This window comes from Juglans regia, chromosome 11 (assembly GCF_001411555.2).
Source record: "Juglans regia cultivar Chandler chromosome 11, Walnut 2.0, whole genome shotgun sequence".
Lineage (NCBI taxonomy): Eukaryota > Viridiplantae > Streptophyta > Magnoliopsida > Fagales > Juglandaceae > Juglans > Juglans regia.
In genome coordinates, this window is record NC_049911.1 from 18532430 (window position 1) to 18604518 (window position 72089).

Sequence of the window (72089 nt, forward strand, 5' to 3'; positions counted from 1 at the left end):
ATGGATCGAAAATTTTCGGTCCATCGCCGGACCGGACCGGACCGGCCTGTTTGCAGCCCTACTTGGCACTTTCGTTGGGATGCGTGACCGTGTCGTCATCATCCTGATGCCTCGATTCCTGTGTTTCCTTACATGGGGGTCAGGGGCGCCACAGGTAGTATCAGAGCAGTTCGGCTCTGGGTAAAACCACATGTCCCTTAGGTGAAGTACCTGAAATTTTTTTTTTTTTTTTTTTAAGTTGTAAGTTAAATTATTTATTTTAAGATACGTTATATTCTGAGTTCATGCTTATGTTTGTCATATGTTATATTATTTTATTTTATTTTACCTTATCTTATTTTTTGTGTTGCTTTTGGTTGAGTTTGGTTTTGTCTGGAGTTTAAGCGGGGTTGAAGATTGCTCTATGACAGGAATATGGTGAGACCAAGAAGGCAAGCTGATGTGCCCGAGAATGAACTACCCAGGGGTGATGGAAATTATGCCATGGTGAGGGCGTTGAATAGGATGACAGAGTTCCTCCAACAAAATTTCTGACCGCCGTAAGGAGATCCAAATAGAGCGGTCCAAGTTGGGTGCACCTATGACGCTTCCTAGCGCATAGGACTCCTACCTTTCTAGGGAGGAGGATCTACTGCGAGCTAGGAGGTGGATTCAAGATCTGGAAAGAACATTTGAAGTCTGTGGGTGCACTGAGGCCCAGATGGTATTATATGGAAGCTATATGCTGCAAGGTGAAGCGGCAAACTGGTGGGAGAGCAAGCGGCCACTCCTAGAAATGGAGTTGGGATCCTTGGCTGCTGTGTCTTGGCAGCGTTTTAAGAAAGAATTTGACGATCGATTCTTCCCTGTTTCGGTGAGACGGCAAAAGGCTCGAGAGTTCAATAACTTGGTTCAAGGAGACATGACTATCGAGCAATACATGCAAGGAAATTTATGGAGCTTGGACGGTTCGCTCCTCACCTTATTGCTACTGAGGAATTGCAGGTTGAGCGTTTCCAAGAGGGCCTGCGCCACGGGGTATGTAGACAAGTAGCCTGTCTTCAGATTATGGAATTTCAGAAGTTGGTGGATTTGGCCAGTATTGCAGAGCGGGAAAATAGTTTTGGGGTAGGCTCCCCTCCAGGTCAGAAGAGGTGGAGTTATGTTGGTGAAGGAAGTAGTTCTGGGTCGCCGCATAAGTTCGTGCAAAGGACTGGTGCCCGTTCGCAGACAACCTCTGGTGTTCATGCTGGAGGCTGAGCTCCAGTTTGTAACAGGTGTAATAGAGCCCATGAGGGCTACGGCCAAAGGGGAATTCAGTGTTTTAGGTGTGGCCAGCCGGGTCAATTTGCTCGTGAGTGTCCCAGTCTAGTTCAAGGAGGTCAAGGAGGTCGACGAGGTGGAAAGGGCAACCAGAGACAGTTGGTACAAGCTTGGGTCTATGTAGTGACTCCTGGTGATGTGGATTATGGGGCTCCAGAGACCCACGATGCTGGTGTGATTACTGGTATGCATTTAGTTATTTTATTTCGATCTAATGTTTGGTGTGTTTGGGTTTTTTGAATTTGTCTAGTGTATGTGTTTGCTTCAGGTAGAGTTCGTCTATATGATTTTTATGCATGTACTTTGTTTGATTCTGGGGCGTCTCAATCTTTTGTATTCGCCACTTCTGCACGGATGTGCGATCTAGTCACAAAGCCTTTATCACAATCCTTAGTAGTGACTCTTCCAAATGGTGAGATGGTGAGGTGCTCCAAAGTTGCTTTAGGCTATCCTTTGGATTTCGGTGGGAGGACACTGGACGCAGATTTGATTGTATTCAAGTTGCTTGGATTTGACATAATTTTGGGTATGGATTGACTGTATCGATATTCTGCAAATATTGATTGTAGAAGTCGGGTAATTGGCTTTCAACTCTCGGATGTGGATTATTTAGAATTCGTGGGAAGCAAGTTGAAGGCAAGACCAGCAGTTATACCTGCAATTCAAGCTAAGAGAGATATAGCTTGTGGAGCAGATGCTTTTTTGGTTCAAGTCGTGTCTACGCCGTCTGAGAAGAAGTCTTTAGTGGATATTCCAGTTGTGGAAGAATTCCCTGATGTGTTCGTGGATGAGTTACCTGGATTACCTCCCGTTCGCGATATGGAATTTGTTATTGATTTGGAACCTGGAGTAGCTCTTGTGCATAAGGCTCCTTACCTCATGGCACCAGCTGAGTTAAAAGAGTTGAAAACTCAATTGCAAGAACTGGTCGACAAATGATTTATTCAGTCTAGTACTTCGCCGTGGGGAGCGCCTATTTTGTTTGTCAAGAAGAAAGATGGTACTCTCAGAATGTGTATAGATTATCGGGAGCTTAACAAGATGACTATCAAGAACAAGTACCCCCTTCCTAGAATTGATAATTTGTTTGACCAGCTTCAGGGAGCAGCTGTTTTTTCGAAGATTGACTTGAGATTAGAGTACTATCAACTGAGGATAAGAGATAAGGACGTGCCCAAGACTGCTTTCAGGACAAGATATGAGCATTATGAATTTAAAGTGATGTCTTTTGAGTTAGCTAATGCCCCTGCCGCCTTTATGGATTTGATGAATCGAGTGTTTCGAACCTTTTTGGATTCTTTTGTGGTGGTGTTTCTCGACGATATTATGATTTATTCTCGAGATTTGGAAGAGCATGCTTGTCACCTTCATCTGGCACTTGAGAAGTTAAGAAAGCATCAGTTGTATGCTAAACTAAGCAAATGTGAATTCTGGTTAGAGGAAGTTAAGTTTCTTGGACATGTGATTTCCCAAGAGGGAGTGGCTGTGGATCCTAGTAAAGTGGAAGTTGTTTTGTCATGGCCTCTCCCATCAACAGTTCGTGAGATATGAAGTTTCTTAGGACTTGCCGGTTATTATCGGAGATTTGTGGAAGGTTTTTCTTGACTATCTGGACCTCTCACTGCCTTGACTAGGAAAAATACTGAGTTTGTATGGTTTGACAGATGCGAGAGAAGTTTCTTAGAGTTGAAGAAGAGGTTGACAATGACACCTGTTTTGGCACTTCCGAAGCCACACGAGCCATTTGTAATTTTTAGTGATGCATCCAAATTCGGGTTGGGATGCGTTCTTATGCAAGAGGGACGAGTTGTTGCTTATGCATCTCGTCAGTTGAAAATTCATGAGAGGAATTATCCCACTCACGATTTGGAATTGGCGGCTATAGTTTTTGCTCTTAAGATTTGGTGGCATTATCTGTATGGCGAAGCTTGTGAAGTTTATACTGACCACAAGAGCTTGAAACATCTGTTTACTCAGAAGAATCAGGCAGAGACGGTGGTTAGAGTTGATTAGCGACTAGCAATGTGAGATCAAGTATCACCCTGGGAAGGCAAATCTAGTCGCAGATGCTTTGAGTAGGAAGTCTCAACAGGCGGACGAAGCAAAGTCATCAGACTTGGATTCTCTCCTTTGTGGAATGAGAAGACTTCTTATCGAGAGTTCACAACAAGAGGAATTACTATCTTCAGTCTTGGATGTTCGGGTAGTGGATTTTGAAGAATTGAAGACTCTCCAGAAAGGGGATCCTAAGTTGTTGGCCATTAGGAAAAGAGTCAGGAAGTCTAAGGGACCCTTGCACTATAGTATGGATAAGGATGGTATTCTCCACTTTCGGAATTGTAGGGTGATTCCCTGAGATTCAGAATTTAAAGAGCGAATTTTGGCAGAAGCTCATGCGGCTCCTTATTTAGTTCATCCAGGAAGCACAAAGATGTATTGAGATTTAAAGAGAAATTTTTGGTGGGAAGGAATGAAGTTGGACATCGCTTTGTTTATTGAGAAATGTGACACGTGCCATCAAGTTAAAGCCGAGCATCAAAGACCTGCTGGTAGACTTCAACCTCTCCCTATTCCAGAGTGGAAGTGGGATGATATTTCTATGGATTTTGTTGTGGGTTTGCCGAGGACTCCTAGTGGGAAGAACTCAATTTGGGTGATTGTTGATCGGTTGACCAAGAGTGCCCATTTCTTGCCTATTAATAATACTGACTCTTTGGGTAAGTTGACTCGGTTATATGTCAAAGAGATAGTGCATTTGCATGGAGTACCCAAGAGTATCGTGTCGGATCGGGACCCGCGGTTCACGTCCCATTTTTGGAAGAGCTTGCAGGCAGCCTTAGGCACTAAGTTGAAGTTTAGTACTGCATATCACCCTTAAACAGATGGTCAATCAGAGCGTACTATTCAGACTCTGGAGGATATGTTGCGGTCTTGTGTCATGGAATTTCAGGGGAGTTGGGAGAATCACCTGCCGCTTATTGAGTTCTCTTATAATAACAGTTTTCATTCCTCCATTCAGATGGCCCCGTATGAAGCTCTGTATGGAAGGAAGTGTAGATCACTTTTGTGTTGGGATGAAGTCGGCGAGAGCAAATTGTTTGGGCTTGAGATAATTCAAGAAATGAAAGATCAAGTTCGGTTTATAAGGACTAAAATGGCGGAAGCTCAAAGTCGTCAGAAGAGTTACGCAGATATAAGAAGAAGAGACTTATCCTTTGAAGTAGGTGATTGGGTTTATCTTAAAGTCTCTCCTATGAAAGGTGTTAAATGCTTTGGTAAGAAAGGAAAGCTTAGTCCAAGATATGTTGGCCCTTTTCAGATCGTAGAGAAGGTTGGGCTTGTTGCTTATAGAGTTGCCTTGCTGGATTATTTTGTGAAAGTTCATGATGTGTTCCATGTGTCATCGTTGAAGAAGAGTTTTGGACAACAAGAGTCACGTTTTGTTGATTCTGGACGCATTTAACTTCAGCCTAACTTTACTTATAAAGTTGCTCCGATGCAGATTGTGGATTGGAAAGAGCAAAAGTTAAGGTCCAAGACAATACCTTTGGTGAAAGTGTCATGGGGCGATCTGTTGGCTCAAGATTTCTCTTGGGAGAGAGAAGCCGACCTGAGAGAGCAATATCCATATTTGTTTGATTGATTTTGGCGGTATGTTTTTAAGTCTGCTCTTAGTTAAATCTTATTCCTGTCTTAGCCTTAATGTTTGACCTTGCCAATTTCGAGGACGAAATTTTATTTTAAGGGAGGAGGATGTAACACCCCATATTTTAGTATATTTTTACTAAACGAATTATTTTTATAGATTCAAAAATTTATTCTCTTGTTTTAAAATTGGTTGGATTTTTAGTGGGTTTATTTTTATGATTTTAATTTGGTGAAAATTATTTTGATGTACTTTCTTAATATTTAATTATTGTTATGCATTTAAATTTTTTTTCATATTAAATTAACTTATTGTTGGGTTTAATTATTTATTTTCATTTTAATCACTGCGTTTAAATTATTTTATTTAACTTGCTGTTTTAAAATCATTTCCTTTGGATTATTTTTGTGATCCAAGATGTGAGGATTGAACCTCATTTCTTTCCCTACATTCTCTTTCCTCATTTCTTTTTCTTCTTTTCTTCTTTTCCTTTCTTTCTTTTTTATTTCTTCCCTGGCTTTTCCCGCGTGCGACGCACTCTCCCTTCTCTCCCGTGCGTCAATCACCTCTCACCCAGCCCGCCGCCGGTGACCGACACCGCCCCTCCCATCAGCTTCCCCACCGGCCGGCGACCCCCTCCATTTCCAGCCCCTCTCGCGCCGCCGTTAGCCACCACGAACTACTCCAAGCCGCGGCGTTCTTTGTGCTCGCGCGCTGCCGTCGCGCCACCATCGGCCACCATTTCTTCACCACTTTATCATCGACCTCCTAGCAACCCAATGGACCCAACCCCAGCTCCGATCCGTCACCGGTGAAGCACTTCCAACCCCATTTCCGATTTGGGTGTTTTTGGTCTTTAACCACCCATTACGCCGCCACCCACGGCCAACCACCACCACCATTAGCTTCACCGACATCCCTAGGCCCTACCCTATCAATCTCGGGTCTTCGTTTGCACCCGTTCAAAAGTGGGTCTTTGAGACCCATGGCCACAGTGCATTTGACACTGTTCTGTAGCTACATTGCCACTTCTTGCACCTCCGTGATCTTCCGGAAATTGCTATATAGCACTGTAAGTATTTCTCCAAAGGACTTTCATGATTTAAATATATTTTTGCACTAACTCATTTTACTGTGATCTGATTAGTTTTGCCGGACTGAGTCCGAGGAGTACGGGGGTCGGATGGATTAGTGGAGGAAGTTTGATTGTATATTTGGGCTGTGTTGAATTGTTGGTTGGGATTTGTATGGTACATGTACCTTGCATAATTGCACGCATGATCATGTTTGTAAAGAAAACTGGGTTTTCGTGTACTACATTCATGTTCATGTGTATTGAAAACTGGGTTTTCATGTGAAAGGATTTTTTGGTGCGTGTGTATCACAACCCCAAGCCGAGATGGGACATTATCTCAATGGAGCTCCTCTGGTCACTCGGGAGCAGAATATACTGAGTGACGTCCCCTGGATTGTCGCTGAGCGACAATGGGATCGGACGAGATGGTCTTGTGCCGACTCCGTGGTCCTTCTGCTGGCGGAGACTAGAGGATATTTGGCCATGAACGCGCTGGGCGCGGAACTGGGCATCGCTACGAAGTCAAGACGTGCGGATGGTCCCTAGGGAAGATCATGGTGCATATGGTAATAATGGATTAATGGACTATTTTCTGGGAAAATAGTGTGTGTTGGATTTTTGTGTAAACCATTTTCTTAGAAAAATGTTTTACGGATATTTTGAGTCAAATGGGATTTGGCGTGTGTTGGAAAATAATTCATTTTCGAGGAAAATGATATTTTGAGAATAAAACATATTTCATCATATGCATACATGTTGGTTGCATTAATGCATTTTTATTCCTGAAGGTTGTTTGTGTTATACTTACCTGCGGTACCATTTTGTGGTAACGCAGATTTTGATGCAGATGAGGAGGATGAGGGCGAGCCTGAGGAGACGGCTCCGCCCGAGGAGTGATCTAGGATCACTTGCTTAGTTATTTTATTTTACTGTATTGTATTTTTAATTTTGGATGACTGTATAACTACTTTTTAAACTCTTACTGATGTTTAGATTGTATTTAAATTTTGGTACTTAGTTGACTAATCCACTGTGTTGTTTTGTACACCGTTGCATGTACACACACTTGGCATTTTCGTTGTGATGCATGACCGTATCGTCATAATTCTGGCACCTCGATTCCTGTGTTTTCTTACATGGGGGTCAGGGGCGTCACATCCTATTACTCAAAATAATTAAATATCATAAAATTAATATAACGTTTGATATAACGTTAAAAATTTTAATTTTATAACATAACACTTTAGACTTAAACATAAACATTTGTTTAATAATATGTTATTAATATAAACTATATATATCAAGTATAAATACATTTTATGTCATAATAAATTATAATATATAATATTTTCATAAATACATTTCTAAATTCTATACATTTGAATAATTTGATCATATACACTTATATAAAAAGTGTATTTAACCATCATATAATATATTATCATTAGCATATTATCATTAACATACATAAATTATAAATTAGTTAGACACAAACATATTAATAGTTAAATAGCTATTATAGTATTAGTATATCACTAGTAGTAATCCACTATATATAAATAACTATATAAATAATAGAGATAACTATATTATTGTATTAGTATTAATATATTATATAGTATTAGTATCACTATATTATATATAGCATTAGTAGGACTATAATATATCGTATATATACTATGTGTATTAGTATCACTATGATAGAATAATATACTAGTATATATATATATATAATGTATACTATATATACTATATATATGCTATGGAAAATGCTACTCTTACCGTTCATTTCTACTGCTGTGATTTTTTAATTTTTTTTACTTAGTGATTAAGGAAGTGTTTTTTAATAATATTGTGATTTTTTTTTATTTTTTGAAAAAATGTTTAAAGTGTTAAAAAATACATGTAAAAAAAGCAAAAAAAAAAAAAAAAAAAATTGCCTAATGGTAGCTCCCAGCGGGAGGTAGGAGCGTAATCTAGACTATTTGTATTGTATTTTTATTTTGTAACGTGAACACTTGAGGAGACTGTTACTACTTTATTTTTAGTTTTATTTTGTAATATGAACTTGAAGCAGTTTTATTATAATAGATTTTATATTTTTGGATTAATTACACTTTGCCCCCTTAAACTTTCACTCAGTTCACAATGTGCATCTGAGGTTAAAAATTGCATCAAAGTGGACATTTGAACTTTAAAACTTCTCAATTCCCCCTTCTGTCTACCAGCAGTGTTAAATTTAACGAAAATTCACTGCACGCGCTGCTCATGTGCATAATATTCACTGTAAAGATGTAATTTTCATTTAATTTATTATTATTGACCATATAAAATATAAAATAATATATACTATCAATTAATAATAAATCATAAATCATTAAATAATTTTTTTGTTAATTTATATATGGTTAATGAATATCAAATAATTTCATTGTGTACATAAATTATTCATACTTGCTTGTAACTTAGGTATAAAATAATTTTATATATAGTTAAAATGATTAATGATTTATTATTAATTGATAGCATATATTATTTTATATTTTATATGGTCAATAATAATAAATTAGATAAAAATTACATCTTTATAGTAAATTTTCATTAGATTTGACGTTGCTGATAGACGGAAGATGGATTATGAAGTTTTGAAAGTTCGAGAATCCATTTTGATACAATTATTAATTTTAGAAGTACATTGTGAATTGAGTGAAAGTTTGAAAAGGTAAAATGTAATTAACCTTATATTTTTATAGCAATTTTTTCTATAGCAAATTTTATATTTTTGTAATAGATTTTTTTTATAGCAGATTTTTCTGTAGAAGGTTTTTTATTATAGTAAATTTTATATTTTTATAGTAGATTTTTTATATGGGAGTAATTTTTTTGTAATAAATTTTTTTTTGTAGTAAATAATTAAAAACAAAAAATCAGACCAAATCAATAATACTGAAAGGATTAATTTAAAAATATATTCGATGCAATATCGATTCTTTAACACTCAAAATCAAAATATACCAATTCGGTTTCAAAATTTATCAAAATAGAACCCAACCGATTACGCCCCTCGCCAACAGCAAAAATATAAAAACCGACGACACTTCCCACACACCATCGAGCTCGTCCTCTCCCTCTCTCCCTCTCTCGCTCGACCATCGATATGTCTACGTTCCACTTGCTTTTTTTACTCTCTATCTTGTTCTCTCCAACTCTCGCCTTCCGATCCGATGAACTCCTCATCGACGACGAGGAGTTCGGCCTGGAAGGAGGAGTGCAGGCGCAACCTTTGTCCCCTGATCTGGTGAACACCCGATCATCCCCACCTCCAGCAACGACAACTAAGACGACACGCAAGAAGTATTCCGACACGGATTCGGACTCCAAGATCCAGTTTTTACTCGAGCACGCCTTTGGAGACTCCGAGTTCTCATCTGCTGGGACCTTCACTGCTCGCCTCAAAACTTGGAACCACGGCGGCCAGGTTGGTTTCTTGGGTCTCGATACCTCTCTTTGCCTCTTTTGGCTCTGTTAAAATTCTGTGGGGAGTATCATTTGCGGGAGGAAATGAAAGAGTTTGGTATTGGAGGAAAGAGTTCGACTGGATTTCTTAGTGGGTTTCTTTTCTGTTTTCATGTGTATTTCATATCCGGATTTAGATTTCTATGGTGATTAAGAGTTTTCAGTGGATTTGGTAATGGGTTACTGGTTTGTTTTTCTTTTTCCCTTTTCCAGATGTGTTTGTCGGACTCTATCAAACAGTCCCATAGCAGTCTTCTCCCTTAAAATAACCCTTGTCCCAAGGGCAAATATTAAACTTCTTATGATATATACACCCTTTTGCTTTAATTGATTGTATCCTTTTTTCCTTATCCACATCTAAGCCTGACATTACAATGACACTTTGCTGTACATGTTTGATGGGCTGAATGTTCACTCTCTGTCTTCTTTCTCCGTTTCTACCTGAGTTCTTACTTGGGTCAAGCCACATGTTAAAGGCCCAACCATTAATCTAAAAGCTCTAGGACTGTTGAATACTAATTTGGTTAAACATTTAATCCTTAAGATCATAATATTTCACTACACTTTCTAATCTGATGTCCACAGCAACCCACTCTATCGACACTGACCGGTGGTAGCCATTTCCTTTTTGGCGGCTTCACTCATTTATCAGTATTCAATGACCTAATACTATACCCATATAAAGTACCAAGACATTTTAATACAACCTATAGGTCGCCCCCTCCATGACTTGAATCCGTAACGTGGTCTCTGCTCTGATACCAATTGTTAAAGATCCAAAAGCCCTTGGACCGTTAGATACTAATTTAGTTAAACCTTTAACCCTCAGGATCATAACACCACAGAATTAGATAGCCATCTCCAATAACCTTGGTTTCTGCCAACATGATTTCCTCATTCAAGAACCTGCCATTGTGTAACAGTTTTTGCCGCTCCAACTTGTAGATATCTCTCCCATATGCATACTTAATATTCATCTTCGCATAAAAATGGTGTAGGAAGGTTCACCAAAATCTTTGGATCTTAACCTCAAATCTTTGGATATTTACCTCTCAAATAACTCACACTAGGAACCTTTTTCCAGTAGACGAGAACGATTATTCATGATCGCAAGATGGTAATTCTTAAAAATCGAGCTGAATTTTGGTGTCATATAACTCGATCACCACAAATCAAACTTATACCAACTGTTATATGCCTCCATGTAACATATTGGCAAATTAGCAGGATTGCAGATGAACCCTAAACCTCTTAGGATTTGTTGATGGAATCCTAAAACACCAATGAAATGTTAAGGCTGCGTATGTTGAGCTGAACTCAGTTCTTTATGAATAACAGTGAGTTGAGTAGTGGATGAAGTTATGTGGGGCTCATCTAAGCTAAGTTTAAAGTGTGTTTGGATGTTAAAATGAGTTTAATACTTTTTATAGGAAGTTGAAAAAGGTTGTGGGTCGCACGTATGAAGATGTGTTAAGTTAAAAAAGGTTGTGGGTCTCACGTGTAAGGAGGTTTCGAGTTGAGATGAGTTTAGCAATTTGAGAGTTGGGTGTTTGGATGTTAGACTCAGTTTAAAATTAGATTGAGCTCAGCTGAGTTTTGCAACCAAACACAGCCTAAACGTTGTTTTGTGAAAATAATTCTTCTTATATCTTTATTAGTTTGAAAATACATTTTTTTTTTGATAAGTTAGAACTTTATTAAGCACAATGTAATAGGCAGAGCCTGAGTACGCAGGAAGTATACACAAGAAACACCTAATTACATTCTAAAACTTTAGAAAAACGAAGACAAGAACTCATTTACAGCCCCACCCTTGAGTACAATAGCAGAGAACCAGCTAAGTAGAGTGCTTATAAAAAACTTCCAAAATGCATCTCTATTTCGTTCCCGATCATTAAAGCACCTCTCATTTCTCTCCAACCAAATACACCACATAATATACAAAGGCATCATTTTCCATGCAGCTGCCACTTGGGAACAAGTATGCATTTGAAAGTTGGTCCAGCTTGTTAGGAAATCGACCACTGCTTCTAGCATAACCCAGCACAGCCCAACCCTTCCAAACACCATCCCACAACACTTTAGCCATTTCGCAATGAAGTAATAGATGGTTCACTGATTCCGCTTCTTTCTTGCACATAAAACACCAATCCAAAACAATCATTCCACGCTTCCTCAAGTTATCTATAGTCTGAATATTTCCTATTGCTGCTGTCCATACAAAAAAAGCCACTCTTGACGGAACATGAGCCTTCCAAATCCTCTTCCAAGGAAAGCCAATATGGTGTTGATTTAGTAACACCTTATAAAATGACCGAACTGTAAATTTTTTAGAGGCTGTTTGTCTCCAACATATTTGGACCCTGCCCTGTCTTCTTATCTCCACTAAATACAATTGTCTAAAAAAAACAGTAACCTCCTCTACTTCCCAATCCTGGACAGATCTGGAGAAACCTACATCCCAAAGCACCACTCCATTGGAAAAACCCATCACCTCGAAAACTGAAGCTTGCTTATTAGTCGCCAATCTGAAAAAGAACCGGAAATGCTCGAGACAATTCAATATCCCCACACCAAACATCATATCAAAATCTGATTTTTGAACCATCACCAACCGAGAAGTTAACTTGTTTCAGGAAGTGACCCCAACCTTTCCTAATAAACTTCCATAGACTCACTCCATACGAATCCCTGCTCTCCTTGGTACACCAACCTCTCCAATCATACCATACTTACGATCAATCACCCCCCTCGACAATACTTCCTCTTTTCCCCATGGTATCTCCATAGCCACTTCCCCAACAACGCCTTATTAAAACTACATAGACTATGAATACCCAGACCTCCATCAGCAATCGGGCAACAAATTTTTTTCCTACTCACTATGGGAATTTTAGTCTCCTCTCCCATGCCTCTCCATAAAAAATCTCTATATAATTTTTCAATACGGTTGGTCACACCAACTGGTAAAGGGAATAAAGAAAGGAAGTAGGTAGGGATATTAGAGAGAGTACTCTTTATAAGAGTAATCCTACCCCCTTTAGATAAATAAGTCCTTTTCCAAGCTGCCAACTTCCTCTCTATCTTCTCGATCACCCCGTCCCAAATGTGTTTAACCTTAAAAGATGCCCCTAGCGGTAGTCCCAAATATTTTATGGGCATGAATGCAACTTTACACCCCAGAAAATCAGCCAAATGCTGAATATTATGGACCTCTCCCACCGGTACCAACTCCGATTTACTTAAGTTCACTTTTAATCCCGAGATAGCTTGAAAACATAACAGGACAGCCCGCAAAATTTGAATTTGTTCCCCAACAGCCTCACAAAAAATGAGAGTATCATCAGCAAAAAGCAATTGTAATATAGTAGAAGGGCCACTAGAATTAGTTCCCACTGAAAAACCCGAGATAAATCATGCTCCTACCACTGCCTCCACCATGCGACTCAAGGCTTCCATAACAATGTCAAATAAGAAGGGAGATAAGGGATCCCCCTGCCTCAAACCTCTAGAACTCGGAAAATACCCACAAGGTTGCCCATTAACAAGTACAGAAAAGCGGACAGTTGAAATGCAGTGACTTATCCAGCCACACCACTTATCTCCAAAACTGCATCTTCTAAGCATATACAAAAGAAAATTTCAGTTTACATGATCATATGCTTTTTCTATGTCTAGCTTACAAAGAACTCCCGGAGCCCCTTCCCGCATGCGGCTCTACCATTCATTTGCAATCAACATTGAATCTATAATTTTTGTCCTTTAACAAATGCGTTTTGAGTCCCCATCACTTTGCTCATTTTATTTGCTAACACTTTTGAAATAATCTTATAGACACTGCTTACCAAACTAATGGGGCGAAACTCCTTCAACTCCAAAGCACCCACTCTCTTTGGAATCAAGGCAATAAAAGTGGCACTCAAACTCTTCTCAAATATTTGAAGCTCATAAAATTCATGAAACACCTTCATCAAATCCTCCCGCACAATCTCCCAACAATCCTGAAAAAAGGCCATAGAAAAGCCATCCGGCCCGGGAGCTTTGTCTCTCCTCATTCCACACATCACCCGATGCACCTCAAGCTCTTCGAACGGTCTTTCCAGCCAACTTGTTGAAGAAGCATCCACCGCTGCGAAGTTCAATCCATCTATCTTAGGTTTCCAATCTTCCGTCTCACTAAGGAGGAAACTAAAATATTGCACAGCATGTTCTTGGATCTCAGCAGGTAAGGTAAGCAGATTATTTTCAGTTCTTAACATCTCAATAGCATTGTTACGTCTATGAGAATTGGCCATTTTGTGGAAGAAACTAGTACACTTATCACCCTCTTTAAGCCAAAGAACTCTCGACTTTTGCCTCTATAATATTTCTTCCCTCAAAAGAACCCTCTCAAGTTCTATTTTTACTTCATTCCTCCTAGACAAGATCTCCTCACTATCCCCATCAGCTTCCAAGGATTGAAGCTCTTCCCAAAGGGCTTTTTTCTGCTGCTCAACATTCCCAAAAGCCTCCTTATTCCATATCTTCAAATCAGCTTTTAAAGCCTTGAGTTTACTAGCCAAAAGAAAACTAGGGGTCCCCTCAAACTAGTACGACAGCCACCAACTTTTTACCTTGTCAACGAAGTCCTCCACTTCTAGCCACATATTCTCAAACTTAAAGTACCGTTTGCCCTCATGAATACCCCCACACTCAAGAATAATGGGGGAATGGTCCAATCCTATCCTTGGAAAACGTTTTTGGCACAACTTTGGATAATGATCTTCCCACGACGATGATACTAAAAATCTGTCCAATCTAGAATTGCCTCTAGAATTGGACCACGTATACTCACCCCCCACCAACGGCAAATCCAACAGTTCCAAATCAAAAATCAGCTGTGAAAAAACCTCCATTGCTGTAGTTATTGAGGAAAGACCCACCCGCTCACTTGGGAATCGAACTATATTGAAATCCCCACAAATACACCAAGGAAGATCCCACATAGAATACAACCCTGATACCTCATCCCACAACAGGTGCCTATCCCGATCCCTATTGGGACCATAGACACTTGCTAATGCCCACGACCACCCATCTTCCACATTCCTTAATACACAAGCCACCAAGTAATTTCCAATGCACTCTTCTACCATCTCAACAACTCTACTATCCCACATGACTAGAACTCCACCAGAAGCACCATAAAAGGCTAAATAAGTCCAACATACAAATGAACCTCTCCACAAACTACTAATAACATTCCTGTCAACACTTTCCAATTTTGTTTCTTGGAGGCATACAACATCAATCTTCCAACTATGAATAATGGACCTAATGCGGAGGCATTTATTGACATTATTGATCCCCCTTACATTCCAAGATATAATTTTATGCTTCATTAACTAATATAGCTTCCCTCCCCTTTGATTAGTTCCTCCCCGAAGTACCCTCCTTATTGTCATAATTAATAGAACAATGCAATCTTCTCAACTCCCGCTTCTTTTTCACAGATGACTGCTCGGCCGTGGATCGACCAGCTTCAATAGCAACTAAAAGTGCCCTCAATTGTTCTTCATAACCTTCATAAAAGAGACCCACATAGCTTTGAATTTTCTCCACTTGTTTAAAAACCCAATTTGAGGTTTCCTTCGACACAATCTGAAGAGGAGTCATCTGTAATGGAGATGAACTATCCATTTCCTCCTCATAACCAGCTACTTCGAGCTCTGGATCCGAGACCCTCCTATCCTCATTTTGTCCCTCAGCAGCATTGACAATTTCCCCTGCCTCCCTCATGTGGTTGACCATAGAGGTCATAACCTCATTTTGTCTCTCAGCGGCCTCGACAATTTCCCCTGCCTCCCTTTCCAGAACATGGTGGACCAACATAAGCTCACCCGAAGCTTCCAATGTGCCTATTGACTCTTTCTGTATCATTGATGGAAGTATCTGTGCTAATATCGGCTCCGTTACATTGTCTCGGGACTGAGCTGAAACTGTCTTGCCTTTGCTCACTAGAAAATCACCTTTACTCCCATCGATTGACGTCGGGATCTCCTTAACTACTACCGTCGACCAAGTCTGTGCAGGAGCCAAGACGTTTGTTTCTGATCTTACGGTGAAACTGTGTGAGTTCACCCCTCCATGCTTCACGGACCCTGCTGCCAGCGGCTGTTCTTTCGTCGAAACTTCCAGGACCTTTGACGTCACCATCTGAGGCTTCGCCGGCGACGGTGGCACTGACCCACCCACCTCTGAGTCTGCCCCGACCTGCGACTTCTTCCTCCACACCAAACCTTTCAGCTGGTTGGGCTCGGATCCGATAATCTATTTGGACTGGGCCTTACCTTCCTGGCCCACACCCAAAGCCTCAATCCCCTTCTTCATAAGATTAGGCTCCGGCCCACTCTCTAGGCCCGTATTCGACCCCATAATTTCTTTACCCAAAATGCACTGTATCATCCCTTTGACTTTGACGGCCATCTCTTCCAAAGCAGCCTGCATATCCCGTAAATCCTTCAAAATCCTTGCATCATTTTGCCCAGGCACAGCTCTGCCATCACCCTTCCGCCTCTGTGCACCTACCAAAACAGGAACTTCACCTACTCTATTCAGGTCTGCCGAAGCAAAATTTCTCCCTTCTCGAGGTGTTTGCACAACCTCCATGTACGACCGAGCCAAAGGGATTGCCACTGTCGATGAAGGTGGTAGACCTCTCCCTTGAGCACATTTGTTACCCACCTCCCTCACGACCACTGCAAGCTTCCTCCACCCCATTCCATCCCTTTCCCCAGGGATAAAGATAAAACTCCGGTGCCCCCCTCCACTATACTCCACTAGTGCCAAGAAACTGCCCCGGGAGTTGGAGCCCTTCTGCGCGATGTAGCCCCTGTTACCATCCCTGTAAGCAGAGTAGTACACCTTTCTTCCATGCTTAGAACATTCCTCCAACGCCCTTAAGACCCAGCATGCTGTGTCCCAACCCAACCTCAAAGTTTGGGATCCTTTCCAACCCCTCTCCGTGATAAGCATTTCACGCCCCTCCGTCCGTATCTCAAACACCTTTGATTCAATTGCTAAATTTCTCATGGTGGACATAATCTTCCAATGCAACAGACTCCCCACCGTCAAGAGCCCACAACCACCATGGACTATGTGAACTTACTGAAAGAAAAATTGTGTATGGAGAGAAAACTAGAGAGAGTTATAACAAAATAGTCAAAAATCCTGAAAATACATATATATATATATATATATATATATAAACCCTAAACTTTAAATCATTCTAGGACTCTTAAGACTACACAATTGGACATCAAAATTCTTATTTGCATACAAGAATTGTTAGACATCAAAATTCCTAATGCTACAAAATAAAAATTCTTCAAATAGAACTCGAGTTTGTCTTTTAACACTAGGATTATCGGGTTTTTGTTGGAGGTAGGACAATGTTGCTGCTATATTTTCTACTTTAGTAACACTTAATGATTAATTAGTTAGGTCGATCTGAAATGTGACAGTGCCAGATTTTAAAATCAAAATATGATTTTGGTCCTTGAACTACGTCAGATTTCAAAATTTTCCCATGAATTGTTGATGATATAAATTGAGCTTTTTAAAGTTTTAATAATTATCCCATTCTATATGTAGGACAATTCTTATTTCTCTACATGGTCTTGTGTTGCGAATATGGCAGATAACAGATTAAACCATTTTCAGCCCTCTGAAACAAGGAAAAATGAAGACACTTCACACTGCATAGTGCATTTGATTATTGTGATATGGAGTCATGTACATATCACTTGTGTCCATTTTTACTTCATATTTTATGAGATCTGCATATGACCTACTATACCAGATCAACCATGTGAGAGTAATGTTGAGGAGTTTCCAAAACTTCAAAGCAACATTTAAACCATTGATAATTAAAAGATGAAAGCAGAATTGGATATAAGTTTAGGGACTAAAACCATTTTAACCACTTAATAATAAATTTGGCGGTCATAGTTTTCATTAGGAGGAAGAACATTTCTGTTTTGTTTGTTTTGGTGTTGCCAGGGAAAAAAGTTATAAAGGATTTTTTTTGTCCTATCTCTTATGTTTAGATGATTCTTGTCATTGTTACCCTTTAAAAAACCATGTTAAGTCACTTCCATCAAAATGTATTCTCTGGTGCTATCAATTAGATATTATCATGATTAGTGGGGTGAAAACACATTGAAATGCTATGATAGTTTCATTTTCGCTTTGAGATTCACTCTTTTTCTTTGGACTGTATCTATAAACTTTAATTGAATCAATTTGCATGATTTATTAGTATCTTTTTCACCTTCTAGATAGGTGTACCTCCTGTATACTCCCTGGTTACTAGAGTAGCTGCTTTGTGCTTATAAGTAAAGATTTATTACTTATATAAATTAGATTCTGACCATCAAAGAAAGGTTTTTCTTTGAGATTGCAATACAAATCTGGTTATTCACCAGTTGTTTTTTATCTGGTACTCTTCTTACTCCTTTGAGATTTTTCAACAATAAGAGGAAGTTCAAGAAGATACGGTTTTAAATCTAGTATGTTATTACATTACATGATTTCATAGGTACTGAAAACGCCTACCCTACCTAAGAGAACCAGTTATGTTCAAATGTGGATTAGGTAAGTGGAGATTCTTACGTTCAACAATACTCTAGAAGTGCAGTAGATACAGCTATGTCACTTTCCTTCCTAGATTTTATCATATCCTTTTTTTTTTTTTTTTTTTTTAATTTTTTTTTGATTGGCACCTGGTGTCCAGGATTAGCATCCCAACTAATCCTGGGGGTGCACAGGCCCTTGGCAAAGATTTTCCTGCAAGTGAACCTAGGGTAATTCAAAGGGAAAATCCCTCAGTCCGATGGCCCCTAGAGATTGTTTGCACCCAAGGTGATTTGAACCTTAGACTCGGGGGGAGCATACCTCCAAGCCTAGGGCCTTTTACCACTTGAGCCAACCCCTAGGGGTTTCCTAGATTTTATCATATCTACAACCAGTCGAATATGTTGATCGTTTGAAATTAAAAGCTTATTGGTTTCTGAGTGAGTTTTCCTTGCAATTAAGTGCATAATTAGGCATGAATAAATTCTCTATTCTCATGCTCTGGCCCTTAATTTTTCGTTGTTATGGGGAAATATAAATGCACTGCTGGACTGATTTGCAGTTTTAATTGTTATAGACACTAACAAAGCTGCGCTTTTCAAGAAATGCTTTTACCGATTTGGAGAAGGAGAAGTTTCAAGTAACCCTTTTCCCTATACCTCTGCTCCCTTGATTTGAATTTGACAATAAGCTGAGATGTTGTTACTCTTCTTGCAGAATCTACTGAAAGGAGACGACTTTTATAAGATAAGACTGCCATCCAATGTTTTGAGTCCTCCTGGGAGGGAATATATTATTTCCTCGGTGAAAGCAGTAAGTAGTTCTTTACATAAGGATTTTCCTTCTAGATCATTACATAAGGATCATGCCACAACCCATATATAGTGCTTCTATATCTTGTGTCCAGTTTCTGAGTGGTGCTGTTAAGATATATTTTTTTTCTAATTTCGGAGCACTCAGAAATATTTAGTGAATCAGGTATAACGCCAAAATTTGAAAAGAAATGATTTTAATAAAGGAAACGAATTTAAAATGCCTGCTGGTTGAATTTTTGTTCATGCTATCATTTAAAATAATGTTTTATCTATATTTACTACTTAATTATTTTGCCTAAAAGGAACTTAGCAAAAAGCAAAAATGTTTTTTAAAAGGAATAACTAGTGTTGAGAAGTTTTCAAAATTTGTGGTGCCCATTTTTCATTTGCTTGTACAAATCTTTATCTGCAATAAAAAATGCAATATTTTTTTTTTTCTTATGCAAGTCAAGAAAGTTCAATTGATATCTCAAACCTATACTTCTTTGTGCTACCAATATCAGTTTATAGTGCTATGAGAGTGAGATGCACTAACTCCCCATTTGTGTTAAATGCAGAGATGTCTTCCACGAGAAGGTTTGGATGAACATTTTGTTATACACATGGTAATCTCAGTTTTTGAGGTCGTGCTAAATTTGTGCTTGCCGCCTATCAATAGAAAAAAGTACTATATTATTGCTTGCTGCTTGTACTATATAACATGTAATTTCATGCTTGAGTTATTGTTAGCTATCATCTGCTCTATTTTGGGTTGTTAATTGATAAGATTCTTCCAGTCTGTTATAGATGTCAACTGCTATGAAACCCTTAGGGGTTGGCTCAAGTGGTAAAGGCCTTGGGCTTGGAGGTATGCTCCCCTCAAGTCTAAGGTTCAAATCCTCTTGGGTGCAAACAATCTCTAGAAGCCATCTGACTGGGGGATTTTTCCCTTGAATTACTTGAGGTGCACTTGCAGGAAACTCCTTGCTGAGATTCTGTGCACCCCCGGAATTAGTCGGGACGCTGTTCCTGGAACGTATTTGATGGTAGCCAATGCAACTGCTATGATGGTAGCCAATGCAATTGACTGGAGGAGATTTCCCATGTTGGCATAAAAATGATTAGCATCAGTAGTAGTTGTAATGATTCTATACTACCTAGTGATTCCACTTGTTTATGTCCCACAATCATAGCCTGTGTCTTGCAATGGTAGGAACATATTTGAAACTAATGACTACTATGGCTCTATTTAGATCTATTTCCTCCTCATTTCATTTGCCTTGGAAATAAAATGTGTTAAATACTAGCCAATGAAGGCTACCAGTTGGGCTCTACATTCCAAGTATATGATATTTTGATACCCCTCTCCTATTTATTTCTTGATCTTTTTGTTTCTCACGTTATGGCCTGCATAACTAAGGGTATGTTTACTTTTTCTTTGGCCTTCGAACTTATTTCTCATACTAAGTTTGTGTTCTTACCCCCTTTATCGGTTCATCCACCATCTTTCCTTTTGGCCCAGTTGCTAGCCAATAATTTTTGGAATGGGGCTGGTACAGATGCATTAAAAAGTCTACTAGTTATGGTATGATCATAATTTGACATCCAACCACTGATCATCAGACCATACGATGGACATTTTTCTTATAAGTTCTCAATGGAGCTAGCATTCATGACTTTCTTGAATCATTTTCTAGTTCCTAGAATGTTATTAGGTGTTTTCTTTTGTATGCTTCCTGTGTACTTGGGCAACACCAATTTTTATGCTTCAATAAAATTTTACTTAACCTATTAAAGAAAGACCTTTTTTTCCCTTAAATGCAGGAAGGTGGAAATATCTTAGCTGTTAATTATGGTACCCCTGGGGCATGCTCACATCCCCGTCAACTGAAACTTGTAAGTCGGAATTGATTTTTGTTTGTTGGTGTTTTTACATGATGAACTAAAGCTAGAGTCAGAAAATATTGATTCTTTGCTTTTTTTTTTTTTTTTGTAATAAATTCTTGTTGTATTGCTTTTGCTTTCATCTCTTGTTTCCTGTAACGCTCATATTTCACTTCTGTTAATTCCAGAACCACAAGTATTTGCAAGAAATTCCTGTCTTTTTGGAAACTCTTAGAATGTTTAGAATTCGATGTAAAGAAATATTCAACCAGTATTTGAGTACCTGGAACACTAATAGTTGGGTTCGGATTTTGCTTCAGTCCCTTGATAGCACCAATAAAACATGATATGGAAGAAATAGTTAACTGGCATATTCGGCCCTGGAAGATGATAATTGGTTTCAGATTAAAAAAAAAAAGATTTTGCTTGAATCGCTTGATATGACCAATAATTGTTAAGTTGAATGAAACCCTAACCTTGGTTTTATTTCTATGGAGTATTGCATACATGTGCTATTCATTATACACACGTTAGTACAGTTATTTTAGGTCGAAATGCTATGTTGGCCATCTTTGTGGTGGCAAAATTCTAATTTATTGGGAGATTGACAAGGCCTTCTCTCAATGACCCGATTTAGAAAATCTGGAGCACGCTCGTTATAAAGAGATATTTAGGATTGATGGGATTAAAAGGAGATAATGCAGAGTATGTCATCATATTGTTGCAAAAATCATGAACCTTTTTCATCCTTTTTGTCATCTCCATTTCAGCCTGCAAAGTGGTCTTTCAATTCGCACACGGTTTTGAAGAACAGTGAGCAGGCACCAAGGTAACTGTTCTTGGCATTACTCTTTGTTTTCCTCATTGTAGGATTAGTTTCGTTTTTCTGGCATGGTATTTTGCTTCAATTAACTCTTCAAGATAATAATTAGGTGACATCATTATCATCATCAATCACAGTCTAATTTGTTGAGTGCAGGCATTGCTTTGTGATTGAGCTAATCTTCATTTATCTTTTTATATGGTTTATAAATTATGGTAATATTTGTAATTTGTTGTGTAGAGCTCCTGTATTTTCTGAAGATTTACTTGGTGGGGAGACTGGAGAAGGTGAAGCTGTAAAGCCACCAGAGCGGTCCTTCTGGGCTAAATATGTGAGTACCAAAGAAGAATGAACTGTTTTCTTTACCTTTTCCCCTTGAAGTTCCTTTTAATATAATAATTTGTACCATTGGATCTGTGTCTATCAGTGGATGTACCTGATCCCTCTTGGACTGATTGTCATGAACGCAATAACCCAAGCAATGAATATGGCAGAGGAGCCAGCTGGTGGCCAACCATCGCAGCAAGGGACTGCAGTTCAGCGTGGGCCAGCTGCTGTCCGTAGAAGATGATGGGTTTGCTTGCCTCTATCCTTTCAGTAACTTATGCAAAATCATCTAGGATAAAGGGGGAGATAAGATAGACTGACCTTTGCTTTGAAACAGTAATGCCTTTTTTAAATTATGTCGATATCCTGCTATTGTTCCGATCCGAAAGCACTTGCAGGAAAATGTATTCTGAAGCATTTAGCAAGGCAAAGCCCTGACCATTTCCCCAATTGCATTTGAATTCCCTGGGGATTAGCTGCAAGTTTGAAACACTGTTAAAAGTGATCATCCAGCATCTCTCTCCTTTCAGCTCTTCTAAATGGTAATGATCGGATGAGAACTAAAAAAAAGCACTTTGCTCTGGGGTATATTGGCGGGTAGAATTACCTTTCTTGGTACCCACAACACAAATGTGGTTTAAAACTTTAACCATGTCCTACGGAAACCTAGCGGGATAGTTACTATTGATATTATTACTCTTATTACACTACAACATATGAGAAAAAAGTAGCATTGTTGGGTTGCTTCTGGATAGGGGTGCTACCCATTCCCTACGAGGCAGGACCACCCCTTCCGTAGTGAAATTTTCTCCGCAATCGCCCCAGCTCATGCAGGGGCAGGGTACCCCGTCTGCTGCACGGGGAGCGGGGGTGGACCTCCATCCGTCTGCCCCCCTCGCCCCTCCCCTCCCTTCCCCAATTATTTTGCCCTCTGTGGAGCTTGCGGACGTGTACTTGGTGTCGTATGGAAGAAACAACTCCACAAGCAAAACAAATGTTTCAAGAATACGAAGCTGATCATAGTAAACGGCTAGCCTTTCCAATTGAAAGAGAGACTGCAATCAAATCTAATTGTTGGTTGTTGTTTGTATCGAGGGAAAGTGATGAAATGGTGTGCAGCACCCTGACATAAACGATAGCTTTGACCCAGGTAGATTGCTCGACGACGTCGTATCCTCTAGACCCTTTCTTCTTCAAACTTCATCACTTCGCAACACACACACACACTTCAACAGATCCTCCAGAGTCTAGAAGCCTCTTATCAGTTCCCAAGTCCTTGTCTTTCTTCTTCATCCCTTCTGTCAGAACCTTAACAAATCATAAGGAAATTATAAAATTGTGGGAGAGAGATCGAAAGAGGAGAGGGATGAAGGCTACGATGTCTTGGAGTTGGAGTAGGCGCAATTAGTCTGGGAGAGAGATCGACAAAGAAGAAGACTCAGAAGGGGCCGAACATTTGAGAACATAAAAGTGAAGGGGGGTGGGTGGGGGTTTCCCCTTCTATAAGCAAGGGCGGGGTAATCCCAGGGTAGGGGCCACCCTCATCCCGCCCCCGCTTGGGGGCCCAAATGCAAGCGGGGCCACCCTCCCCCCACATCTGGCGGACGGGGGATCCGTCTTGCCCACATAGGGACGGGGCGGACGGGGGATCCGTCTTGCCCACAAGGGGGCAGGGCTGATGGGGGGCGGGGCAGCGGGGGCGGGGGCGGGGGCGGGATGAGGTTATCACTATCAAAGTCTCAGTGAAAATTGGTTCTATTTCTGCTGTTATAGCCCCCAAAAGTGAAGCTTGTAATAACTTGCTTGTTTTCCAAATTGTTTTTGACAAGGGAATATGGACGAGGATGACCATTTCCAAAGTGCATTTTCACATCTTTATCAGACAATCACAATATGGCCTAAAAAATGAATGATGTGATATATGATCAATCATGCAATGTAGTGCCCAAATCCAATAAAACTCAAAGCTGTTATCTTCATTTGACATGTAGAGATGGATGTAAGAATATTTTTTGACAAGTAAAACTTTATTAATAGAAAAGGGCATAGTTCAAGTACACATGGATTATACATAAAATGCACCTAATTACCACTAGACACTAGCGATGGATACGAACAAAATATAAAAGTTGTCTTCACTACAAATAATAGTCGAAGTCCAAGAAAATAATGTGTTAAAAAGAAGAATCTCTTCATCTCATGTGAGGAATGCTCATGAATGCTTTCAGACTTCAGAATACCTATTATTTCTCTCTATCCATAAACATCACATAATACAATGAGGGATCATTTTTCACACAACAGCAACGTGACCATTATCTCTAATGCCTAGCCAACACTTATAAAATATACATAAATCTTCAAAGCATAACCTATGCCACACTGATCTGGTTAAGGATCTCATCCCACAAAAATCAAGCCACCTCATAATGTAACAATAGATGATCCACAAATTTAAGTTTTTCTTACACAAGAAGCATCAATCCATAACGATGAGATTATGTTTCCTCAAATTGTCAATAGTGAGAATTCTTCCAAGGGACGTAGTCCAGATAAAGAAAGCAATCTTAGGAGGAATCTTGCAATTCCATATACCTTCTAGGGAACACAATGATCATTAGAAAATTTTGAAAGGGCCTTATAATAGGAAAGCATCAAAACCTTTTACTCCCCCACTAGGAGTCCAAATCATCCGGTCCTCCACCACATTACCAATCTTGACTCTCTCTAAAAAAATTGACATTCCAATGGATAGAGCCATTGGAACACACCTAACAAGTTAGCCATCACGACCTCTTTGTCACTAGAAATTTAGTAATGTAGAAACATAACACTGAGAAGAAATAAATTGGCTTTCACACACTTATGGTTCAGCCATGCTGTATATGTATAATGATCAATCATTGTTTTTATCAAACATGTTACATGCAGTTCTAGGTCTAGGCTTGAATTAATTTGAGTTGGTTTCAATGACTACCTTGTTACATTCAGAAAGAGACAAGACAACATAAACATAACGTCAAACGAGATTTCTTGCTCTTCCTCTTGTGAGGATTTTCTCTAAGAAAGCCATCCATAAAAAAAAAGGTTCTTTAGGGGGGCCTTTGTCTTCCAAATACTCTTTCACGAATGAATTTGCATTTTGCGTATACATGTATCGGTAGAAAGAGCAGATGACGAACTTCCTTTTCGCCAAGGGTGCCAAAAAAGCTTTTCTTCAACTCCCCCCTCGTAGGAACAATCAACAAAGTATATTATATTATAGAATTTGGAGAATGCATCAACTTCCCAATTTGAGAGGCTTTAAAAAATGTGACATTCTATTGGGGAGTGCCATTGGATTAATCTAGGAGATCTGCAATTGAGGCTTCCTTCATTCTCGTAATACCATAGAATTCTGGATAAGCTTCCTTGAGTTCTCTTTCGCCATACAATATGTTATGCCAGGATTTAATTATGGACTCATAACCCACCTAAAAACCGGTATAACTAAAGTATGTAGTCCATATTCTTCCTAATGTGCTTCTAAAGCCCCTCCCCATATGGTCCACTCACCTCATTCGAGCACTAACCACATGCTCTACCACCTTTGAATAAGTACATCATCTTCCAACTAGTGAGTTTCTACTCCCTTTTTTCTAGCCCATCATCCCAAATTGATATCGATTTGTATGGAGCACCCAATAGGAGGCCAAAATTTTTCTCATTGGCAAACGAGACATCTTACATCCTAAGATGGAGCCATACTTTCCACAATATGAACATGCCCCACCAGAACTACATATGATTTAGCCAAGTACCTTTAATCTAGGAACGACTTTGAAGCATAGAAGAAGAGCCCATAAGGCCCAACTATGGTCATGGTTGGCCTAAAAAAATATTGGAGTATCGGAGCTCAACTGTGTAGTTTCAAGACTCCTTGTACCTTAGCATGTGGCCAAACAGTAGCTAAGCAATTTTTATTTTATTTTATTTTATTAATGAGAAATTTTTAATTTTTTTAATTTTTTTAATGAGTTACTCCTTTTATCAAATCGGGCCAACACAATGATGTAACCAGGCTCCACAAATCCAACGATATACTCATCAGATTTCTACGTATTATAGGAATCTCAAGTTGCTGAATCATGAGACAATCAAACTCAGAAAAGGATCACTATGTTTACCTTTGAGACACCCTTGGATGATATCATCTTGATTTTGAGACGTATAACTCCCATGCCTTCTAATTTACCCTCCACTCGTGCCTTGCATCTTCTCACCCAAAGGTTCCAACTGAAAAATGATGCATAATACCAGATGAGATGATAACTTTACTTTATGAAACCAAGAATTCACTCAATCCTTCCATGAGGTTCTACTGGGTATTCGAAGCCCTCGTTTATCACTGTAATACCTCCATGCTTCAGATGCCATCTCTCCTATGCCCAGGATATAGGAAACCTTTCCGCATGAAGATAGATATTTATGGGGGATGCATTTGTACCAAACCCAATTGAGTAGTCTGAAGGAGGATGCAAATTACAGCTTTTTTGGTAGTCCAACGATGCAATGTGATAAGGTTGATAACCTGGAGTTCACATTTCAAAAGAGGTGATTGTTCTAGAGTGTAAAGTATAAACTGGTGTTTTTCTTTTCTTTGGCTGTTGATTTCCATTTTTTTTTTTAATTTTGGAAATGAAAACCAACATCCAACAAAGAGCTCCATCAAGTTGAACTGATAGGGATTCATTTGAAAATGGTCTTGAGGATTCGATCCATGTGGGTGTGGGTTATCTCACTATTGACAACAGAAAGAAAACCATTCTAATGTTCAAATATGATTGCCTAATTGATTAATGAGAAGATCATATCTGCTAATACTGTTTCCAAAATATATTATGTAAAGATCTGTGTTAAACTGATGCTTTTGATATCTCTTTAGTAATTGGCTTGAATTGGGTTTTCTTTCTGAAGAAAGTGTTGGTTTTTTAAAATAAGTAATCACTTCCTACCTACTTACAAAATAAAACTCATTAAGATTTATGGTGCGACTTTGAAATGATTCAAGGATCCTTCCAAGAGAGATTGGAGGCAGTAATGGGCTTGTTGACCGATTCACAAGGACTTGGAGATGTGCTTGTATTAGATAATTTATGCATGCGACGCTTCTGTTTTTGTTTTTTATTTTTGTTTGTGCCAGTTTGAAGTCAGTATGAAAGGCACACTCTCTACGCTGTTGATATAATAGAATTTGATTTACTAAAGAGAAAATATATTTGCAACCGTAAATTATGTAACCGTCGCATAATCGTTTTGAAAAAAGTGAATAAAACATGAAATTCATATGAAAAAAATTAATTTTTTAATAGTGAACTTCACTCTTTTTCAAAACGATCATGCGACATTTACGCATATAGAATTACTTAAAAAAAATGTATGCCAGTCGTGGTGGGCTGTCATTTCTTTTGGACAGAATATAAGCAGTGAAAGAGAATGTAAATAGGGACATCCTTAACATTGGAAACATCTAAAGTACTGATTATTTAAGAAAACGAGTACGAACATGGTACATAAACCTTACAAACAATCTCCCTTTATAAAATCCTGAAGGTAATTTATCAAAAAAGAAAAGGCACCCCAAAAGTAATTTGTTGGTAACACCACTAAACATAAATTTTCTTTTTCATCTTGAGATTTATTCTCTTTCCCAACTTGGCGTCCATATGGGTATAGAGCCTTGGTCTGAGTTATTTCTGATGAGGATTCTTCACAACCTGTATTAATGATAAACACTGCTCGTAGATAGTACTACCACAAGAAAGGTGATGCCGACTCTTAAATCTTCTGTCAACAAAGATGAGGGCAGCGAGAGCAAGACTGATAGAACACTTAAAGCTCATCCTGCAAGTCAAATAAAATAGCTCATCTGTCAGTCATGTGTTCAATAATATGTTACTGGAATGAAAATATTGTTTTAATTTTTTCAAGTTTTTCTTGGAAATAAAGATTTTTTGAAGTGGGTCCATACGCTTCCAAATGCTTAAAGCAATAAAGGTTTTCTATAATTACATTCATCTTAAATGAACTTTCCAATATTCAGGGGATGCTATCTTATGGGATATTTATGTAATAAATCAGAATTCCGTACGTCTTCAAGAAACTAGCAAGAACGATCTGGAGAAATCTTAGCAGTTAATAAGCATGGGATTGGGAAGCAGTGAATATATGTACAGCCAAAGATGAGTTGTTACATAAACTCAACTTATTTCAATTCAATTCAACTAAACTATACTCCCAATTAAATTGGGGTTGGTTATGGATCTCATTGACTAAGATTGATCAGATGTTTTCTTTTATGTTCTACTTCTATCCCATATATCCACCAACTACCTCTGTTCATAATTTCTACCCAATTTATTCTAGACTCCCTCGACCTCTTTTTACACGTTTAACTTAAATTGAATCTCGTCTCATTATTGCATAAATATGTTGCATATTACCAAACCATCTAAACCATCTCTTGCTAATCTTTGCCCCCATAGAGCCAATCCACATGATTGAGCAGATGAGTTCATTCCATATCTTATTTTCACATCCAGTTTATCTTTCTCATTATTCCTATGCTCATTTTATGTATTTTTTGTTCATTAACATCCCAACATTCATTATTACTGAGCATAGTAGTTATTACATCAGTATTATAAAATTTTCTCCTTTGAACTTAATAGGTATGATGCAATCACACTAACACTTCTCCACTTAATCCAATCAAATCTTATCTTTTGAGTAACATCCTCCTCAATATCTCTTGAACACCAAGTTTTACCATCCCTGAATCCCTATTTCTATTTTCATAAAATTGCACTGTATTTACTCAATTTTAGTCCTGCTTGACTTAAAACCTCTAGGTTCTAAAATATCCCAAAAACCTCCAACTTAGAGTCCTTAAATTGACCTAGGAAGCTTATCGATAACCCATACTTCTCACACTGGTTAGTGGTTACAGCTCTGTCACAGTCCTAGCAAAAGACAATTGATTCTCCAATATTGTTGTTTTGTGTCTTAAACAAAGCTCAATCCTGTGAAAAAACATGCAGCTCTAGATGTTTCGTTTTTTTCTTGTGTATGAGTATATCAAGGTGTGCTTTTCCTTCACTCTTTAGGCATTTTTTTGGCACTTTGAGTTAGATTTTTGAAACCTACATTTTTGCTATTTTTATGCTCCTCAAAGTTTATTTACCTTGACCATCTCAACTCTTCATACAAACCCACTATTTCTACTGTTAATCCGTTACCAAGCTCTTTTAAATTCCCTACACGACTTTCACTTAACAAATTATATATGAAAATTCCTCCATCTTTCTTTAATCCCTTTTCCATTCTCCTTGTCTTGAGCAAGTTTATAGATATCCCACTCTTCATTCTTCATCCCCAAATTTGCTGTAGTTCATCATATGCCTTAAATCTAACCTCTTGAATTGCCTTTTTGGCTTCCTTCTTTGTCAATTTATATTCTTCATAACTATACTCGTTTCTACATTTACAAATTTTTCTAACATCTCTTTTGAACCTACCCGATGACCTCTGCATTCTTCCACGAAGTCTCCCTAGATGACCTGTGTCCTTTAAATTCTCCAAGAACATATTTGGCTATACAACTAGCCATTTCATTGTTACATAATATGTTATCTTCATCATAAATCCAATCTATTCTTATAAATAACTTCTCTCACGTCAACACTTAAAACCTGGGTTTCCCAATCTCTCTTTCTTCTTTTCCATCTTCTAACATTAGCATCTAGTATCACCTATGATATTTATATTAAAATGAACAGATGGCATTTGGACATTTTGCAAATAACTTTTGCTCTGTCACAGCAGATACCTCTCCTCTATTTTCTATTAAAAATAAGTAGAGAAGAGAATGATTCTTACATGATAATCATCCAAGTAATCACGAGGTTCGTGCTGGATAACAAAACAAGTTAGAGATCATCATCAAAACATTCAAAAATTCTTTTTAGTCTGAAAGTAGAGACAATAAACAAGGCACATTGAAAGAGGAAGATATCAACACAAATCTACTGCCCAGGCCCCATTATAAAATAATATCATAAGAAAGAAGTGTTCCCATTCCCTGATTAATAGTTCTTTCAAACTTTACTTGGAATGGTAACCAAAAACTCTACAAAGATATTTTTGTTTAAACACAGCCACACAGGAAATCTACTGGCTTTTTTTCCCCAATATTCAGGATGGTCGAATTGCTACAAAGAGGATTTTGATGGGGAACAGCCAGTTCAATACAGAGAAAAATGCATGCATGCAGGAGACTAAACTTTCTTCAAAACTTAAACGGAGTAGACTAACGCAATCCCATGATTATTTTTTATGAGTTTAATGAAGAAGGTGATGATAAAAAATGAAAAAATAGAATAAAGCCACCACAGTAAAGTAAAAAGAGTCCAAGCACAAACCCTTCTATATCTGTCTCTATATCTGTCCCGATGACGTCTATCATAACCTCTCTCTCTTCTCCTCCTTTCACCTTCTTCCCTTGCTCTTTGAGCTTCCTGCACAATATTTAATGGCTCAAATCAGTTACAAATAAACTCACTGAAGATTGAGAAATCATAGACACTGCATTAGCTGTATGTATTGCCAAGAACCTCTTCCTCTCGTGCTTTTCTCACTTTCTCAGCTTCCTCAAATGCCTCCTTTTCAACCTGAGTTTTCAGAAAATATATCCAAATAAGATACTATTATTGAACTGGCATCTAATATGGGAGGCTAAAGAGAAGGAACACACCTCCCTATTGGCAAATACTTCGTCAGCAACTTGTTTTGCATAATCTGGGTCATCACAGATCAAAACATTGTCGTAAACTGACCCAGCCTTTACCTGCGTTCCGAAGCATAATTTAACCCACGATCGTATTATGATTAGTTCTTAATTCTTATAATACAGTAATCAGGCCTTCTGACAAAGCAAAATTGGGATTATATCCTACCTGCCAGACTTCAATTCCCACATACTTAATTGGCTTAAGCACATAGAGATCAGGGTCGTCTTCAAACTCTGTATGTAATAAAAGGAAACTACTTCAATTACAGTTTCTTCAGACTTCACGGAAATATTTTTTTCACAGGCTGAAATAGATGAATAAAATACCTGGATTATCAATCCAAGGAGTCTTCCATTTCCCTTTATAATTGGGGTTCTTAATTTTCTGTCAATTCAAAAAGAGCAATTTGATCAGAAGCTGGAAGGAAGACTAAAGCTTCAAGCTTTTTACGTGGCTATTAGGCTTAATTGTCATACCTTGCGCTTCCATGGTCCTTTATATCCTGGATTAGGTACCTTGGAGGGTTTCCATATTCCATCCTCTTCCTCATCCCAATGATCAGGCTTATAATGGAAAAGAATTGTGAGATGTTTTCATCTTCTTTAATGTTAGTTTTTAATGCTTTATAAAGGCATCACGTCACAAAATAGAAGCAGTCAACATAAAAAAAGAAATGGAAACAAGGAGAATAGATTAAAATAAAGCAGCCTTGCTTATGCTATGGCTTCTTAAAGTATAAACTAACCTTTTTGGCTTTTGGGTCAGGAATCTCTGCTGGAATTGAATCATATCCCTGCAACAATCAAGTTAAACATTAATGGAAGCACAGAATTAAGAAGTACAGATACAAATTGCAAAGCCAGTAATATGGAAGAACAATTCAAATTTAATTACCTCAGGTTTGATCGCATTAGGATCCTCAATATATTCCCTATCATCCCAGTCCGCAGGCTGTGAGTATTGCAAGTGACACATATTTGCAGAAGATAAAATGAAAATTGCAAGAATTTCAATATATATCATGACACAAAAGGTGAACCTAGAAATATCCTAGAATGAAAAACTTAAGAAGGAATATTTTCAGGTGACGAGTTGAAGCCCATCCTTTTCAGAATGAAAATTGAAGATGGATAATAATCACCAAAAGGATTATCAGAGTTGAGTTATTATGAGACTATTTGAGTATCTGAGCTCAAGTAGAAACCTTTTTTGCATTGACATCCTTAAGTTTCCGTGGGGGAAGAATATCCCAATCTGTGTACATACTTCCCGAATCCCTCTCCCGATTGTCAATCAGGATACTATATGTTGCATCCGGTCTAAGTATAAATGTATAGAAATGAGTGAGTTTGTCTGTCTCACATTCCAAATCCTTCTTGATGGGGTAATTTTGGCCCTGGTAGGAAAGTATGACATGGAGTTTCTTTGTCTGTGTGCCACATATATCTGGTCCAAACATTAAACTACACAAACAAAACAGGAATGTCAATTACTGCAGTATAAAACGACAAGACAAAAGAAAAATAACAAATTACTACTCTAATGGTTCCCAATTTGGGAGCAACCAAATGGTTGAAGAGCACTACTGCTGGTATTTTGGATGTGGAAAAACATCAGGCGACTCATTAGATTAGAAGAAAGAAAACTGTATAAGCTTAGAACATGAAAGAAGCACAAAACTGAAAGATTCGAAAATGTGGGAAGAGAGAATTTATATAAAACTATTTTAGATGGCATCAGAAAATCTCCCACAACATTCTCCTTGGGCGAACTCATCAAAGATATGAACCTCCAACTAGCAATAAACAAATTACTAACGTGCACTCTCAGAAGTAAAGAAAACTCATGCAATATTTTATTTAAATCAAAATCTTCTATTCCTTTTGAGTGACTCGACAATATTCACTTGGAACTGTCTCAAGATCTCAGAAAAATATGAGCCTTATACATCGCATATGGTTATGTCCGAACTGGTTGGCTAAACTATTTTCTTGCTGATCTTAGAATTTAGCATTCTTCCATGATAAAATTCTTCATTCTCTTTCCTGTGATAATCAAGACAAGCCCTATTTATAATTTGGTGGACAAAATCCTTTACCTCCACGAGGTAGTATAAGCAAATCGTGAATGATTGCCCTTTTATGTGTAAAAGCTTCATATTGTCTCCTACACAGTGCCAATGATAGAAAAATCACTCACACAGGTAAAAAAGTGTTCACTAGACCTTCAGGCAAGACACTTTTCATGAATTTGGTTAGTAGATGTACATTGAAAGACATGGGGATTAATACGTTTTCTTTTGGTTGCTTAATCCTTTTGCACTGAAACCGGATTTCTTCATGCTATTTCATTTAACATCCAAATCTAACAGATCCACTGTCTTTCACAAAATAAATTTAAAAAAAAAAGATCTAAAAAAGAAGAAAAATTGAAGGTGTAGATTATACTAAGTTTGTGCATTAGAAACAAACCTATATGGAGTGTCCCCACCAAATTTCTTTTGATTGACAAATCCAGAGAGCAGCTTTATGTAACCACCACCACATTCAATATCCTGCTCAAATCTTATGGAGTATTGGAGGACCAATGTCCTGTTCTTGTTACTGAACTCTGGTATCTTTGCAGATATCGCATAATGTTTTGCATCAGGAAATGTCTGAATACCTACAAAAGTTTTATGTATCATCAGAAAACTACTTTAATTGCCAATGCCACCAAAGTTTCTCTTTACTAGTGATAACATATTCCTTAAACAGAAAAAATGCAGTTGATATTTTGGTTTCAACCCTACTTCATCATCAAATTCCAGTGTTGAATGTTGATAATTAGGGAAGAAAAAAATCACTATAAATCCTTTTGCTGCAGCTAGCAAAGATAACAACTAACATCAAAGTATTTGGAAAATGTGTCTATTACCAAAATCATGTTGCTAATAGACTGATCCATAGCAAAATCATGTTGCAGATGGAGTGAAATATTAGGATAATACTAGTTGAGAAACAAAATTTCTTTGCATTAAAGTCATGGGATTTCTGGGGTCCATTAGTATTTCTATTTCAACAAACAAAACAAACATTATTATACCTTTATCATCAGGATCTCCCGACCACTTTCCAGCTGTATGTTTAAAAGAACCCGCTTTGCCTTCATTACTTTTCCAATCTGATTTAACCCAGCGGCTTTGCCAGCCATCTTTGTGCGCCAACAAACAACCGAAAGAAAGAAAAACAGAGTTAGGAATCCAAGTTCAAACCCAGCAAGAAAGGGAATAAAACATCTTTAAAATTGTTCTGAATTGAAAGCAGCTAAGAAAATGGAAGTTATTCTGTTTAGAGCAGGCACAAGTTATTCATCGAAAAATCTAATTCTTAAACTCTACCACAGACACTATCCAAAGAAAAATCAAGTGTCGGAGACGGAAAACCTACCCAACATAACATTTTTTGCCAGACGCTATAGAATTTAAAGTACAAAATTTCAATTTCAATTTAAAAAAAAAAAACGAAACAGAAGAAAAAACCCAACCAACAAGGGCTACAATTACCACTGTCGTTGGTCTTCTGTACAACTGTGGATAAAAAACTTAGCTGAGTTCATCAATCTCAATAATTAGATTCAATATGGATGGGTTGAAAGAAAGGAAATCACTCTTCTTCTTTTTTTTTTTTTCTTTTTGTTTTATTTTTTTATCTGTACATGTAGAAAGGCAAAAAAAAAAAAAAGTCAAAACTAGCAGAGTAACCGTATGAAAGTTAGTTAACTCAGTTGGATCTTTTGATCCCTGGCACGTGCCAAGAGACCATGCATGCTAATGACAGTAGTAATGTTACTTGTAACACCATGATTTTATTTTTTGTGACACTTGGAATTGAAATGGCAGACATGTAATGAAAATTATTATTTAATTTTGTTTCTATGACTAATGCATATTTATGCCGGCTGGCAGTAATACATCTAGTATTACTCTTAATAAATATATTTTTTCGGTCGGCATGAGAAAGTAAAAATAAAAAATAAAAGACGATGATGATGATGTAAATTGATATATACCCTTAATGCAAGTAGAGAGTAAAAATAGAGAGGTCTACCTTCAAACCGCTCTTCAAAAATGATTTCTGAGTTGGAAATATGTGCCTGAAAGGAAAGCCATATGGACACAAACAATAGAAGATTGAGAGCAAAAGCTGAAGAAGAAGCAGCAGCTAAAGCGTTTTCCCCCATTTTTGGTTCTAATGCTTGCTGGCCACAACCATATGCATTGCTTTAAATGCTTTTGGGTGGGGGAGCTTGGTTAGTTATACAAGCCTTGCTGCTACTTTGCCCTTCATCCACTCTTTAATTACAATAATGCACCGTTCTTGGTGTGTTTTCTGAGTCCTGCTATATTTTGATGGGAGATTGACTCTTGGTCTGTTTCTGAGACTTTTCGCGATGATGGCATCCAATGAGAAGACAATGTAACGTAGCACTGACCAATCCAAGCATTTGGTGACACTTCTGTAGGGCCTTCTGTCATTTCGATTCACTTTCTTCTCCACTCTCTCTCTCTCTCTCTCTAGAAAAAAGAGGTAGCACTTTAGAACAAACAGTATACATCTCAATAGAATATGCATATGGATTTCATTCATCTTTAGAACAAAATTCTCCAAAAATGATCTTATTGCCCTATATGTTTATACTTCAGACCATCGCTACCTTTAGATAATGATTTTTATTTAAGCAAGAGAGACGGATTATCGTAAAAAATTACATTTGTAAGTTGGTATATAAGACAGATTAATGCTGCCATGTAAATAATATGGATGGCGTGTCTTTCGTACTCGTTTACGAGTAGAATAATTCATGAATTAAATGGATATTTTAAAGATTTAGAAGGAAAAATTTTTTTTTATATATTTAGTAATGCTAAATATAATTATAGAGTACATAAATGTCGTGTACTCCTTTTAAAAAAGTGAATAAATAGAGATCTACATAAAAAAATTTAATTTTTAAAAATAAACTATTCTTTTTAAAAAAAAATAATACGTAATACTTGCATAATCTATAACTGTAACTAATATTATTTATATTAAAAGCTTGTTCTTCCAAGCCGGCCTTGCTCCAACAAATGGATGAATAAAAGTAAGGTTGAATTGAAATTTGAAACCCCTATTGCACGGCCAAAAAAAAAAAAAAAAAGGAATATCTGAAAATTTGTCGAACGGGGAGGGGCATTATTGGGATATAGAAGAAAAGAGAAAGGGAGCCAAGAAGACTTTGACGTTGACTCCAGACTACTTTGAAGTCTTCAAATCCAAATTAAACCCCAAGTCGACGGCAAAGGATAATGGAAACGCTCAATGAAAACGACATAATACAACAAAGACTTTCAACACAACCAATATACTTTTCCATGACCCGACTTTTACGCTTTTTCTAGTCCGTAAATGCAGGCCTCTGTAAGTTTGTTAATACTTTTTTTTATTATCATTATTAGGCAAAATGATTTATACACGTATTCCGTTCATTTTCTTTAGAAGGAATAGAGAAAATTTGAGATTCACGTCCAAAAATCAAATTTTTTCCGATAAATCTTTTCTTTTTTTTTTAAATAATGTGCGAGACATACACATAATAAGACTATTATTATAAAATTATTTTATATAAAATTATATATATTAAATATATAAATTATATATAATATAAAAAAATTATATATTAAGATAAAAAAATTTAACTAAACTCATTTCGATCGATTTTGAAAAAAATGAAACTGATGTCATACTGATTCGGTCTGGTTCAATCCAATTTACCAGTTCACTGTTTTTTTTTTTTTTTTTCACCCCTAGAATTAACGACATCCAGTGCTGAAAGGTTTGGTTTGTTGACCAAAAATAAAAAGACCAGTGGTTGGTACCCAAAATGAGACACATTAATTAACAACGCTCATATAAAACGTTTAAAGAAAGAAGAAGATTTTTTTATTTTTAATTTTTAATTTGGAGATTTGCATTCCTATCGCTATCTCTTATTATTAGAGTATGCTTCAACCATTTATTTATGATTGATTGATTCCTCAGATGAAAGAAAATCAACTTAGTAGATTTGAAACCATCACCATTTTATATTACTTTGTATCGGAGAAATAGACAAATGGCACCCTCAATTTTAGCCTTTTTTTTTTGTGTGTAATTTTTTAAATAAACCAAGTATTAAAATTAAATAGAGTTACAAGAAGGGGGTTGAGGTATTGTACGAAAACTCATTCTAATTACAAAAGAGGAGATGTAATAAAAGAAGAGAAGTACAATAATTATACAAAAATAAACTTACAAACTGATATAACTTCATATGATTCGTTAGATTTACGTTACAAACAATAGAAGCTTATGATGTAAACAATAGAGAAAAAATAGGGAAAAAAACAGATATAAACAATAGACTTGGAGAAGGAGAACAGAGGAAATGCAACAGTAGGGAGGAGCCTGCCTTGGACGAAAAAAAGGGTGGCAGCTTCTTGCGTAGAAAAGTTCTTAGAGAGAAGAGGAAGATGGTTTTTGTAATTTAAAGACAAAATATGTCAGTTTAGATGATTGAGATTTACATTAGTTTTTATAATGTTTATTTATTATATGCTAGAACTTTGGACATGTCAATCATAACTAGATGGAAGTGGAACTCATCTGATACTGTTGCTATCCTTCACATGCCATGCATACACATTGAAGAAATATATATATATATATATGTATCGATTAGGCAGTAGTTGTACAATACACAGTTACAAATATATTTTCTCTATATTTTATGATAATTTCCAGTTATTATTTGATTTTATTTTTTGAAAAGAAATTCATGGATTTTAGTGTTCTTCTATTATTTTAGTTTGTCTTTAAAATAAGATGGTGAAATGTAATTTGATCTATTTCACCATCTTATTTTTGAGGCAATTGATTGTCAAGTCCTAGCCTTTAGAGCAAAGATAAATACTTCCAAACAAATTCAGAGTTTTTCTTCTTGCCTTCAAAACTAAGCATTATGGTATTCTACTAATTTATCCATATAGACAGACAAGTATAAATGTGAGAGCAAGAGGCATTTCAGACATAATAACTTCCAAGCTCCTCAAGAAAGAGATTGAGTTGCTACGTCCGTTTTCTCTCTAGCTCCGAACGAAAAACTCCCTTAATCGTCCAAAACCTCAAGATCTGCTGAAAGGGGGTGGGAGCTTCAGCTCCTCGCCCCCTCCCCTTGCCCTCTCCCTCTTCTCTGTCTAGTTTTTAACTTCTGTGTAGTGTTTTTATTTTTCTTTGTGTTTTTAGGCCGAATAAGGGAGGATCGCCGTTCGAGCCTTTCTGGCCACCAGTTCTCTACACGCGCCCCACCGGTGTGAAGCCCAGCCACGATCTTCAAAACCTCCAAATCCGGTGTCCATCGAAGTGGCGCGTAGACCGCACGCGCGGGACGAAAATCCTGACAGCGTTGGCGCGTGGCCCTCACGCGCCACCAAGGAACCCTCTACCGACACCAGGCTCGGTTGCTGTGGAACCGCTGGCTCCAGGTCTTCCAAGTCTGACCGTCGGCTTTCCTCCCAGCGTGAACAGTCCTGCACGAAATATTGCCGACCAAATGTGTACTGTTCATCCGTTTTGTTTTTTTGTACTGTCTTTTGTTTCGTTTCTATGTTGTTGTTCGTTTCAGTTTTTTGTAGCTTGTCTTGTTTTCTTATGTTGGTGTTGCTTTTGTTGACCCGAGTGAGGTTTGGACCCTTAGATCGAACGTAATCCGGAACAAGGCTTTCGAGAGTGTGGGGCGATGCTACGGCCGGTGGTTATACGGCCGGGCTGTTGTGGTCTGTATGTACGCTGGGTGCTCGCTCCACCAGAGCTCGAAATGACGATGCTTGCGGTGGACGTATCGTCTGAAGTCTCATCAGAACTTGTGGTCTTGTAGTTGTTATTGTAGTTTTTTTACAGTAGTTTGTTAGTTTTAGTTATAATAAAATAGGAATAGGCTTTGGATTTGATGTCCATAGCAGTGTCCCGTACTCTTCTCCCCTGGGAGGATAGAGAGGACCTTTAAGTTCTGTTTTTACAGAGCACTTTCTCGGGTTCGAGAAAGTTTGGTTAGAAGTTAAGACAATGTCTACCGCAAATATATTTGTGTGTGGGGAAGCTACAGATCTGTTGAGTTAGTTGGCTTATTACTGGATTTTCTGTGTATTGGAATTTCTTGTATCGATAAGTCACACTTGTAACTTCGATTTCTTAATGAGATGAGTATGCTCCATTCAAAAAAAAAAAAAAAAACTTCCAAGCTCCTGAGATTCAAAATAAACTAACCGACATCTCTTTTATTTAAATGATACATATGAAGGCAATTTTAACAGGTTGTTTCGCTCAAAACACTCAGTTTCCATCAACTGGAGAAACAGCATTGAAGTTGTCACATGCCCAAAGAATACTCCTTACACAGGATTCAAAAGAGCTGTAAAACTAAGTAGAATTTCCGGGGGAAAAGAAAGCATAAAGAAATTGAAAGGTTCAAATATTCAAGATTTCTACTGATACCTAGTTAGTCACAGAAAAAGAAAAAACATATGAAAATCATAAGGCATCATACTTCCTCTCTACTTTGCCTGAGGATGGGAAGCAATGAATTCAACAGCAAGATTGATGGAGTTAATCTTGTCCGCTTCATTATCAGGAATCTCAAATCCAAACTCCTCTTCAAGTGCCATCACGATCTCCACAGTATCTAAACTATCCAACCCAAGATCACTCTGAAAATTGGCATTTGGTGTGACCTGCCAAAACAGAAAACCATAAAATGAGCAGCATAATAAACTTAAAAGATGTAAAAAATCCAGACTAAAAGTTATTTAAAAAATAAACAAACAGTTCTTGGCACGTTTGTTTTGTTTTTTCTAGAAAACAAAAGTACAATTTTCTTTTACCAAACAAAGCCCCAGTGGCATGGGGATCTCCACCTAGCAAGAAGGGAAATCTCCCCCTAATCCATAAGGGGGAGGGGGAGGTCACTCCCACCTCTGAACAAGGTGCTGGGGATCCACCTCCACACTTCCTGTTTTGTTTTCCTAAATAATATTTCTTTTAAGAATTTCCTCACTTAAACAGATTACCCAAACACTAAGTATTGTAAAAGAAACAAAAATCCACAAAACACTCTTTATGGCAAAAAAGAACAAAATACTTCTTGAAAACAGTAACAAATGAAGCCTAAGCTCCATTCAGTCCAAAGACCATCTCCTAGAGACTCTTTCATAAAGTTCAATTAATCAATGGTCTCCACAAGAGACAAAATTGCCACCAATATATAACCCCACCCCCCAAAACCAATTTCTAAGTTTCATCATTCTTGGAGATATTATGATTCCTACGGAAGATACTCAACATATTCCTATGGAAGATACTCAACATATTAAAATTGTGCTAGTTAATTGAGGGAGCCCACAAACTATACAGCATCCTTCCCGGCAAGTGAGGATTCATTCCATAATTGGCAATCTGTCCAGCCCCACAACTGTGTTCTGATGTCTCTGACAATTTTTTTTTTTTTTTTTTTTTTATGGGTAAAATAAAGTTTTATTGAATCAAGTAAATAGGCATAGCCCAAGTATACAGGAATCCATGCAACATATTATCCCTAGCAGAAACTAAAGATGAAAAGCAGAAGAACTAAGTTTCTACGTTACTGATCTAAAGTTGGCTACCAACAATGAACTGATAAAATTTTACAAATTAAACCATCATATCCTGCTCCTACTGGTTACCATTTTGGACTAATTGGCAAGGATGACAATAGAATGGTCTCACCACAACACTCCATTCAATAAAGCATTGTTCCCAGTTCCCTTTAATTGTAATCAACTCCATTCTATTGGAGGTTTAGTTAGGCTAGGAGCTGAAACTTAGGTTGATATACTTTTTTTTTGATAAGTAACTTAGGTTGATATACTAAAAGAGATAAAGCCAATTTTTTTTTTTTTTATAAGTAAATGATTTTATTAATAATGATAGGCGTAGCCCAAGTACACAAGAAGATATACAAAGGTATGCCCTATCTATGTGGAAGCAATAGAGACAAGAAAGTCATGAAAATCGAGGCCATTAAAGTCTACAGCTATGGTCCATGTAAATAAAGTTCTAGTAAAAAAGCTCTTATTTCCTCTATGAGCACTCCTTGTCTTCAAACGTCCAGTCATTACGCTTCTACCACAAACACCATAGAATACAGATAGGGACCATCTTCCACACAGCTTTGATTTGTTCACATAATGGAGATGAAACCAAAATTCTCTATTAAATTTGTCACATAATGGAATTTGGAGTGTGTTTTATCCAATATGAAGACAATTAAAATTTCATAAGAAGTTCACTTATTAGCAGTGTAAAACCTTGTTAAAAAAGTGTAGGTTTTCATGCACTGTAACGCCGCAATGGAAGGCCCAAATCACATGGCCTATACTCCAAAAGGATTAGTCAATGATACAATTGGAGCCCCATTGGAACCTTATAAAGAGCAAGAACTTCTCATTCCTAAGCAATGTGGGATCTCATACACCACCTACCCTTATCCATATCATATGGGGGGTATCACATGCACGTACCAAGCTTGTTTATCATTAGCAAGCCAGTTACAGAAATAAACCAACTTGTGCACATCAGGGGAAGCTGGAAATATGAAATTTATCTTTGGAAGATTAAACAGCCAACGTCAAGTATCCTAGAGAATATACATATTAAAAAATGGGATGAAGTAAATTGTAAGAGAATTAACAGCCAAAGACAGCTAATGATAATACTTGTTTTCCAAGGCATCAGCACCTTGCCTTAGGACATAGTAATTAAATCGAGACAATACTAAATAGATCCATGCCTAAATGTTAATATATAGGATCTCATGGTTAAACCAAATAGATAAATGCTGCCTTACCATTACTTGAACTCACTCAAGTTAACTAAGCTTTAATCCCACAACATATTTAAGAAATAAAGGCCAAGAATTCTATAAAAAAATGAATTGTACATAAGGTTCCAGTTCCTTTCTATTAAGCCAAGTACTTGAAAAGTTTATTAAAAAACAGAAGTATACAAGAGAAAGTATAGGCAAAACACATGACCCAAGTACACAATAAATATAAAAGAAGGATCCCTAACTGGAAAGTTATAGTTCCAATTCAATACATAATAAGATAATATGGATGGTATCCGTTCAACAATGATAATTGCAAGAAAGAGTTTTAAACTAGGGATTATAAATACAAGAGGGAGGTCTTCTACATAAAAAAGTGAGATTAGGTAGGGGAGATTTGGATAGTGAGTTGAGATGAAAGTCAAATAAAATATTGTTAAATCTTATTTTTTAATATTATTATTGTTTTGGGATTTGAAAAAGTTAAATTGTTTATTATATTTTGTGTGGGAATTTGAGAAAGTTGTAATGATTAGATGAGATGAGTTGGGAGACTTTTGTATCCAAACTGGGCCAGCAAACTACATGTTAGGCAATTCATGGTTGGTACCTTCACAAAAAAAGAGAAAAAGGTATAGCAACAACATACAATCATCATAAAGCCCCACAATAAGCACATGTCACCATCTCTCCTATACCAAATATAGAATTCACAAGCCTGGTCATTTGCAGATTTAGCTACAAATGTTTAACATTCAATGGAACACCGTAATTGCACACTCAGATTGGATCCTCGAATGTGAGACAAATCGTTGCAATATTTAAAAAGCTCTGCTATGCTAGTTGCAAACAAAATAAGCAAAAATCAGAGTGCTATGTGGAATTGTTGATACTCCCAAAAGTAGAAAACCATGGAGGTTCTGTAATAAAACCATAGAGTAAATTTGCCTACGTATCTTGTGTTCTCTTTTTCTGCTACCTTCTATTGTTGCTAAAAACCTTAAAAAAAAAAAAAAAAAAAAAAAAAAAAAAGACTACAGTGAAACTTTCTATGGAAGTGAGTTATGAGAAGAGGTCAAACTCCACCTAGTTAGATGGGACAACACGTGTTCATTGTTCTCTAAGAGTGGATTGGGAGTATGAAACCTGTTCTTGTTTAATTGTGCACTCTTGGGGAAGTGGCTTTGAGAGAGAGGCCATTTGTAGTGGCAGTAATAGACTCCAAATCCGGATGTTCGTGAGATGAGTGGTGCTCTAATGAAGTCCATGGGCCTTATTGGGTTGGAAGAACATAAGAAAAGGTTGTGGGAAGTTTTCTAACCTTACTCATGGTGGGAGATGGAACCGGGGTTAGATTATGGCATGGTGCGTGGTGTGGAGATAAATCTTTTTTAAGGAAGCTTTACCGAATATTTACAATGTTGCTTGTGTTGTGGATTCTTCTGTGGCAGAAAATTGGGAGCTATATAGTGATTTCCCCCAATGAAATGTAATCTTTATCAAAGAGGCTCATGACTTGTTGCATTCTTTTAATCTATTGTATTCCAACCCCTAGGGTTTGGCACAAATAGTAAGGGCCTTGATCCCTCGGGTCTAAGGTTCGAAACCTAGGGTGCAAACAATTTCTAGGGGCTATCGGATTAGGGCAATTTCCCCTTGAATTACCTAAGGTGCACTTGAGAAAAACTCATTGTCAAGGGCCTATGCATCCCCAAGATTACTTGGGCCTTTGTTTATAGACACATGGTGCCAATTAAGAAAAAGATCTATTGTATTCCACTAGTTGGAAACAAGGAGGTGAAACTAAACTTCCTTGGACCCCTTCCAAGAAAGGGATGTTCAAGTTCCTTCCTTATACAATGTAGTAAAGGGGTTACTATAATGAGGAATAAGAAAATTGTAATCAAAAGGACATATAAGGGTAGGTGTGAACAATGACCAGCCTATAGGCAATTTTAGGGACCACGTCTCATTGGTACAAGGTGCTATGCTGCCTCCTGGTACAAGGCTGAAACCCTTGGGTGTAAAAAAGTTTTAGGGACCATGTCCCCTAGGTGAAAAAGCCATTAATTTAGCTGAACTGTGTGATGAGGATGCATTACATGTGTCTAGGGTTTAACTGGGTAAAAGACATGTTGCATTTGCTTGGTTTGAATATCATAATAATAACCCCTTTCCTTAGAAGAGTATTTGGTGAACTAAGACCCCTTCAAGAGCATGTATTTTGTTTGGATAGTCTCTATGGTGAAGATTTTCACCATAGATTACCAGATTACATACAAAAAATGTATATCATCTTTTACTCAACTGCGAGATTGCCAGTTCTTTGTGGAGTGACCTTTTCAACCTGGCTGGTCTGGCTTAGGTAATGTCTAGAAGAATAGTGGACATCTTTTGCTCTTGGAGAGGGTTAAGCAGCAGCTAGGAAATTGTAGCAGTGTTTAAGATGGTTCTTACTTGCATCATATGGATTATTTGAATAGAATTGAACATAGAAACTTTGAGAACATGAACAAATGCCAGACGTGCTTCAAAATTTCTTTCTCAATACTCTCTTCCTTTGGACAGCTTCTTTAGACTTGGGCTTATATTTTATGATTTTCTTGTATTTTTTTCTCTTCCTAGATAAATTTTCAACCCTTTAGATTTCTCATATGACGACTTTTATATTGCACTTTCCATTAAAATTTTATTACTTCGTTAAAAAATTGTAAATAAAGTTGAGGCTCATACAGAACAGCCAGTGTTTCTCTTGTATACGATCTGTGCACATCGGCTATGCCTATCGCTATCAATAAAATTTCTTGCTTACCTATATAAAAGAAATAAACAGCCCAACCTTTTACAAGAACATTTGTAATGTCAAAATTCCATGTCATGCAATATAAAAGTCGTCATATGAGAAATCTAAAGGGTTGAAAATTCCGCAATGATCCAGTTTTGCACACGAAAGAATTTCCCAACATCTACCAAACAAAAACCCAGCTTCCCATAGCCAACCTAAAAATTATGAGATTTGATAGTGCATTTATACTATTAGCTGTGTGAATATTCCTTCCTCAAGCAAACCATTATACTACTAGCTGTGTGGAAATTTCCTTGGAGAGCTCTCTTCTTGATAGCAAACCATGAGATCAATAAAAACATTTCCTTGTCTTTTTCCAACCGAACACAGGTCAAATCACCTATGAAGAAGAGTGTGTCCTTAAAATCACTACCAAGACAAATAAATTATTCTCACGGACTTTCATTTTCTCAATTATTCTCAGCAACCAAAAATAGGGAATAAATCTAGGATTGCTGAATCTCAAAATGCCTTGGAAAAAACAAAAATTGAAACTTTAATATTTCAATTTCTCATTTTCTTTCTTAATAATCAAACGGAGCACATATAAAAACCATAAATGTAGGTGCGAACAACAACCTGACATTCATCACACACTTCCTTCTCGCTTCACAACAATCAAACAGCTACCTACCAAATAAAAGATTTAGGGTCTATCTCGGAACAATTTTTTACCTCGAAAGTCATAAATTCACACATTCACAGCGTGACCTTCTCTCATTTCTTTAATTCCCCAAAAAAAAAAAACCAAACAGCCCACGACACGTAAATGTTTTCTTAGTAACCAAAAATAGCATGTAGTAAGTGTTACCTTGAAAATAACGGGTCAAAACATTAAAAGTAACTTCTTATATCAAAGTTTATACAGGAGGAAACGAATTATATCCTAGCAGCAACGAATCAAACATTCGGAAGAACAGATTATACCTTAGAAGGATCGACCTTCTGAAAGTTCTTAACAACGGAGATGACCCGATCCGTGACCTCGGATTTGTCGAGGAAGGAGCCCCTAACGTCCTCCGAGAAGAAACGGCGTCGTATCTCGCTGAAGGAGAGCACGTAACTAGGGTTTCTGGGCACGGCCTGAACCTGCACCCTCAGCCTCAGGTGCTTTAGCAAAGCGCTCCCCACCGCCGCCATTGGAAGCTCTTTCGGCAGAGTTCTTCTGCTCTCTCACTCTTCAAGCGGTGAAGTAAAAGTGTGACTGCTGAGGAGGGAGGCAGGGAGGGAGGAGGTATTATGCTTGTACTGTGTAAATACGACGTCGTGTGCTCGGACCCGGTCGTGAAAGTAACATAGTTTGAATCCGATTTTCGATTGGAAACGGGTCGGCCCGATCTACAACTTTGAGGCTGTATTTGAGCAGTGAGATTATTATTTAATATTTTATTATTATTATTATTTAATATTTTATTATTATTTTATCATTTCTATTTACAGATTATATAAAATCACCTTAATATAACGTACCTAGGATTTGCTTGGATAGTGAGATAAGAATTTTTTGTTTTAGATGAAAGTTGAAAATATTATTTTTTAATATTATTATTATTTTGAGATTTGAAAATTTTAAATTGAAATTTGAAAAAGTTAAATTATTTGTTATATTTTATGTAAAAATTTAAAAAAATTATAATGATAAATCCAAATGATAATATTTTTGTTAAAAAATATTCGGATACAGCTTTAAAATGGTTGTCAAGGTAGGTTGAGGAGTAATTTTTTTTTTAAGGCTAAGTGTAGTTAATTTTGACGAGTAATGCTCATTTTCATTCTAAAGTCTGTCTTTCTAAATTATATTTGTTGACATAACACATTTTAACATATTTAAGATGTACCATATCAGAAATGTGACTGAGAATAATAGACTTTAAAATGAAGAATAGCATTGTTCAACTTAAATAGGAGCCAAAGCATATAGAATCGTTTTGTCTGAAAAAATGGAGAAGTTATTACTCTTTTAAGCAAGAATGCTTGTAGGTTTTAATAAATAGTTTTCTAAAATATTTTAACTTGAATGATCACAACTTTAAATTAATTAACGGGAAGGTAACTTCAAAATCTTCATTAAAGTTGTGTTTGGATGTTGAAGTGAGTTGAGTTGAGTTGAGTTGATATGATAAAATATTGTTAGAATATTATTTTTTAATATTATTATTATTTTGAGATTTGAAAAAATTGAATTGTTTATTATATTTTATATTGAAATTTGAAAAAGTTATAATGATAAGTTGAGATGAGTTGAGAGTATTTGAGTAACCAAACGAAGCCTAAGTGATTCAGTCGCTTAGACTGTACAAAACATGGACTTGTTCATGGCTTCGAGACTCTACATGCAAAGAATATTATTTGGGTGTTGCTAGTATGCATAAAAAAAAAATTGTTAATATATTAATTGTCACTTTTTTAACCAAAAAGCAAAAATAAAGTTTAGAAAAGAAAGCGAAATGGTGTGGTGGCTTGCAAGCTGCCTGCTTCCTTAAAAGGAAAAATAAAGAGGTACAATGTTACAAAAACAAATGCATACTCCTTTTAGGGCTAGGCTCTGACTTGCGTTGGAGGTCATTTTGATTTTTGAGTCCGAATTTGATTCCAACTCAGAATTTGAGCGGATTTCAACTCTGATTGAAGTTTCCAGAGTCAAAGCATTGAAGACACAGAGATGCAGAATACAAACAGAATATAATGTTAGGAAAACACTGAAAACAAACAACTTGTCCCATCTAGTCCCCCCAAGAAATTATAGGAGCAAATAGTGACACAAACCAAAGAGCTGGACATGCTGATCATACAAGTGGGAATGGAGCTGAATTTGCACAAGACTATTTGTTACTTCCTAGTGGCCCAATTACAAGATTTAGAGCCAAACGTTTCAAGGAAACACTAAATGGACTAATCCAAGATAATTGGGCTGATTCTAAAAAGATTAAGATGGGCTTAAATAATATTCAAGACTTAGTCCATGTCATCAAAGCAATTGAAGAGGCTAATTAGCACATATAAATATGATGTATGGTCTGATCATTAAAGGACATGAATTTGTTGAGTTTCAAGAATATTAAATAGGTGAATGAACTTGGTAAGAGGCCTAAAAATCGTGAGACATGTTATGTTAATATTTGTGTTGCTTTTAAAGCTGTAGTTATGACTTTTCCTATTCTTGGAGGGTTGTTCCAAATATATAGAGGGGTTATTTCGAATTTTAATAGCAGATTGAGAATTTTATAAGCTTATTTGCCTTTGTGAGGTCTTGTGTTCCTCTTGATTCTTCAAAGAACTCCTTGAACTTATCAAGTTAATTTTGTGGCGTTCAAGCTCCAAACTTATCACCTTGATTCTGATTTCTTCGTGTGGCGTTTTCAATCATTCGTAGTCTTGGTTTTCATCTAGTTGGGTTACTGGTCAAGGCTCAACAAATCTTGTCAATACGATCTTGGGGTTCCAAACCATCGTTGTTATCGGGTTTCATCACAATTGTTGGTGGGTTCATATCAAATAGAAACCAGTCAATAAATCATATAGATCTAGAATTTCTCGAGAACCAAATGGAATTCAAATATGAGAGAGAGAGAGAGAGAGAGAGAGAGAGAGAGAGAGAGAGAGAGAGAGAGAGAGAGAGAGGCCCAGGACTAGTGCCATCGCCTAAGAGCCTCATATTCCAGCGGCCAAAATCACTTGGAAATGCCAAAAGAAGGGAGGACAACAAGCAAAGCTAACCTTTAGCTAGTAATGAAGTCAGCAATTTATTTTAGCAAGAATGCACCACGGGATAAGAAAGGTGAGATAGCAATTCTTAACCTCTGCAACTTGGCTTTGGACAACAAACATCTAGGACTCCCCATGCTTTTCCGCAAATCCAAAACATCAACATTCAAAGAGATAAAAGAAAAAGTGTTCAAAAAAATATCTAGTTGAAAGGCAAAAATCCTATCTCAAGTTGGTCGCACCACGCTTATCAAAGCAGTGGCATCCCATAAAGCTCTAAAAGACTTCTGGTGGAGATTTAAAGAAGACAAAAGACACAACTACACCCCTAAGTCCTGAAGCCTTCCAATGAATTGAATGGGGTGAGAAAGACAAGTTCAGAAATGGCCGAATTAGCAGGAGGAAGGGCGGCCAAACCCATGCCATGTGACTGGGGCTAGGACTTTCTCAAGAAAGCGAGAGGCAGGATGGAAGGATCGAGAGCTTAGGATTAGGCAACTAGGGGAGATAGGAGGATGGTTAAGGTTTATGAGGATAAGTGGGAGAATATAAAAGGAAGATGTATATCTTAAATCTATGATTTGCCCCTCCTTGGAGAGCTAGTTCCATTTCTGTCTCACTACCCTCCCTATCTATTTCCTAGCTATTTTGACACATTACTAAGAGTTCGGAAGTCCAGCTCCGACTGCAATTCCAAAAACTCTAACTCTAAACTTTGAATTTTTGGAGTCGAAATTGGAATCGGAGTGGGTGTCGAAGCAATGGAGTTTCTACCCAATCCTAACTCCTTTGGAATGAGTGTATGGTGACTGTTGGCAACCCCAAATTGATAAGTTGTATTTGAAATGTGGACATTCCTTGTGTTACAAATTCTAAAATGCAATCCAAATCATTTTCCAAATTTATAAATATAAATATTTCAAATTTCAACTTCAAATTCTTCATTAAGAGAATTACAAATTTAGCCACTAATTGGGACTTAGGGGTGGCAATTTGTGTTTACAAGTTGTGTTTGTGTTGTGTTAAGTGATGAGTATTAAACTATATGAGTCAGTCCGCTGCTCGAACCCGACTAGTTTAATTAAACAAGTTAGAATTTAAAATCCGAACTCATCCATTTAAGGATGACACGACACGACCCTTTTAACCTTTTTAGTAACTAATTGTTATTGTGTTAATATGGACATGACCCATTTAATCTATTTAACTCGCTTCAACCTATTTCATATAAATAAGTTGAGCTGACTTGTATATTTATTTTTTAACTCAATTAATATAATTTTTCATATATAATACGAGGATAGCTATATAAATAATTCACAATTACAACTGGAATAATGATAAAATATTTTATTATCAATATCTAAACCAATAACATATAAGAAAACTAACATTTTCATAAAATAAAATTATATATTAACAAGAAAAGTTCAATAGTTTGAGATATATAACGTAGTCAAATATTGATATTAAAATCATACACAGAAAAAGGCATATAAGACTAAACATTTATAAAAAAAAATTAAAAATAGAATTTACTCGTGTTATAAGGGCTGATTATGGGTTTCGCAGTTTGATCCGCAATTTATATCAAACTCAAAACCGTTTCTTTTGTATTGGGTTCACGGGTCATGCCATATATTGTCATTCCTAATGACTTAGGCTTAGCACAATTCATTGAAAGTAAATTTATAACTAAAAGCTTAACTCGGAACCGTTTCAAAAGTATTTTAGTATACAAAGTCCTTTGGATAACAATAATGAGCATCATCTTATCAGAACAAAGGCATCGTATTGGAACAGATGCCATGTTTAAACCCCATGGTAGGGTTGTACTATCCCCTGTTGCCAAACCAGGCAAAAACTTATGTGAATCTTATACTTATTATTCTCAAAACCTTGAGTGTGCACACAAAAAAGATCACACAAAAAATCACTACATTTTCAAAGTAAGTGCACTCAGAAGTAGAGATGTTGGTACCAGCACAATAACAGAATCAGAATCAGAGTTGTTAGAACGGAAACAGACATAGAAATAGAATCAAAATGTCATGTCAGAGGTTTTTCAGATGCAACATTGCATATTAGAATAGAGTGCTGAATAGATACATGTCACATAATCATATACAAAATCTCAAATTCATATTTGTTCTTTTTGCACAGTTGAGAACATAAATTCCAAGAATTTGCTTATGTCTATACTAGTCATGACAAAAATATATTTCTCTTTTCTTATTGATATATAATGAGTAATGTAGAACAAAATGACCAAGGCGGTTTCTAATGTTCCATAACAAAAACATGCAAGTTTTTCATAAAACCAACCTCAGTGCATTCTTTTTATGCAAAGTCTAAAAATAGGAGTACTGCTTACCTGACTTTCGTAGTGTATACTCTATGTTTTGAGACCGTATTCTAGTCGTGTCACAATAACTTGAATCAGAAATATTATTCACTAAAGTGTTAATAATCTACACAAGTGTATAGTTTCAATCTAATTAACAAAATCCCATGATTCCAGACTATTTTTCAGCACACACAAAGCTATCAACATGTCTCAGTTTCTAATAATGGCACAAGCAAAGCACAAGCACAACCTCCAAAACTACTATACCAATATTTAGCCCAATCTCCTTGAATTCTCTTAACCATATACTGCAAGCACGTTAATCAAACGACTCATACATTCAAAACAAACTTACCCTTAATTTATGAAACAAACAAATAGCCTGCATTTTCCCGACATGCCAAACAGACATGCCCAACAACCAAACATCTACTATTAAGTCCTCTCCGCCACCAACACTACAAACTCAAGATTCCCTACATGTCAAGGTAGCCCACACTAACTTCTAGCATGTCAACACAACCCATACTTACTTTCGACATGTCCAAATAACAACCTACATTTCAAGTCCACCCATTCCTCAATTAGCCCTCGCATCTGCAACAATACAATCCAATGACCCTCTAAACCTCAACCAAGCATGAATTTAAAAAATCTCTCACTATTTTAATAAGCAAACAATGACAGTACAAGTTTTCAACAACCCAATTACAAGAGCCATAAAATTTAAATGATAGCCACTAGGTGAAAATTCATTGAGTACCTCACCCAGTATCAAGGTGATCGTTGGTTGGGTTTTGTGAGTGAAACAAAGCCGCCTAGGAGCTAATTTGATGCGCTATAATGAAGAACAAGCCAAGCTGAGTCATATGGTAGGGGCATTACATGACAGAGGGAACAAAAGGAATCAGACCAAGTGGGAGAGAAATTACAGACCTTAATGGTGTGAAACAGAGATGGAGAGTGTTTGAACGGAGAGAGTGTGTAACAAACCCCGCTAAATTGGGTTTGACCTAAGTCAACTAGTAGAATTCGAGAAGTACTTTCGTGCTGGGCCAAGTTGATGGGCTCATGTTATATAGTCTTTTAGTGTTGTAGCCTGTGTTTGTAGATGGGCCGAGAGTGTATTCCTTGGTCTGTTAGTGTTATATTTTGTTTTTTTAGTTGGTATTTCATAACTGGCCTTCAGCTTTTGTTTGTTGGCCCATGGTCTTATGACGTGTTGCTAGTCTGTATTATCATGCCTAATAATATATGTAGTGGAACAAGTATCATGCAGTGATATTCTGAAAATTCTTGTAAACACTGGCTACTGTGGAGGAAGGATTGCCTCAAACAATCCAATATATTAATACAATCATATCACTCAGCTTGTCTCAATCTTCTCTCATTTTACATTTCTTTCTTCCAGTTATGTTTGTTCTTTTGCATTACATCTAGCATTATAACAATTGGCATCAGAGACCAACAACCCTTCTTGACAGACAAGAAAAGATTCAAGTAGTACCAAGAAAAGTTGTTGCTGAATAAATCCATGGAAGACATTCTTGTAGCAATCCTACAGCTCAAGGATCTAGTAGAACAAACACATGAAAATTACAAGATTTTTCGGCAACAATTAAAGGAATTTTCTAATGATTTTATGGATCTTTCATTCTATTGCAAGACCAAAAGGTCCAGGTTTGTGCAATACAGGAGGAAAAACAATATACAATGAAGGTTGAAAAGAAGGTCCAAGTTCTCCTAGTTGTGGGTTCTCTCTCTCTCTCTCTCTCTCTCTCTCTCTCTCATGCTCTGTGTTTTCTCTGTCTCCCCATGTGCCATTTCCCCATAATTTTTCCCTCTTGCAAATCATCACATATTGTACCTTCTTCCTAGGCAGTGTGTTTCACTCGCAAAACCCAATTACTGACCATTTCGGGACTAGGTAAGGTACACACGACTTTGCCTCATAAAGGCTACCCTGTCGTGCATTAACCACTGATGTAAATCTCAGTTAACACCAATACTTTATATCACAGGGCATTGAAATAAGCCTTAGACATTGTCCTCGCCTTCAATTTTATCAAATTAACTGCACAAAGTTTTGGTAAGATAATTAGAGTGTTAGTATCGTTTTTGTATTATTATTTACATGACTTGTACATTGGTACCTAGTGGAAGACTTTGCTGCCTCTGTCGTCTGTCGTCTGTCGTCTGTTGGAAATTGTGTAATTGTGATTATGGGCGGAGAAGACTTAGGGCTTGTTTGGAAATAGATCTCATCCTAAAATTCTCATCTCATCTCATCTCATTCCCGAACATAATTCAAATACAAAATTTTCAAATTAATCATTACAACTTTTTCAAACTTTTAAATAAAAAATAATTCAACTTTTTTAAATCTCCTAACAAAAATAATATTATGAAAATATATTCTAACAATATTTTAACTTTATAATATTTTTTATTCAACTTTTTCTCTCTCTCTCTCATTTCCCAAAACTTAAAAAATACTCAACTCAAACTATCTCACTACTATTGACAAACTATCTTATTACTATTCATAAAATTCTAATCTCATCTCACTCCTTAAATGAGCCCTTAATAGCGGTTGTAATGTCATTGGGCATGTTAGTTCAACATGTTAAGAGTAAATGTGGCTATTTATTTGTTTGACAAGTTGAGAGTAAATTGTGTTTGAATATGTGGATTGTTTGTATAATATTTCAGAATGAGTTTATAAATAATATTACGTTTGTGATAAATGGTTAAACAAATTCCAGGTGGATGGGCTAATTTTCGTGAAGTAGTAGAATTTTCTTTGGATGTTGTGACTACTTTGTGCACACTGAATCTGTAGCTCGGGTTATTGATTTTCATTAATGAAGTTGGTTTTGTATTGGTTTGGGTTCGTTAGTAAGTTATTGGCATGCTTGTTTGAGTTATTAACTTTTAGTGAATGTCTTATAGTTTAGGTGGTGATATGATCAAAGGTCAGACCTAAGGCTTAAATAATATACGGCAAGAGTCAGGTAAGTATGGTTCTTATGCTAAACTTTGCATAAAAAATATAGACTGAGGTTGATTTATGAAAAATACGCATGTTTTGTTTTGAAAAGAAACTTGAAACAATCACGGTTATTTGATCTGCATTACTCATAAAATATTTATAAAAATATATATATATTTTCTGTCATGACTGGTGTTGACACGAGTAAATTTTTGGCATTCTTTTCTCAGTGGTATAAAAAGAGGAATACTAAAATCTGAAAATTTGTGCATAGTTATGTGAAGATGCTCTGAGTCTGTTTTGAATATGTGAAAATGATCTACATCTATTCAGTACTCTGTTATGATATGATGTGGCATTTGAAACTATTGGTATGACATTCTGATTCTATATCTGATTCTGTTTCTAGTTCTGATCCGATATTTCTAATTCTGTTATTGTGTGGTACCAACATTTCTGTTTCTAAGTGCACCACCCACTTTGGAAATAAGGTGGTTTTCTGTGTGGTTTTTCCTGTGTGCACACAGGGCTTCAAGAATGATAAAGGGAATATTTACTTCTATTTATGCCAAGTTTGGCCATCATCGATAGCACAACCTTACCACTGGGGTTAAATATAGTCTCTATTATGATATGATGCCTTTGTTCTGTTATGAGAATATTTAGTTATGCTATGCCAAAGGATTTTTGTATATAAATACCTCTGAAGTTGTCGCTCTGATATTTTGATGACATGTTTTGTTTTGCTTTTTGAAACTAAATTGTTTTGTTCTACATTTTGACTCTCTGTATATGACTCATGTTTACATACTAGTATATGTTCTCTACTTACTAAGTTGTTAATAACTCGCCGCTTATCTCCACAATATTTTCAGATGATTTGGATGTTTTAGCTAAGAATCAAGAATAAGAAACGAAGACAAGATCATTAAGTGTAGGGGATAAGTACTAAGATTACTGGAGAATATTATTAAGTAGATTTGATTTATTCTGCTGAGTTGGTAATTGGAATGTTATTAAGACTTTAAGGAGTTGTTGATTTATTGGTTGAATTATTTTATTGATTGAGGAGTTGTTGATTTATTTGTTGGATCATTTCATTGACGACCTTGAAGAGGGGTGTGTGTGTGTGTGTGTGGTAGAAATAGATGAAGTTATGTTTATGGAGTTTTTGGAAATAGATGAATTTATGTTTATGGAGTCTTTGGAAATTATATTTGTATTGTGGGAGATAATGTTTTAGGTGACAGAAAATAACTTCTTGACCCCCTTACCAATATCAGTATATATCGAATGGTGACTATTCATGTTCAAACGTTTATATTATTTAGAACAACTTCTTTCGTATCAAAACTAATCAATTGAATGAAATATAAATCATTCGAACAAAAACTCCTTTTTGTTGGAACATGCAAATAAATCATTCGATGGTAAGTTAATTTCTCGCTAAATTTATTAACTTATCTCGCCAGTTTTTCATTCGATCGTAACTAATATCGATTCAAATGGTTATTGTAACACCCCACTTAATAGCACCTTAACCATGACCCTAGCTAAGTAGAAGTTGTGATCCTAGAGAAAAAAAGGAAAATTTTGGAGTTTGAGTTGGCAAAGAAGTTTACACTATTGATTTAGTTAGTATTTTAGAGAATTCTAGTGTTATTTTCATTTTAAGAAAAATGTGCCAAGAGGTCAATGGAAGAATGACATGTGGCATATTGGAGGCTTGCCACTTTAGTGGGCTAAATAACTTGGTTAAAATACTAGATGGATTTGGAGAAGGCCCAAGAGTTGGTTTAATATGGGGCCCTAGCTTACTAAGATAAAAGGGCTAAGAATAGACACAAGACTACATGTCCAACTTGATAGACACAAGACATTAGGCCCAACTTAGTAGATATAAGACTATTGGGCCAAACTTAGTAAAATCCAAGTCTATAAGCCAAACTTAGTAAAATACAAGACTAAGATCCAACCTAGTAAACAATTGAGGTCAAGGAAAGGCCGAATAAAAATTGGGACATGGGGCCCAAGGAAAGGTTTGCTTCTAAACCTACACAAAATGATTTAATAGTTGGCCCAATGAGAATTCAACTCTTGGAGGCCAAGCTTAGTATTCCTACCTCTATTTCAATTGGACCCCACATACATTATACCATTGGTTTCCTTTTTTTTAAAGTCCATCCCACACACCCCTAGAGTTACAATTCTAACCAGGTAGCCCTCCCATAACCTTAAGCTTCCATTCCCAAACATCCTTCATCAAGCCAATAATAGTCTTGTTGACAACCTTGATTGCTGATTTCATCAAGCTTAAAAAATCCTATCATATTTATGAAATTTTACTTTCCTCACTTGCATTAGATAACTCTTTTATGACTCTTGAATAGTGGATAAATCACAGCCTTTTTCATGTAGCAAAAAGGCATGGCAAATGCCAAACAAACCCACCAATCGGCACACACAAGTGCAAACCATAGGACCTAAAACAAGCCATTGAAACCATGACTCTTCAACAAGTTTTTGAAGGGATTTTCTACATCATTCAACCATCATCATGTCACCTAAATTTAGACTGAAAATATGGCCAAGAGTAGTTCCAAGAGTCAAGCCAAAAGCTCAACTATTTCACCTAGGAATTGAGATATTGACCAAACCAAATACCCATGCTTCTTCAAACTTTTTTTGTACCAAAATCAGCCACCCCACACCACCTCTGCCATTTAACCCTAGAAAGTGCTTCAAAGCACTCAAAATCACTTGGCTAAAACCTATGCTTAAGCAAAACCTTCCATCATTTTCTGCTCAAACCAAATCACAAGGCAACCATTTACACCTCATTACCCACGTAGGAAAGCCACTCAATAGTGGTTACGATGCTAGCAAAGGATGGGACAAAAGATGCTAACAAACTAGACAACTTTGAAGCCAAAACCGTAGGCCATCAATTTCATTTCCCATGGATTTTTGTTTCTAACTTTTGAAGTCTTTTAGCCCCTGCACTTATAGCCTTCGTCTAGCTCTTTTCCATGAGGTAATCAAGTGATTTAGGCAACTGTATAGCTGAGCAAAGAGATGACACATCTGAAATTTGCAATCAAACCCTCCACTACCCACACCCACCACTCACATTCCACACCCTTCTGCCAAGCCGTGCTCTCCCTCACTCCTCACTCCTCACCCCTCACCCCTCACCCCTCCATTAAGTCCTATAAATATCTCCTGTAACAGCTAGCTAGAATTTACTAGTGGAATTTCTTTTGGCTTTAGGAACCCCGTGAAAACCCATAAACTTTTACGAATCGATCAAGCGCTCAGGTTTTAGTCTGTCAACATAGTTAGTGTTATCACTCACTATGGTGCTAGAAATATGAGATTAATTATTTGAGGTAGTTAGAAGTATCAGAATGGATTTTAGTCTACACCATTAGACTCAATTGATTATTTAAGATTTTATGGTACAATAACTCATTTTCATAATTTCGGATGAAACACTTGTTCGAAATTGTGAATTTATTTTTAGGAGCACTTCAAGGTTTAATTTCGGTAAACGATTTTCACTATAGGTTAATATGAATATTTAGAATTTTTCAATGCTAAGTTTATTATGCATTTTTTGTGAGTGAATAGTAACCTCGATAAGCGCATCTAGTGCAGTGTTTTCAAAATCACAGAGTGGAATGTCCAAATTAGATTAGAGAAGTTTTATTTGGACACTTCGCAAGATCTTAGCCACATTTAGTGAATAGTATTAGAGACTTGGCACAAAGAGGAACCATCAGATAGATTTGTGAAGGAAATCAATGTGTGAGATCATGCTATCTAATCAAAACTTTATTTCATCTGATTAACCAAATTGTGTCAGACCAAAGAAGGTTTCAATCCTAGCGAAACCCTAAATGGTTGGAATCCATTTGCAAGCCCAAAAGCTTGGTTGAAACCGAAACCCTAAATGGTTTCCGAAACCCTAAAGTTGGCCTCCAAACCCTTTTTAATTCGATTTCTAGCATTGCGTTTAATCACTTGATTAAATCAGTTCCACATGCTATTAATCCTTCAAATTTGTGTTAGAACATCATTATCCAACCTTGTTAACCTTGAAAAAATTGATTGGGCCAAGTGATATTGGATTTGGACTTGATAGCAACTCAAACCCTTTTAAAATCCAAAATTTAGGCCCATTAAGGCCCACGAATTTAACCACATTAGCATTGCTTCATGGCTAAGTTTTTCACCCACACTTGGCTGGCCAAATCTTTACAAAGAAGGGCCTAGAAGGTTCTTGAAGTACAAAGCTAAAGAGTCATATCACTCTTTCACTTTTACACTCCACCTTGAGAAAAGATCTTGGGCTGATTTTTGTTTATTGTAATAAGAAGAAAAGGCCAACACTCAAGCATCCTTTCAGTCCTATCACTTTCCATAACTTGTGTAAGAGGCTCTCCAGTCCACTTTCCACAAAAAGCAACCCTCCTTTACATTTTTCCTTTATAGAACACAAAAGATACTCTCAGCAGTCTTTCTTATCTCTTTTGCACGCCTTATTCAAAGCTTTTGTAAGTATTTTCTCACAAAGTTTCCTTCATGAAAATTGTTCCTTTTTTAGTCTAGTTCACGTGAATACCTTATACGTTCTATTTTGCGATATTTTATTGGTAAAAAGTTGTTTAAACCTTAGAAAGGTCATTTAAACTAGAGAGTATGTCATATTTTGGAGTTTTGACCAAGCTAATGAATAGATATTGGTCCGAAATTTTTATGGAGTACTGTTAACATGTGTATATGATTATTGTTTGAGTATTTGTTGCATGATTAAAAGTTTTGGAGAAATATTTTCTTAGATCTAGAAACTTAGAAACTGAAATTTTATGCAAGGAGATATTAAGAATATTATTCCAATGGCTTTGATATTTTTATTGGAGGATCCTGAGCCTCTTATATACATGTAAGAATATTATTTGGAAGATATTTGATGTTAGTTTTGAAGATATGAAATTTTATACAAGGAGATATTCAGTTAGGCCAAAATGATGATATTCTTGGCTAAATTTATGTTTTGGTTTATGTTTAACCATGTGATCTTGAGTTTGAAGCTTGGATCTATTTAAGAACACCCTTTTAAACCATGTGAGTTTTTGGTTTGAATATCACATCTTTATAAGTCATGCATCAAGAGGTTGATCCAAACAAGTTAGAAACAAAAATCAAAGGAAATAGCTTATGTAAATTCCGGCCCTATAGAATTTTAATGGTTTTATTTAGTTTTAAATTTTTCTGAATAGATATTTGAGTTTATGACAAAATTTACATGAGGTATTTAAATTTCGGTGATTTTTTTGAGTTAAGATGCAAAATCTGTAAGTTAGAGGTAAAATGGTCATTTCCCACATCTAGAGGGTAAAATGATAATTTTACTCTAAGTTAATATTTTTGCATACTTCTAATTGTTAGTGACTAAATTCTAATTTTTAAAAATCACTACTTTCAATTTCTCGTGATTGCATTTGAGTTTTGTCTAGAAAATGCGAGGACCGAGGTAAGTTAGTTTTTAACTTACTAAAGTGTATGTATGCATGCTATCATATGTGTCATGCCAAGTCATTACATATTTATATGTTACACAAAATTTATTCTGTCACGAATTACTCATCTGTTACACAAGATATTCTGTCACGAATTACTCTTCTGTTACATAAGATATTCTATCATGTATTGCTATATATTGTTATACATTGCAAGTATGTCATGTTAAGTTAAGTATGACATTTTTTAAATGTATTTCATATCACATAATATTAATTGTCACATGTTATGTTATGTTATGAAATGTTGTATGTTACGTGTTATGTCATGTTACAAAATATTGTCTGTTACATGTATGCCATGTTATGAAATGTTATCTGTTATGTTTCAAAGTATGACATGTCTGTCGTCTTACATTCATGTCACGTTACGCTATGTCAGGACTTGTGTCTTTTATGTCATGCTCATGTCACGTCACGTTACGTTACGAAAATGTCATGTATGCTAGTTAAGTTATTCATGTCAATCACAACCCTAAGCACTAAGATAGGATAATATCCTAGTAGAACTCCTTTGCTCATGCTGGAGTGTTTAAATAAATGTGAAATTTCCTGGGTTGACGAAGTACAGTCAACAGGTTGCGAATGGGACCTAACTAGTTGGTCACCAGAGCGCGCCAGGCACTAACACTAATGGAGCCACACTTTATTATACGTGTGTCCACAACAAGTGTGGTACAAATAATTCATGAGGCCACAACAACTGTGGAGCATGAAGTATGGGGCCTCAACAACGGTGGAACATATACTACGTGAGACACAACAATTGTGACACGTAGGATATGTGGGACCACAACAACTGTGGAGTACATATTAACGCACTCAGAACTGGTATAAACACTTGTGTTGTGATGCGGTAATCTGCAGGGACACACGGCACAAGGGGACCAGTGTAGCACCCGTATGGTCAGTTTATAATTAAGTCTACTGAATAAGATTTCAAGTTCATGTATTTTATGTTCAAGTTATGTTTCACGTTATGTTATGTTCAAGTTTATGTTCATGTCAAGTTTCAAGTTTATGTCACGTCAAGCTAAGTTTCAGTTTCAATTTCAATCCAAGTTATGTCAACTCATGCCAGGTTATGTCAAGTCACGTTATGCTTATTATTTCATGCCATGTTATGTCAGGTTATGTTTTCTTTACTATTGACTTGAGTTGTGCATTTATGCCTTTATTGCCATGCATGCATCATTAACCTGTGTGGAATTTTCCTTTTAATTTGCTGACATTTGTTTAAACAAATCTCACTGTAGTAATCCCAACTACCATTCCTCCCGAATGGTAGATCTTTGTACAGGATTAGAAGGAGAACCGAAAATTGACCAACTAGAAACGGTCGACTAAACGACAGTGCGACGTAGATGTAGTTACCTCAGATTACTAGTATTTTGTAGAGTTCAATCTCCAACACTCTTTTGTTCACAACCATTTTGGACTAGTATTGTGATCTCAGTTGTTTAATATGTCATTATATATGAAGTGTGTTTTAAGTATTTGAGATATTTCAGTTTGGTGCATAGTATTGCTAAAAGAAAAAATTATCCGCTACGAATATTGCATAATGATAGATGCATGTTAGGAACATTGCATCTTATATGTCATGAATGGGAGCAGGTAAGTATTGCATGTTTCAACGCTTCAAATGTCTGTCCGATCCCAAGCGGAATTTGGCGGCATCACAACCCCGCCCCCCCTTCACCCCTCACTTCCTAACACAACATCCTCAAGCTTTCCCTTAATGTTCTTGTGAACAAAATACTCTTAAAGTGAGAATAGAGTGAAACCGAGTGGTGTGAAAGTAAGTCCTTGGAGTGATTTGTTTTTGGAAGCACAATAAGCTACTGTTTGGTGAGTATCTCTACCCTATCTTTTTGTTGGGTGATTTATTTATATGTTAGGCTCTAAATTATACTATGAAATAGAGGATTTGAATGAGTTATATGAGGTTTGACTAGGGAATTCACATACGATTCAAATTTGGAGTCTTGCATGTGTAAATTGTTTTGGTATAAAATTTTAGCCATGACATGTCTTGATATGTTATCCTAAGCTTAGCTAAAATCTTGAATAATTGATTGAAGGTTTAAATTTAAGGAAAACAACATGTCATGATAGGTTTATAAGTCCATATCTTGTGTTGATCATCTAAGCACATTCAGTTTCAACTTGCATGAAGGTGATCTTGTAAGATTATATTTATTTTTCCAAAGTTTGTGTTGTAAACCTTTAAAAACCTATTATCTTCATGTTAAGAGTTGAAATGCGTGATATATTTATGCTTTAAGAGTTCACATGTTAAGAAGAAGCTAGAAATATCATGCTTACACCCAGTTTGAAGGTTTTGTGATATTTTGGTGCAAATTGATGCATGAATGATGACAAGAACTCATGTGACCTTAATCGAAGTTGTTAGTATGTCCGTTAAGGCCTGATTTATTTTTTTCTACTTGATTTGGTTACACATGCATCCATAGAAGTATAGACGTGAAATCACAAAATGGACACAATGCATGCCACGAGTTGGATGGAATTGGCATAGTAGCAGTTTGATTCTTGTAATTGTAAGATCATATATGGATTTAGAAAATGGAAAATATGAGTTTTATGAAATTTGGTGAAATTTGGAGCCAAAAGGCAAATAGTAAAAATTTAGGGCTAAGTGACAATTTCGAAAAATATAGGGGTAGTTTTGTAAATATTTTTTTGAACCCTTTAGAATCTGAAAATCTCCCTTAGTTATATGATTCCTAACTTAATATTTTTTTGAACCCTCTAGAACCTGAAAATCTCCCTTAGTTATATGATTCCTAACTTAGAAATATCTTTTATTTCAGCTACACCATTTCCTAATAACCCGATAAGGTTGTAAGTTAGCTTCTAACTTACACTCTTAGATAATTTATTTATGATTTTTGTATAAATGCCACATTCATATTATAAATATTATTTTGAGCATAAACTCTCATATAATACATCATTGAGCATTTGATTACTTACTTACACATGAAATATGAATTTTGCTCCATTTTAGCATGTCACATGAAAATGCCATTTTTGCATCAAACATTCTACACTTTACAGAATAAGCATATGTCATAAAATACATTTTGAGCATAGCATGAAAATAAATTTTTGTTATGACCCCAAATGATAGGATGGGGAATTATTCTAGTGAAACTTCCCTATCCACTCTGAAGTGAGTAAAGATGAAGTGATAACCCCTGTGTTGACAACGAACCGTCAACAGGCTTTGAATGGATTCTTTTTAAAGAAAATCGGAGCGAAGTCGTATATGGTTGTAACGCCTGTCCTTGTGGTGGGTGTTTTTATAAAATATTTTTAGAAAGGACGATAGGAATTACTGTTCAATTTAAAACTTTTTTCTTCCATACCTAGGGTGCAAGACTCTACGTTTATACAATTAAAAGTGATTTGAGAATAAAAGAAGTTTACAGCGGAAAACATTAATTTTAACAATAAAAATGCCTCTCATACATTTAAACACTCGTGCCTAGACTTCCATGCTCTTCCTCATGGGTCGTGTCCGTCTTGACGCGTATTGCTCCTTTGATACCTGTGGGGGGAGGGGCATGCATAAAAATTAAAATAAGTCGATGACTCGTAAGCATTACTTCATGCAGTTAAAGTATAACAGCATAGGTTTTCATTCATGCATTCATCATTCATACATACTATACGTGCATGCATACGTTCGATCATTTGAAAATGTCACTGGACGAGATTTTGCTTTTAAAAGGCTTTCTTTTCGTAAAATGTTTCTCCCATCAGTGCATTCATTTCTTCAAGAGCTCGTGCTCGTGCGTTCATGCATTCATGCATTCTTTCTTATTACTATCATTGGTCAGTACACACTGTTATGCCTCGTGTGTTGGGGTTAGCGGTCTTCCTTTGGACCCGGACTTCGCCCGTGGCCATGGAGCTTTCATTCAGTTCTTTCTTTCATTTAATAGTCATTTCATGAGAAAACATCATTTCATGAGCATGAGCTTAAACATCGTCTTTCTTGACATTGTTTAAAGCATCAGTTCATGGCATCTTTAAAACATCAGTTCATAGGGACATTTTAACATTAATTCATAAGACCATTTTCAACATTGATTTTCTTAGAATATACAATAGATACTACGTACAATCATCCATTCACATGCGCACAATTAATACTTTTGGTTGCATAAAAAGGGGTTGCCAAGGAGGGCCTTACATACGTATACTTTTGAACACTTAGCATTTTCTTTCGTAAGGCATCATCTTAAAGGAAAAGCGTTTCTTGTTCTTTTCTTGTATTTTAGAAAACTCTAGAAGAGTATGAACATAATACGTACCTGGACTCCATGCTACTTGCATTTCATGCAGTCCATTCATGTGAGTGTCAAATGGCAACCTACATGCATACATATAACCTTAACGTCATTCTCTATCTAATGCATAAGAAACTTAACTAAAAACATAACTACAATTTACTTAAAACACTCTCCTTCTATCAAATGCACTTACGTGCCCTTTACTATGCTAAGACCCTTCGGGATCTTCTTATGGTCATTATCTCTTCCAACCTTAACGTTCTTGCCTCGAGTGCTCATCCACATGATTCACCTTAGGATTAAGACACTAAGACATTCGTTTTACTTTTCTTGCTAACCACATTCCGATGCATGATTCCGACTGACGGAATCACGCATCCCAATCCTAGACAATACACCCGTCACTACCTCTATGCATCTTAGCCCATACTAAATCCTTATTCCCATCCATACAAGCCACACGACTCTAAGCCAACTCTGAGGCTTAAGCACCATGTAAATGTGCTTAGGACAGATTACCTATTACATATGGTGAATCCGTCCGGTACATGTGTCTCACCAGTTTACACATGTGCCCCCTTTATCACCTAAGATCAACATATAACACGTTAATCACCTGCTTATGTAAACAAGCACCATACTCCGATACCAACCTTCTCTTAACCCGGCTAGCATGACTCTTCATGCTACCCGTCCCTTTTGACAGTTCATCCCAACACTTAACACAACAAGACTCCATTCACAACCACGCCTTATGTCACGTCATATAGTTCGAGACTACTCCCAAGCTACATCGTGACCTTGTCACATCACCTGACATCCCGCTACATCATTTCTACGCCAACTCCTAACTCATCACAAGTACGGTCCCTCACGTACTCTTGTCGCATCATGACATCTCATCACTTTCTGCTACGCCATTTCTACACTAACTTCTCACCCATCACAAGCATGACTGTCAGTAACCACGTCACTTCATGACGTTGCCCAGTCATGCTTCCGCTGCACTACTTTGATACTTGTTCTACTACTACACCCATACTCCCGGCCATGAGTCAACTTCACGGTGACACCAGTCACCTCAGGCTACAGGCCACGTCTTAACTGCCTCAGGATACTATTCCACAGTTTCCAACACTACTCACCACGCTTTATGCCCATCCGTCACACAACCGTCCTTATATATGCGACACGCCACAAGGTGTATCGCTGCACCTCATGGAGTACACTCCACGTATACTCCCTTCACACATGCTACGCCACATCAACACTACGGCGTACACGCAATATGGTGCATCACTCCCTCACATGGAGTACACTCAGCGTGTACTCTTCCCAAACTACACAACGCCACGCCACCAATACAACACATACTCCACAAACACACTAAACAGCACACTCCTCAACTACGCCCAACACAGAACGCAACACTTTGCTATACAGAATGCCCAACACTTCATTACAAAACACATCACAATACAACAACTCCACAATACTAACAGCACAGTCCACAACCTAATCAACTAATAACATAAATAAAGAGGGATAGAGAGTTATACCATCGACCGGATAACCTGTGCATTGCTCGTTGACCGACACTGTTGATGATGCCGAAAGGGTCGCACATGGCGGTTAACCCACGTACAGTGGCTGTCCACCGTGCGTAATGGCTGCCCACCACGTAAAGTGGTGGTTCGAGCTTAGGGTTGGACTAAGGGAGGCTACTGGTGGAGCCATGGAGGCTCGGTGGTGATTGGGAAACTGGTCGTGTGTGAGAGGGAGAGATGTTGTGAGAGAGTGAGGGAGCATAGGTGGCAGATTGGGGCCATGGGTGGTTGGAATGGGTCAGTGGTGGCCTGAGGATGCCGTAGAGGGTGGTCACACGCCGTGGGTGGCGGCATACGGTGGTGGAGGTGGCCTAAGGGGGAGTGGGCATCTGTGAGAGAGTGAGGGAAGGTGAGCATGCATGGTGGCTCGACTAGATGTGGGGATGGCTAGGAGAGATGGTCAGTGGCCAAGGAAGGTCTCGGTGGTGGTGCGGTGGCCATAGGAGGTGGAGCTCCGCCGTGGGTGTAAGAACTCGTGCATAGAGGAGGTGGACTTCGAGGGAGCAGACGGTGGGGAGATAGAGACTGAGCTTGTTGGAGGAGGATGGCCAGTGGAAGGGGAGGCTACCATGGAGGTGGTGGAGCCGGAGGACGGCACACAGCGGCGCTGCAACATCAAGCCCATTTAGGCTGTGCACTACCGAGAGAGGGAAAGGGAGAGCATGAGAGAGAAAGGCCGGCATGTGAGAACTCACCGGAGGGAGGAGGTGCCGGTGGAAGGGGTTGTGAGGCTCACTGGAGCATGGTAGCGCCAGGCTGGGCAGTGGAGGAATCAGCTAGGGAGAGAGCTACGTACGACGTACGTTTGAGGGAGAGAGAGAGAGAGAGAGAGAGAGAGAGAGAGAGGAGGGAAAAGTGAGGAAGAAAGAGAGGGGTCTGGGTATTTAATCCAGTCCCTTCGTCTTGGGAACCTCAAAACGATCTAACAATGGTGGATTAAAACACTAATTTGAAAATACGTAAACTTTAACTTAATTAAAAGTATTAAAAGTAATAAAGATATAATATTATTTAAACTCACTTTAATTTATAAAATAATATTCCTTCATCATTAATAAAATGATGAAGTCTTATTTAATATCTTTAAAAGGATAAAACCATTTAATTAATTAAAGCATTCAACATAATTCAAATCTTATAATATCTTCAATAGTTGAAATCATTTTAATAATGATATTAAAATGATTTCCGACAATTATAACATTTTTGGAACTCTTCAAGAATATTATAATTGTCGTATTTAATATCAAGCTTAATTCAATAATACTAGAAATACTTCTTATAAATATTTCCAGTACATTTAAAATATTGGGCGCGCCTTAAAAGTCACATAATATCTTTGAAAACACGCCATCCTGGATCGGCACGCATGACGAGGCTTGCAGTCGCTAGATAAAAAGGGCAGGCAATCACATAGTTTCTGCCCTCAGAGTTTGCTTACGTCAGAAAGAAAGAACGTACGTCAGAAAGAAGAAGCGTACGTAAGAAGGAATGAGCGGGGTGTTACAATGGTACTTAATGCTAGTGGGTGCATATGTTATGATGATATGTTATGTTAATGATGAAATGTTATGATATCAATGTATTGAGTTATGTGTCTGCAAACAATGAAGTCTCAACATGAGTTGTACTGCGGTCACCGATGGTGGGTATTCACTGTGCAAATGGAGAGCTGTGATGATACCATATTTTATGTTCTATTAATAATGGCTCTAATGAATATGGAATGTTATGTTTTTGAAAAGATGAAATACAAAATGTTCTTTGTAAGAAAATGTGCATTAAAATTTTTCTGAAAGATGTTGAAAAATCTGGATGTGAGACAAATACGAGTTTTCCCTGTCATGCATATCATGTTTATCATTAATCATGCATATATTTTCTCTGTTCAAATTGGTTGTTTAACTTACTTAGATTTCAAGGAATTTTACTGTGAAAATTCCACTACTATTTCCCTTGGAATGGTAGAAGTTGTGTCAGGACTGGCTTACAACGAACAAGATGGTAAAGAGCTCCAACCCTTGGCTTCATATAGTTGAGAATGAGTCCGACCCTGACCGGAAGTTGGATTTGATATTGATGTTTATAACGATAACTTTGTACACCATAGAGTAGATGAGAGAAAGGATTTGACTTGCTTTATTTACAAAAGCTTGATGCAGTATCTGTAATAAGGAGATTCTATCTCCCACTTTATGTATGAACTTATGCCTTACTATTTGGACCTCTTTAACTAAGGCACTACTATCTATAGTTAATTTGATCTATCGAGATGTTTAGTTCATTCTGACATGAAATTTTTAGAAGTCATCATTTTTTCGCTGCGATTATTACATATTGCTAGTTGCATACTAGAATTATTGTATATTAACTGACATGAACATGGGTATGTAACTATGTGTTGCATGTTCTGACACTCCAAGTCTCCATTACATCACAAACGGAGGTTGAAGGCGTCACAGTTATTTCTTTTATGACCGAACGGTTGAGTACACGTTCGAACGATAATTTATTGAAGACAAACCCTTTCACCCCTAAATATCATGTTCGAACGTAATATTCACGGTTCGAACAGTAAACAACTGTCATCAATATTTAGGGATGAGATTTAAATTCCATCCCTAAAACTCATTTTTTGGGACATTTTATTTTCTCTCAAAAACAAATTGTCCCAACTTTTTTTTTTTTTTCTCTTTTGTAGTAACCATATATAAATAATATTACATCCAATCAAATAACAACTACTTACAGATACGGCATAATGTTCGTTTTATAGATTGAAATTGCAACTGATCATCATCAATTCGATCGACGACCTCATTACTACTTAATAAATCTTGGATCGTCACTTTAATTATAAATCTAATTATCTTGCATATATCACAAAAGGTGTGGACCCTCAACACTACAGGTGTTTTACTGAGTTCTACTTAGAAAAGTCAATCTTTATAATCACATGGTCCACGAAAACGTTAACCTTTCATATTGGATGAATTATTCTTAAAACAAACCTTGTGCACGTTTTCATGCGTCGTGTAACCATTTTTCATATTGGAGATATCTGTTATGATAGGAATATTAAAATGAAATTAATAGGTTAATTCAAGGATGTTAATATCGATCCTTGATGGAATTAATTAATTTTTGTTTCTGTTTTCATGTGGCGAGAAACCAGCTTGTTGCTATTCTTTTTTTAATTTGTTTTGGTTTTAGTTTTAGTTTTTTTGATAGGAAAACAACTTCATTTCATAGTGGAAACAAACCATAAACAGATTGCAAAAACTGTTTATCAATCCAAGTAACATTTTCAACAAAGAAGGTGCACTCTCAGCTTCATTTGCTAATCTGTTGGCATGTTGTAGCTTGCATTCCTTGAAGCCTTGCATTAGCCTTCTAACTTTCTGCACTAGTGTTCTTTCAGGGGTAAAAAACTCAGTTCCACTATTAACCTCTTCAATCATCAACAAGCAATCGCTTTCAAGGATGAGATTATCAATTCCCATGATCACACAAAGATGTAAACCTCTGAACATTGCCAATACCTCTATGCTTTCTGGTTCACATACCTCACCTTCTACTTTACTGACTGCCATTAACACTTCCCCACTGGAATCTCTTAAGATAGCCCCTACACCTGCTTTCTTCTGATCAAAGAATAATGCTCCATCTACATTTAATTTTAAGAAACCAGTTGGCGGGGGAGACCACTTATAAACCACTTTCTGGTATCCCCTCTACATCTGCAACTTTGGCTCAGTTTTATACTTCTGTGAGAGAGCAAAACCAATTATGATGATCAACCTGTTGTAAGGCAGGAAACTTCTTCACCCAATAATCATAAATGAAAGGACAAAAAAGCAAAGCATGGGGTAAATCTGCCAACTGGTTTTTACAGAAACAGCACTGGCCATCCACATTGATCTTCTTACTAATCAGATTAACCATTGTAGGTAAACCCTCCTTACAAGCTCTCCAAGCAAAGATTTTGACCTTATGGAAAACTTTTAATCTCCAAAGAGCATTCCAAAATGATTTCTGATTAGCCACAGTCAAGGTTTCACCCCTATTAGGATTAGAGCAGGTCTTAAAGAATCTGTAAGCACTCCTCACACTGAAGATACCACTTTTCTTATGCTCTCATATCCATTTATCAGTTGCATTGGAAGGACTTGGATGTAGCTTCAAGATGTCCTCTGCAATTTTTGGATTGAAGAGAGTTCTCACCTTATCTACATTCCACCATTTAGTGTTGCTATCAATCAAACTAGCTACCTTTCTGTAACACCTCATTCCCGTAGGCTAGGTGTGTCACATGTTTTTTTTATAAAATAAACCCGGCAAGAGATCTCATTTTTAATAAATGAACTTAGGATTTATTTTGTAGAAAAACTGTCTAATAAAAATGTTTTCTAAAAACATTGGATAAACTGGATAAATTCATGTCATAAAAGCATGTTTAATTTTTAGAAAGTCTGAAACTAAAATTAACTACTCATTCTATTCCTGGCCTTCCTGCTCGTAATCATTATTCTCACCTAGATAGTTAAAAACATGAAAACAACCTAAAATGAGTCGAAGACTCGGTAAGAAATCCATCACAACATAGACGTAATAAACATAAATTTTCATAAAAACTTTCATGCTGAGCTTAAAATTCATGATTGTTCATACTGATGTTTATACTATGCATAACTGATTTATCTGAATTAACTGACTGATCTAACTGATTTATCTGACTGGCCAACACACTTAACCCTGTGTGCGAGGTTGTGCACCGACCCCACATCCCGCTGCAACAAGGGGAGCCGCTGATAGTATTCTGGCATACTATGGTGGACCACGACTGAGTTCGTGGCTTGCACATCCACCCTGAACTGAACTGCATTGGTACCATGCATTTGAATTGCCATCTTATTAACTTATCTAATATTATCTTGCACTTTGAACTTAAGATAGCTTACGTGTCTTATACACATGAGATGCATTACATAATACATACATAATTATAATTTCTCAATCTGAACATGATGTGGAATGACATGATCGTATGTTATATTGGATGACATGTTTGCATATGACATGAGTGGTTCATAAATAATGGTTGTCAACGAACTGGCTGGAATAATACTTATATATAAGCTAAACTGTGATGATCCTAATTTATAATCAAATTACTTACCTCTCTGCGCTTCTCCTTGAATATCACTTCGTAACTCGACACCTATACGCAATAATATCTATCACTAAATCTGTCTGGGAAATATAAGTACTAATATCCTACTTAATTAAATTCATAATCTAAAAAATAGTCAAATAAATCTTCTGTTTAACACTATAATCAATAAATCCTAGTATTTAAATTACTTACATACTAATAACATATTATAACTTAGAAGAATACTTGGGCTATTTTAAATAAGTCATAAAACTTCAATGAATTCTTATATCTTAAATTATTTAATTATTAATATATAACATATTTTAATTTAGTAAGAAATCATATTGTATTTAAATGTATTAGATATTAATGAAAACTGGTTTCACAAGACTCATTATATAATTAAACCATTTAGTATTTACTACTTAAATCTAGTAAAAATTTCATATTTAATAATATAAATAATTTCTAATATTTTCTAAAAAAATATAGATTAATGGGTTAACATACTTATTTAATTAAACTAAGCGTAATTTAAAATATAAAGAGTCCAATTTAAAAACAACTCTTGTAGATAAGAGCCCACGTAAAAATAGTCAGTCTAAAAACAATTCAGTCATTTCTTAAACACTAAGGGGGTGTATATGTAATAATCTCAAAATAAACATTAATTAAATACTATAGGAGAGTTACAAGTTAAAAGGGGCTTTATGGAAGTACTTTACCAACTAGACTTTACGGAAGTAAGAATAAAAGAACCTACTAGACTTTTACCAACTGAGCAGTTCTGTGCATCAGCCGGAAACCGCAGCACACCTCACGTGATATTTTTTTTTTTAAACTCAATGCACTAGTGTGCTGCAGCTTCCCAACTAGAAAGTAAAAAGAAGAAAGAAAAGTGATAGAGCTGTGCGGGAGGTTCAGGACTCACCGAAAGAGACGCAAATGCGTGATCGCGTGATGGTGGACCTGGGGTGACGGAAAGAAATCAACAGCAATTTCTATGCGAGGTGATGGGTCCTGAGAGATTTTTTATTATTAGTAGTGGAGAGAGAGATCGGGCATGGCTTACCCACAGATTAATGAAGTGCAGTGATAGTGGCTAGCGGGTGAAGTACTTAGGAAGGCCTTTGTTGAGGAGTTTTATAGGGCTAAGACGTGGGGTGTGTTGTGTTTAGAAAGAGGTTTCGTGGGTTTTATAGAGATGGAAAGGGAGGGTTTATGATAAGATTTTTGGTTTCCTATTAGATTTGGATTTATCAATTAGGGGATAAGGATGAGTATGAGGTTAGGATTATAAGGTTTACGGGTGGAGATAGGAATAAGTAAGATTTAAATTCAAATCAAAACTCAATTTGATAAAATCTAGTAATAATTATTAAAATTAATAAATGTAAAATCAGATAAAATAATAATAATAATAATAATAATAATAAAATATTTATAGTTATATGAAAAATACATAAAACTTCTCTTATGGCCTAATCTTATAATCGGGTTGTTACACTTTCCATCTAGTGATGCCAACTCCCCACTACGCTGCAGACTTCCCCTAGCCAACTCATCTTCCAGCCTTTGAATCCCAAAAATCCATGAATCCCGCAGAATATGTGTAGAGAAGCCATCTCCAACACTCCATCTACCCCCTTTAAGTAAGAAATTTTTTACTTCTCAAATCCCTTTCCAAGCATAAGAGGGATTCACACCAAAAGTAGCATCCAACATATTTCCTTTAGGGAAGTATTTGGCACTATAGACTTTATGAAAAGACTTTCCTTATCTTGCAACAGCCGACATCCTTGC

The 72089-nt window shown here is 36.8% G+C and overlaps 3 protein-coding genes and 1 long non-coding RNA gene across 5 annotated transcripts; 2 read left to right on the plus strand and 2 right to left on the minus strand.

Annotated features, from left to right (window-relative positions):
* Window positions 1-9051: 9051 nt before the first annotated feature.
* On the plus strand, window positions 9052-22526 carry LOC108997259 (ER membrane protein complex subunit 10). The gene is made up of 8 exons (XM_018973450.2): window positions 9052-9501; window positions 18730-18792; window positions 18870-18965; window positions 19525-19572; window positions 20771-20842; window positions 21601-21659; window positions 21894-21984; window positions 22081-22526. The coding sequence occupies exons 1-8, from the start codon at window positions 9181-9183 to the stop codon at window positions 22222-22224; spliced, it is 894 nt and encodes a 297-aa protein (XP_018828995.1). The 5' UTR covers window positions 9052-9180; the 3' UTR covers window positions 22225-22526.
* Window positions 19583-20280, plus strand: LOC108997262. The gene is made up of 2 exons (XR_001997138.2): window positions 19583-19814; window positions 19911-20280. It is a non-coding gene; the product is annotated as an uncharacterized LOC108997262 (long non-coding RNA).
* Window positions 22527-27451: 4925 nt separating the features above from the next.
* LOC108997258 (calreticulin-3-like) lies at window positions 27452-35211 on the minus strand. Of its 2 annotated transcripts, XM_018973448.2 has the most exons (14): window positions 34897-35211; window positions 33893-34000; window positions 33280-33472; window positions 32013-32271; window positions 31703-31759; window positions 31554-31601; window positions 31285-31371; window positions 31135-31192; window positions 30974-31041; window positions 30772-30864; window positions 30632-30688; window positions 30440-30535; window positions 29898-29930; window positions 27452-27863 (listed from the first exon to the last, which is right to left on the minus strand). In XM_018973448.2, exons 1-14 carry the CDS (start codon window positions 35027-35029, stop codon window positions 27852-27854), a joined length of 1302 nt encoding a protein of 433 aa, XP_018828993.1. In that variant the 5' UTR covers window positions 35030-35211; the 3' UTR covers window positions 27452-27851. The 2 variants fall into 2 exon arrangements, with proteins under 2 accessions (XP_018828993.1, XP_018828994.1); XM_018973449.2 differs by lacking the exon at window positions 29898-29930 and having other exon boundaries at window positions 34897-35075.
* A 3905-nt stretch (window positions 35212-39116) lies between these two features.
* Window positions 39117-45793, minus strand: LOC108997260 (acyl carrier protein 2, mitochondrial-like). Its single transcript, XM_018973451.2, has 2 exons — window positions 45498-45793; window positions 39117-39596 (listed from the first exon to the last, which is right to left on the minus strand). The coding sequence occupies exons 1-2, from the start codon at window positions 45708-45710 to the stop codon at window positions 39420-39422; spliced, it is 390 nt and encodes a 129-aa protein (XP_018828996.1). The 5' UTR covers window positions 45711-45793; the 3' UTR covers window positions 39117-39419.
* Window positions 45794-72089: the final 26296 nt, after the last annotated feature.

Excerpts from the sequence above, each read along its gene's own strand:
- LOC108997259 (XM_018973450.2), top strand. The coding sequence starts at position 9,181 with ATGTCTACGTTCCACTTGCTTTTTTTACTCTCTATCTTGTTCTCTCCA. Across the intron at positions 21,660-21,893 it reads AACAGTGAGCAGGCACCAAG|AGCTCCTGTATTTTCTGAAG; the intron begins GTAACTGTTCTT and ends TTTGTTGTGTAG. Across the intron at positions 21,985-22,080 it reads GGTCCTTCTGGGCTAAATAT|TGGATGTACCTGATCCCTCT; the intron begins GTGAGTACCAAA and ends TGTGTCTATCAG.
- LOC108997258 (XM_018973448.2), bottom strand. The coding sequence starts at position 35,029 with ATGGGGGAAAACGCTTTAGCTGCTGCTTCTTCTTCAGCTTTTGCTCTC. Across the intron at positions 32,272-33,279 it reads GGTGGGGACACTCCATATAG|TTTAATGTTTGGACCAGATA; the intron begins GTTTGTTTCTAA and ends TTGTTTGTGTAG. Across the intron at positions 31,372-31,553 it reads CTGACCCAAAAGCCAAAAAG|CCTGATCATTGGGATGAGGA; the intron begins GTTAGTTTATAC and ends TTCCATTATAAG.
- LOC108997260 (XM_018973451.2), bottom strand. The coding sequence starts at position 45,710 with ATGGCGGCGGTGGGGAGCGCTTTGCTAAAGCACCTGAGGCTGAGGGTG. Across the intron at positions 39,597-45,497 it reads AGAAGGTCGATCCTTCTAAG|GTCACACCAAATGCCAATTT; the intron begins GTATAATCTGTT and ends CTGTTTTGGCAG.